The following is a 72,089-nucleotide window of genomic DNA, read 5'->3' on the forward strand; positions in this document are numbered from 1 at the left end:
TGTGGTATAGAATGGCTTCCTAAATATAACAAGCATTTGGAATGCAATGGGTCTCGAATTTGCGAGAGGGTTAGCTATTGGCATTGTAAATGACAATGGCTTTTATTTATGCTTTAAAAACCAAAACATAAGGCATTGTCATTTACAATGCCAAAAGCTCAAACTCGCGTAAGTGCGAGACCAATTGCATTGCAGATGCTTGTTTGTGTTTACATTGGCACTCAAACATGCCTCTGTGTCTGGGAAACGTTGCTGAGAGTCCCAAGAGATCATGTTACAGAGTGAGGAGTGCAGCCTCCCGGTCACAAACAATTCACAAGCTCATTACATGCTCCCGGATTCCACCTGAATGAAAATACATGCAAGTTTATCACGCAATCCTGTAGCACATAATGAACTTGTGAATTTGTGATCAGGATGCTGTATTCCGCACTCTGTAATGTGAGCTCTTGGGCCCCACTTGAGTTTATGTCCAGGGTGCGCATTCCCTTCAAAATATTTACTGCTAACACTACAAAGGAACAATTAAAAAAAAGTCCCTGAAAACGAAGGATCAAAAAAAAAACGGGAGGATATCCGAAGTTAGGCGCTGCTGCTGGGAGGAAACAAAGGAGGATAAAGAGGGACGAAGAAGGGATAGTGACCAATTGCAGCCAAGCCTTTTGGAAGGACAATCATACTAACGAATCAAAGTCAATGGGCGTTCTGACAGCCCAGTAGTATATATAACAGATCGAGAGACTGCGCATGCGCTCTCAAGGCTCAACCTAAAAAAGGACTGTGTATGAGAAGCGACAGTAAATCATGTCCAGCACCGCCCTAGCAAAGCAGTCTCCAGAAAACAATTAAAGATCTGGGGGCAGATGTATCAAGCCTTTTGCGACTCGCAGAATTTCGGCCTTTGCGAATCGCAAACGGCCTTTTTGCAGGTTTTGGAATGTATTAAAAAAATCGCAATTTAAGGAATCGCAAAAAATTGCGATTCCTTATTTTGCCATAGCATTTAAGGAATCGCAATTTTTGCGATTCCTTAAATATATGTATGTAGCAATTTCAATTTGCGAATTTTGGTTAGGAAATCGCAAATTACCACCAACTTGTTGTTGATGGTAATTTGCGAATTCTATTAAAAAAGCACAAATTGTCATATTTTAAGGTGCCATGTGACGCACACACATGCCAATAGGGCATGTATGTGCGCCATATGTACACACATGTACATTTCAGGGGTGCAGCAGGGTGTCTTTGAGACACCCCTGCACCCTTGAAATAATTCTCAAATTGCGATTAGCAAATTGCGAATTCACAATTTGAGAATTACTTCACAATCATACCTATGGGCCTCCTGGCCCATAGGAATGCATGGGAAATTATTCCTTATTTGCGAATTCGCAAAATGTGAATTCGCAAATAAAGAAAATTAAGGAATCGCTAAAAAAAAGCGAATTTTTACATACATTCCATTTTGCGAATTCTAAATAGCGATTCGCAAAAAATCGCTATTTAGGACTCGCAAAATGAAATCTTGATACATCTGCCCCTTTGTTGTTCTAATCCCTCCGATTTCTTTCACTTATAGTTTTTGACAGCGCCAGAAAGCTTGTTCTGGGCAGGGCCAGATTGAGAAGCAAAACCAGCCCTGGCAAAGTGCTCAGCCGGCCCATGGCGGTGCGACCGAGCTCATTGGCGGGGCCGGTTTTCGGCCGATTTTGTTACAGCGCCCCTTTTGCAGCAAACGCTGCAAAAACGGCCCTGTAACAGAAACGGCCCTCAGGGCCCAAAACCGTCCCACACCCTTGCGGCGCACCAGGAGATTGCCCGGTGCCTGCAACGGCCAGTCCGGGCCTGGTTCTGGGTAGGCATGCACTATGTAAATCTTAAACATAAAAAAAGTGCCACCATTCATTTTCGGAAACAAATATGTACAGACGTTATTTTTCCAAACTAGCCTGCCCGTATGCCCATTTCAGGCACTTATCCATGAATACATTCGAAGACATATGGAATATTATCAAATTCATTAGTAGAACCTTAACACGATTTGCCAGGTGACCCTATGTGCCATGTCAGATAAGCTTCTAAGTTGTTGGTTCTTACAGTGCCCATTGTTGTGAGTGTCCTTACAATGTGAAGTTCAACTGGGGTTGGAGTTATGAAGATATGAACAATTAAACACTTTGTTTTTCTGCAGGTGACACACTTATTCGACAACGGTGGAACTGTGTTTTTTGCAATCTTCATGGCAATATGGGGTACGTTTCTGTTCATTTATTGTAATCGTTTAGAAAATTGCAATGTTGGCAATATGAAATCTTGCTACTTAAAGAGATGTATAGTGATTTTATCTTTCATTTATGACCAATAATGTTATATCCTATGGCACAATGTGGTTACTTGTGTCCAGCTCTTGGAGAACAGCCTCTCCACCTCTTCAGGTATTCTATGATATACAATCCAGGGGCATTTTACCTAGAAGTGCGTTAGAAAACGCACAACGCACATTCCCATATCGCCAGTTATGGCCGTATTTTTTCGCTGTGATAGCGCACAATTATCAATGCGCATCACGTAGGCGAAATGAAATCCGGACGTAGAAGCTGAGATACAGAGCAGAAGTTTACGGGTCTTCAGGGCAGAAAACTGAACTCGACCTCAGCAGCTGGGCCACGGATGCAAGATGGCGGAAAGGCAGGCACCAAAGAGACCTGGTTCAGACCAAACTTATGAACCAGCAAAGGAGAGGAAGGAAGACAAAACGGCAGAGGAAAAAGAGAACACAAATCCGCTGCAGTCTGCGGGCTCGCTAACCTCGCCGAAACCTGGCCCCTCGTCCGTTCTACGGGAAGCCGAAAGTAGTGTGAGACCAGCTACTCCAGCAATCTTATCTGTGAAATCTCGAATACAGAAATTGAGGGGTGAAGTTTTTAAAACCCCAGTGACTAGTAACAACCAGAGTAACCGCAATCCTTCACATGCGGAGTTTAATTGTGTGTGGAATCCTGGTAACTATTTGGATTTCAGTGCAATTGTTGTGGAAAATCAAGACCACTGTCAAGAAACTGACCAGGTGGTAGTGAAATCACTTGTTGACCTGTTTGAGAAGCGGAAGACTCCAGATCCAATCCCAGCCTCTCTTCCAGAACCTCTAAAGATCGAAACGGAAGGCACCAGTGCCATTTGTATGAAACTCTTCAATCATCTGCAGGCCTCAGCTAGCCTATCCAGTGCCATCCGCCTGCGAACGGAGCGGGAGGCAGAGGTAGCATCGCTTTGTGGAACATTCGATCCCAAAAATCTGTGGGTAAAGGCGTTGACTAAGCAGCAAAACTCAATACAGAATAGTCTGCTGGAAATGGTGCCGTCTAGTGCGGAGAGCTTACAAGACCACGCCCAGACAGGCGAAGGGACATCAAAAAGTGCTTAATTTCTGAAAAGTACGGAGGACTCCACGGAATCTCACATGGATTCTTACACTCCGGACAACTCGGAGATGATCAGCTTCGTAACGTGTCTGAGGAGCGCAGCGTCTACTCCCTGGAAATTCGCTTGAAGGGTTATTCTTTGGAGAATGATTTAGATGCAAAGAACCGCACCAGCTCGCTTCGCTAAGTAACCTTTGCATCACAATCTGAAACCATCCCATCCACAAGTTATGAAGATGGTGATTCAATTTTAAGCATTTCTCAGAAGGCTTCAGAAAATGAATCTGACCAGCCAGATGACCACACCGAAATGGAGCAGAATGGAGCACGGAATAACTCTGCCATGATAGACCAGATCTTCAAGGGAGTGCTCGACAGTGAGAACTCTGAGAAATCCGAGCCAGAAGAAAATGCTCAGGATGAGCTTCAAGACTGGCCTCCTCCCTTCTTAGCCTTATCACCACTCGGAAAGTTTCTCAACCTAGAGTCTGTTGTCACACCATTGAATTCGGTGGTGTCCGGCTTGCCTGAACTCAGTGAAACTTCCAACGATAACACTGCTGCCACTAGCACCCCTGTCTCCTTTTACAGTGATGCTGGTCCCCCCTACAGCATTCATGCATATAGATCTCTGCGGCGCAGTCTCGCACCAGCCGGGGTCGATGGCATACCACCTCAAAAGAAACCCTCGCTTCTGGGACAACTGAAAGTGCGTTGGATAGCAGGAACCTAAATCTGCATGAAAAGATCAAGCTCCTCAATGAGGAAGTTGCTGCTCTTCACCACATTATTCAGCAGACAAGCCACACATTAAATTGCTGTGTTGATGAAGAGCACGGCAAGGGATCTCGGGAAAGGGCAGAGGCTGAATGTTTACCGCTTGTTTTCTCTGAGAAGCGTGTCTCACTGCTGAACATGCTGACACATCTAATATCTTCAGAATCTCCAGGCACTTCCTCGCCCCAGTCTGTACAAGGACTAGAACCATGCCGCTGCTCTGTCACCATTTCTGATCTCCGTCTGCCTCTGAAAATGGCCTACTTGTCCTCTGTGATGAACCGGACAGGAAACCTAGTCAGTACTTCCTGTTACTGATTCGCTTTGGGTCTCATTACATAGTGGCCACACCCCTTGCCAGCGTACAAGATGCACTTTGTGGAGATGACATCGTTTTCCCTACTTCAGTAACACTATCAGATTAATGTGCTGTACCCGCCCTCCCGGATTACTAAAACCGCTAATGAACGCGGCCGCACAGAATAATGTGCTGTACACCCCTGAGGCGGAAAGCCGGGGGCTGTTAGCTAGGAGGTATCTTCCTTTTTAATTGCGCTTCTTTCTAACCTTTTAGCATTTCCTCACGACTGCTTCTTTATTTTTAAAAAAGTGTGTGTACTTTGTACTTTCAGCTGCTTTTTTAAAATACTGCTATTTGCACTCGGATACGGTTCCTACCTCAATCTTGATCCCACTCCCCGCACAGCCGATTAATTGCTGGTGCGAGTGTGGGGTGGACGCCATCTTGGGGGAAGGCAGGGGTAGCGCTCTAGTTGCTGGCTGCCTCCCGCCCTCCTCTCTTCCTATAAATGAACATCATTCCCCGACGGCGCAGCGGGCGGGCGCAGAGGGCGCGCCGGCGGCACACCGAAGGCGCGCTAAAGGCAAGCCTGTCTGCGCCCGTCATCGCCTCTCGCCAGTACTCCTGGTCGTGGTCTCCGTGAATTCCGGCACTATGACAGAGAGACACTACTCACACTGAACCCAGGTGGTCAGATTTGTGACGAGCTGCCTGCTCAACTAGGGTATACGGGCTTACAATGCAATACCTGTATATTCACTGTGCCTAGGACCTGCTTGGCTGGACAGACTTCGGGGTCTGGAAAACAAGCTCAGCTCACTGTCCTTCAATTAAATATTAGATCACTTGCTAAGCATTTTTTAGAGATATGGACACTCATTATAGAGGAATCCCCTGATGTTTTCTTCCTGTGTGAAACTTGGATGCTCGATGACATGATTAATTTACCCAATCTTACTCTCCCAGAAGGTTATCTGATTAAGTTAGTAAACAGGGAAACTAGGGGTGGCGGTATAGCAGTCATTCATAAAGAACAATACGCCTGCTCCTTCATTAAGGAAGGTATTTGGGGTTGTGAAGGTGCCCGCTTTAAGATTGTTATCAGCCCGCATTTTACGCTGTCAGGACTATATATTTATATACCTCCGGGACCTGCCACTAAGTTTATTGAGCCTTTACAAGAGGTGGCCAGTTCTTTGGTGGTGGGATCGGCTAATTTTACGATCCTAGGTGATTTAAATCTCCATTTTGATCAGGTTCACAACTCATCCATCAAGAATCTCCTGGCGGACCTAGCGGTCTTGCAATCAGATTCCTTAATTCAGGCCGCTATGCATTTAGCAGGGCATATACTGGATCCACTTTTTTCCAACATCCCAGAGGTCAATACTGATGTGCCCAAACCTATGGGGTGGACGGATCACTATCTGGTTAAGGCCACTGTGAAGGTCATGAAGCCAATTAAATGGATGGGGTGAATTGGGTATTTAAGAGACCATGGCACAAACTCAAATTAAATCACCTCCATACCTCCTTAGGGATGTTTCCCTGTGAGGACATGGCGGACCCGGATATAGTATATACCACCTTCCACGACTGGATTGTGAGGCGACTCGATGCCCTCATTCCTGCTAAATGGACTAAGGGGCGCAGATCCTCCTCCAACCCTTGGTATAATGACACCCTGAGATCCATGAGGAAAGAATGCAAGAGGGCAGAGCGAACATGGAGAAGGGACTATAAAGATGGGGACAAAGAGATGTACTTGGCTAACTTAAAACTTTATAATAAAGCTATTTGCTCTATGCGTGCTACATTTTATGCGGAAGAAATCAAAGCCAGTTCTAACCCCACCAAATGTATTTTTAAACTGGTTCAGGAACTTCATAGTAACAGAACCTCTGCTTCTAGCATAACCTCCGCACAGCAGTGCGAAGACCTTGCCATTTTCTTTGTAGAAAAGGTGCAAAAAATGTATAGGTCCTTTCCGCAGCCTTCTTTAGATATGCACTCCTCCACCAATACCAAAGTTGATGGTGCCACCCTGACTTTCATACCAGAGATCACGAATGATGAGTTAGTTAAACTCTGTAGGAAAGTTAAATCCGGATCTCCGGCTGACCCTATGAGGCTGGCATACTTTATTGAGTCTCTAACGTTCTACCAACAGCCTCTGAGTTTTATACTGAACTTGTCCTTTTCCATGGCCAATGTTCCTACTGCCTGGAAACAGGCATGGGTATCCCCTATTATCAAGAAGCCCATCCTAGATCCATCAAAACCAGAAAACTGTAGGCCTATCTCCCTTCTCCCATGGGTGGCCAAGCTTGCTGAGGCCCATGTAAATAATGTGTTCTCCCAATTCATGCACCAGAATAGCATTCTGGACCCATCTCAAAATGGGTTCAGGCCGGGTCATAGCAGCAAGTCTGCCCTACTGGCTAAGACTGAACATCTCCGGATGATTCTCGACGCCGGTCAGAGTGCAGCGCTGATTTTGCTAGACCTCAGCGCTGCCTTTGACACGGTGTTGCATGACATCCTGTTATACCGTCTGGAGTCAGCTGGAATTACTGGTCTCGCTCTGGAATGGTTTTGTTTAGTTTTAAAGGACAGATCCTTCCGGGTGTCGGCACCTCCGTATCTTTCTCAGTCCCACTACATCGGTCAGGGTGTCCCTCAGGGCTCTGCACTCAGCCCGTCTCTTTTTAATCTCTATGTGCAGCCGCTTGCGGCAGTTGCTAAAGAGTGGGACCGTACGCTGGTATCATATGCAGATGATACTCAGCTGGTCATCACACTTACTGAAGGGCCATCGACATCGGCCACGAGATTTAGAGACGGGATGGCTGCAGTAGCCCAATGGATGACTGAGAATTGCCTGCAGCTTAATGCAGGCAAAACTGAGGTGCTGCTTGTAGGGAAGAACACCACCCTCTGGAGTGAGCACTGGTGGCCATCCTCGCTGGGCATCATGCCAGCGTCCAAGTCACTAGTTAAAAACCTGGGAGTTTGGATGGACTCCTTGCTCAGCTTTCAGACCCACACCAAGAGGGTAGCAGCTACTTGTGTGGGTCTTATGAGAGGCCTTAACCCGATATTGATGTTTTTTTACTCCAAAATGCGTCAGCTTATTGTCCAAGCCACCATCCTATCACGCCTGGACTATGCCAGTGTGCTGTTTTTGGGTGCAAACAAAGCCGAGGTAGCGCGTTTGCAGAGAGTTCAGAACTCGGCAGCGAGGACCTTGGTAGGTCTTCCCCGTAGATGCCCAGCCAGAGCCACGATCAGAAAGCTGCACTGACTTCCGATTAATTCCCGAATCCAGTTAAAAGCTCTCTGTCTGGCGTTTAAGATTCTTAAATCCGGGAGCCCTGATCTCCTGTGTCCGCTTCTGACCCCGTATGTGCCCCAGCGTAGTCTGTGCTCACTGGGACAAAACCAAGTGATCGTACCTCGGACTAAACTATGTCGCATTGGTGGTCGTTCTTTCCGGGTGCTGGGAGCCAAGCTCTGGAACTCCTTCCCGGTGGGCATCCGTGGAATGGAGAACCTGTTCGCCTTCCGGAAAGCTATTAAAACTTTCTTGTTCCCCCCTTCTTAGGGATGCACATCCTAGCTTGGCTTGCTTTTTACTGTACTGCACCTCTTGATCTACCAGCGCCGGGACGCCTCTTTGCTGGGGCAGCTGTCGTGCTCACACAAACTACTAACATAACAAAACATAACTAAACGATGCTGCTTCGACCTTTGACATTGATATTGACGTGTACAGCCTGCCACAGAATGAAGTTACACCAACAACCGAGAAACGCAAATCTGCCAAATCCAAGAAAACTAGCTTTGCCTCTCCAGCTTTCAGTTCTCCTACTGTCAGTTCTATTCGAACCAGCAACTTGCTGTTAGTAGGCTCCCTTACAGCCTCACAGGAATCCCTGAACAAGACCAAATTTCCACTTGATAAGGTTCCTTTCCTGTCACCTTTAGAGGGGAATATCCATCTAAAATTGCAGTGCCAGAGCCATTCCAATGTACACCACATTGGATTTCTGACTATGTTCAATGACGTGAGTGGGTTTGGAGCCTGGAACAGACACTGGTGAGTCTTATTTAGGAATTACTTGTCATAATGGGCATATCCTGACCAGGAGAAAACCATGGATCCTCTAGGACAAATCAATCTCTTTAACTGTACTAGTCCCCAGATTGAGGCAGCCAGCTGGGAGTTTTGTGCCCGTCCTAATACTCTGGAGTTGATTACAGCGCGCCCTCAGCATGAAGATGACACTGAGACTTTGGTGACTCAGTGCCGCAATAACCTCTGCTTCTCCAAGAACTGGCTGTCTGCTGACACAAAGGATGAGAGAAACCAGTGGATAGAACTCCTGAACCAGGCGTTGGTGGACCTCAGGACTTGGCGTACCACATCAGACAATGTAACATCGTCTCCCCAAAGCTCACAGACCGAAGCTCGCCCGTCTTTGATGCTTCAGGGTGGACCAAATGACTCTGGCATATCTGTGGCCACTAATTGGGAACAGGCTGATACTGCATCTATTCGCGAAACTGACTGTTAAACCCTTGCTGTCATTTTCCTTTTGCCATACTCTGAAAAAGTATGTAGCACATATATATGCCGGGCACTCGCCATCATGAAATGCTGCTAATTTTTTTACCAGAAGACCTTTTTGCTACGTTCGTCTATGCTGTGTTTTCGGGCTTGCCTTGGCCTGAATAAAAAACCGTGTCATACTAATCCATGACTTTATTTCGTATTACCTATACTCCCTAATGAGAAAGGACAACTTTATAAATTTTATCCAGATCTGGACATTAAAATATGCATCACATATGAACCTGAAAATAACACGTCCTATTCAGCCCTGAAGAAGTCCGGTCACGGACGAAACGCGTTGGCTATTTGGCTATCAGCGTTTTTTTAATGAAAATGAAAAACTGAATAAAGGACAGAAAACTGAAGACACAGAGTCTCTTGCCTATGTATTTGTTGGGAAAACAATTGTGATACTGTTACATGTGATTTGACAAATGTTGAGATATCACTTTACTACCTATCCTAAACGGTGTATTTAATCCTGCAGGGTGCTGTCCATTTTTCAAACACTAATTGGGAACTTGCTGATACTGCATCTATTCGCGAAACTGACTACTAAACCCTTGTTGCCATTTTCCTTTTGCCATACTCTGAAAAAGTATGTAGCACATATATATGCCGGGCACTCGCCATCATGAAATGCTGCTAATTTTGTTACTTTGTTGCAATAAACTGCACTTAAATTCTAGAAATCCGGCGATAGTCGGCGATATGGCACATTAGCACATGAAAACAAACGTTGTTTTCATGAGCTAATGTGTGCATTGATAAACGGGGGGGTGGAATCAGCGTTATGATCCACAACCCCATGTTATCAATGCCCTAACACCTGGTCAGAGCAGGCGTTGGGAGACCTGAGATAAACAAGTTTATCGCAGGTCTGCCTCTCCCAACGCCTGCCTTGGTAATAGGATGCTCCCACCTCCAACCACATTTTACATGTGGTTGGACGTGTGAACACCCACTTTGCATGTCATTAGCGACGTTTGTCGCCGACATGCAAAGTGGGCTTGAGCCAGGCGTTAAAATGCCCTTGTGGATAGGGCTCTAGAAGTATCGCTGCTTTCTCGGCACAATTCGCCGAAAAAGCGGCGATACTTCCCCTTGCTAATATGCCCCCCAATCTTTGCACAAAGTTGTGATCATCTGCGTCCCTTGTGAGTCTGGTCAATGAATAACTCGGGAGTTAGATTCAGTATTCCCTGCTTCAGACATCTTTTTTTAAGGAGTAGGGTTTGGGGAGGGGGGGGGGGTTAATATCAAGGACCCAATCATTGACATTGTTCTTGAAAAAGTATTATTTAAGGCGGGAGATACTAAGGAAATAAGATAGTGCATGCTATTTGGTACTTTTATTTAACATTTTTCTAAACCTAAAATTACTAATTGTGTACAAAATGGCCTTCAAACATTTGCGTCTTGCACAACACACCACCGTGGTCCATTCTTAATTAGGATTCGAAACAGCCTGATCTTTAAATAAGTGTCAACGTTAACTGTCATCTGTATATAAAAATGAAGGGTTGACACAAGTAGGTTCTCTCTCCATGAATCGCGGTCGGTATGTGCCAGTGCATAGAGCATGCTGTGATTTTTCATCTTGTAGAAGTAATCCATGCACGAGTGTGACCTTTGCTGTAGAGGATGCTAATTGCTTTGCTGTAGAGCAATATCAACTTTCTACTACAAATGCCTTAGAGCACAACTAATTCTTTATGGCTAAGAACTTATAATAAAATTCTTAATTACTACTGCCTTTTTATTGAGCAGGGGTGATGCGCTGATATCTGCATATTTATGAACAATTATTATGATTTATCATTTGACACCTTAAGGGAAAGATATGTGGATATATTGGCACTCTTTACCGATGGCTCAGGATATGGGCCAATATTTCCCCATCCGCAGTTATGCCGATACTGGGTGTAGCAGTATCTCTTGGGGCAGAAGAAATCCTGCCCAAAGCGAGTTAGACCCTGAAGGATCACTAAGAAACGAGTTCTTACTACGGGGATAATTAGTTCCACGCTGACTTCCCAATAATTCCTTATTTTCAAACAAAACCTCCACCTGGAGATGTTGCTGTTTTCAGCTGCCCAAATCTCCAGGCGAAAATTAACAGGACTGTTGTGTCTGTGTGGAATTTATCATTCCAATGAGGCCAGTAACTGCTCTAACCAGCTCCACTGGAATTGAGGGCACTCATAATAAAGGTCAAAGTGGTGGTTGTTTTTAATAAAGAAAAGTAGTTAGAAATGCAGATAGTATTCTATGAGTACAGATAACCTCACTGGGGTCTGAACTTCAGACTAAAGATGATGTCCAGTGTACAGCCATTTTATACATAGTTGCGTGATTGTCTTACTGTTGAAATTCATCTCTCCTGGATCTCCCCTGTATCCAGAATGCCACATTAGGTATGCTACTAAACATATGCCGTTTATTTAGCAGCATTGGAGTTTCCTAGATGAAACCAATACTTAATTGTAAAAATAATTTGCAAAAATATAAGTGTTGGTCTACAATCGTTTAGTAAGTTGGCAGTGTGAACCAGAATGGTGGCAGGCCTTACCTGCAGTGCCACCAACTTCAGGCTGTTTACCCAGCCGGAAGTCAGGAATACATAAATAGTACTACTTAATTTAATTTCATTTCATTTTATTGATATTCTATTCCATTTATTTTATTTCTATTTTCTGTTGCGGTTCATGGAAATAGAAGAAGGATGCCAATAAACTGGAATGGTGAAAGATCATTTGTTGACTCATACTTCCTCTGCTCAGAGTGGAAAACCGAGGCACAAATGAACCGTTGCCTGAAACAACATTGTAGACTAGGCAGGGAAAGTGTCTTAGAAAAGTAAATTTTCTAGGTTCAGCGTTCCAGCAAATGTTTTGTAGCATACCGAAATAAAAAAAACTGACCACTCATTCATCGAATGTGAACACACCACAGCTCATGAACACTTGGAACGCAATTGATAATCCGCGGGAGAAATGCTTACTGCCTTTAGAGCTTCTTTTAGTTTGACCTGCCCAATAGGCCATGTGCTTGCCTCAATTAGCTTTTTTTTGTCTGAAACACTTTAAAGACATTACGAGGTTGTAGCAGAAAATAGTTGTTCTTTGATACCATCAATACGATTTGTGAAGCACATTTCAGAAGTGTATTCCACCATGTCTATTCCCTTGGATTTTTGAATGTGATGGCACAAGAAAAAACGGAATGGCATCTTTTAAAATAACCAAAGTATTTGAACAATGTACATTTATAATTTTACAATACATTCGACTGAAACATTTCACATCTACTTTAAATTGGGTCAGAGTTTCACAAATTTTGGAAGCTGATAATATGTGTTTCAAACATTTAAAATATTATAGATTCACATAGACCCATTAATGTTTTCACATATTTTGTTTAGTTTTACTGTCATTATTTCTATCTCTTTCTGCTATTTTTCTTCTTTATTCCGCACTTACAATTGGCCTGTGATTTCTTTATTAATCACTTTCCGTAAACATCTTTGTGTTTTTTTATTTATTTCCCCTGTTAATATATGTTCTGCATTCTTAATATTTCCCTTTGGGACATCTATTTCTTTTCCCTTGCTTTTATTTTTGTCTCACTTACTGTAGTTTAATGTACACATTTGTTCTTCTTGCTCTCCAATTCACACTGTATCATGCCTTCCTTTCGTCCCTCTCCTTCTTCCCTCCTTGATCCCTGCCTACATCCCTGTCTTCCTTTCTTACTGTCTTCTTTCCAATCTTCCCCTCTTCTCCCTAGGCTCTGCTTTCCTACGTTCCCCTTTCCTTTATTTATTCCATCATTCCTTCCACTCTCTTTTAGGTTGTTCTTTTGCCCTTTCTTTCGTTGTTGCCGTCGTTTTATTCATCCCCTCTCTTTATATACAGATTTTCTCACTTTACAGCTCCTAAACGTTTGCCTACCTGTCTTTCCTCCGCCCAGAAACATCAGTATTTGATCTAATTGACTTCTTTTATAAGATACTGGATTCAGAGTCATAATGCAGTGCTCCACGCGAGCAGGATGCTGCATTGCAGATATTACTCAGCCCACTGCAAGATAAGCGCTTTCTTGAACCAGCTCTTATCCTATGACATAATATTATTTGGCTTTGAAAACTGAAAGTCATACACCACTAAGAAATAAAAAGAGCCCCCTGTCCATTTCCATGAAAGGAGTGAATGCCAGATTCAGGGAGGATCCCGGCGAGGCCCACCTGGGCATGTAAGTCCCATCCGTGTCAAGGAAGCATCTCCCCCCAAAGGAGTGCTATATTTAAATATTGATAATTTACATACTCTGCTTCAGCTCTGTTCACTCCCCCTTGGCAGTATGCATTGATGACCTGTAGGAAGCTTCTCTGATAACAAAACGTCTAGGATAGATTTCAAGTCTGATGAATGTAGTCCGTTCAGTTCTTGGCACAACATTGGTTTTAGAATTCAGTCACTTTACCAAGTCCTTTCAAGTCTTGCTACGCTGAGGGGTGATTGGATGGTAAGTTATCCATTGGAATAAAGTCAAGTTTGTTTCCTACATGGCGGTACTCCGGCTCTTCTACCACAGTTGGGTTATGGTAGGAGGAAGCTCCGTATCTTACATCATACGGTTCCACTGAATCATCCAGTCGTAGAACTGAAAAATAGGTTTTAGTTGTGATTAAAAAACATTTTAACATCAAAAAGTCAGTATCATGTAAATAACAGAACCTCCAATATACTGTACAACACTTAAAACCAGATAAAGATGGCTTTTCTAAAACTATATGCATACAGAATAGTGTGCCTATACAAAATGTTGTATGTGCAATAGTAGATTTGTGAACATGCGGGCAGGACGAGTCCAACTTAGAATATTGAGCCAATTCACAGTTGTGGCTAGCCCACAATTAGGTATTTTTCTGTATGGCAACTGTGAGAACTTTTGTGTCAGCTTTACCTGAGCCCTAGGTCTCAATGAATATCCCATAATGTTTATGCTTCTAGGATAGCTGTTTATTCCTATAACCTCTTTCTTCATAAGTGGTTCCTTTGAGTTCTATTTTAACACGAGTTTATTTTATTCAATTTTCCTATTCTTAGTTAATACATTTTTACATTATGTTTTAAAACTTGGATTAGACTTTCCTGATTTGTTCTAGTGTTTAAGGCATTGGTATCCCACACAGCCCTTTCGGTATCTTTAAGAACTGTAGTTCAGCTCAGCTAAGTTCCAAAAGCTGAGCCAGATAATACCTATACTGAGAAAATTAGTTTAAGTTTATGAGATACCATGAGGTGTCGCTACGTGCCGGCAAAGATGGCCACCAAATGGTAAGACTCCCGTACCTACGGAATATAATCCCCAAATTAACCGAACAATATTCGTCCTGATGAGCACAATCTACTTTATGGATGTTCATAACGACAGGAGCAGCAGCTAGGCTGAAGAAAATCACCCGAAGTAGCAATCCCAAAGAGCAAGACCAGTGGTGGAGCCACATTCTCCGTCCCACAGTACGAGAGGGCAGGGCACACCATACGCAGAGGTTGGAGGTCAGCCTATGAGGCAGAAGTGCAGCAATGAAGGGATGGGACCTAAACATAACATAGACTTAACAGTGCACCAGTTGATGGAACTCAGTCTGAGGTGGAGACAGTGAGTGAGACAACCCGAGCGAGTGGGAAATCATCGGTAGTTAATGCCAGGTAAAAGGTGCAAATAGGCCCTTGAAAATGGGGCCAAAATCAGGTCAAATCTTAGCAGCGACCTGGAAGTGGAACACCGATTCACTAAGGAGCAGGCCAGCAAGACTTCCTGGGGTGCAGTGACGCTGAGTGAGGGAGCCCAAGAGAGGGGGAGGTATCAATGGTGTGCGCTGGGTGTGGGGGCGCAAACTAGGCAAAGCATTCAGGGTGCTAACTGGGCCAGACCTAATTAAATCCCTCCACTGGGAAATGAGCATCCAGCCACCAGATGAAGGGAGAGGATCATCGAGGTGCCTCTTCTATTTTTCTAGGGCACCCCGGGCCCTGTTTGCCAGCTAGATCAGAGCACCCGATCAACATTACCGGGTGCTAATACCGGCTGGAGAGAGACCTTGAGATGATTTTCTTTGGGCATGAGCGATATATATTGGCAGGAAGGGACTGGGAGAATCTGGAGGCCACTAAGTGAAGGGAAAAGTAGGGACATGCTCCTCCCCGGCAGCGACCACAGATGATTTGGCCAAAGATATCAGCGGCGAAACAACGGTGTGAAGGTGCAATGGTGAGGGTGGGCGGGGCACGGGGATCAACATAACAACATAAACGACAATGCTATATCACGGGGATAAGAGGCGGAAACTATGAGGGAACAATAGGAATAAATCTATGGAGAGCAGACCTTAAAAAACTGGGTGAAAGACACTAAGTCTCTCTAAAACCAAGATCAATCAACTACAAAAACATGACAAATTTATCGAAGCTAAACTTGAAGACTACAAGGGCCACTCAAGGCACAACAATATCAGGGTAGTGGGCTTCCGAAATGGCGGAATGGCCTAGTGCTAAACTATTTTTGGAGGATTTGACACTGAACACATTCCAACCAAGGGACTTTCAAAATTCTTCTCTGTCGAGTGGTTGCAGAGGGCACTGATCCTGGCCACACACCCTGGGGGCCCACCTAGAAAACTTAAGGCAAGAATCTTCCAAGATAGGGATGTCATTCTGCAAGCAGCCAAACAACAGAACCACATACAGTATAAAAATGCAAGTAAAAGTTTCTTTCCAGACTTCACATTGAGTCCAAAGATTTAGACACAATTTTGATGAAGTAAAGAGAGTGCTCTGGACAAAGGAAATAAAATACATAAGGAATGTGCCCCGCAAAGCTGCAGATTGTTGCCAAGGGCAAAACATGGCACTTTAGCTCACCAGACAAGGCCAGTGAGTTGCTGGATGATTGAAAACCTGTGATCGCTCAGTGTGCACTGCAACGGAGGTATACATAGATGTCAGGACAAGCTGGACATAATAAAGATAGTCCATTGAGGAGATGATCAGTAGACATTCGGGGAAACTCCACATCAACAACACTGACAGCTGTGGAGAAAGCAAATGGCATGGACGAGATATGGTAAAAGCCCGCCCCACCATAGAAATGACTCAGAGCAATCCAATGGACTACAACTAGATAGCACGTAGACCAGCTGGTCTGGTGGGCAAACCTGGGACCATCAGCAGACGCCTAGCTGATGTACAGATAACAGCCCACGAAAGTGGATCCAAAAAACCAAGAGAGGCGCATCAGACAATGTTTAATGTTGGTGATGTATAGAACTAAGCCGGGTCGACAGGCACTCTGCACATTAAGGAGACAGCTAGTTTGAAACCTGCCTAGCAGTGCAGAAGGAATGGAGGAGTTGCGTTGAGGGGAGGAATTTGGGTTTATTGGGTAATCCAACTCACACACACGCACACACACACACACAGAAGTGTCACAAGAATGCAGAGTAGGGTAGACTATTCAGCGCCTGGAATGGATGAGAAGTGTCCTGAGGCAAAATAGAAAAGAGAAGGAATATTGTAGGGACTCTGATGATCACTGACACGGCGCTAAGAGCATTTACATTGAACGTCAATGGCCTGAGCAATAAAGTAAAAAGAGGAGTAATCATGCTGTATTTAAAAATACAGTCCAGCCGTGGTCATGTTACAGTAATCCCACTAAAGGGGCAACAATTGTCTTCTCCTACAGTGATACCTATATATGTTTCTGGCTCACTATGGCTTCACAACCGATTCTAGGGGGGGGGAGGGGGGGCCTCTAGATCAAAAGGCAGTCCTATACTTTCCACACAAAATGCATCAAGACTGGTAAAGCCGATATGTGGCATAGATAGGACACTGAACTTGTGCTCCATATATGTCCTGTGGAAAATAGAAGCAGTCACAGACCTAGGAGCCCTAATAATACAGTTGCTACCTGGTATACTGATTCTGGCAGTCGATAAAGATATAGGGCCAGATGTAGGAAACCAAATACCGGTCGGTAACGGCCGATACCGACCGGTATTTGGGTTTTGTCATGTAGGGGGCCTTTGATTTACAGAATGGGTAAATTTACTGATTCTGTAAATTTACAGAATCGGTAAAATACTGAATCGGTAAAATACTGAATCGGTAAATTTACTGATTCTGTAAATCAATATGTAGATGGCACAGTAAACAGTGCCACAGGCCCTTAAGAATTCGTTATTTACCACCAAATACCATTGGGTGGAAAATTACGAATTCCTGTGTACATGCACATCTGTGCTTGTACACCTGTGCCATGTGGCATACATACCTGCCCTAAGGGCATGTATGTGTGTCACATGGCACACAAGCCAGAAACAGGGGTGCAACAGGGTGTCAAAGTGACACCCTGTCCCCCTTGGCAATTCTGTATTTTTACAGAATCTGTAATTACCGAATCGGTATTTGCCATTGCTTCCTATGGGCTTCAAGGCCCATAGGAATCAATGGCAAATACCGATTCGGTAATTACCGATTCGGTAAATACAGAATCCTACCGAATCGGTATTTGTTACCGAATAATTACCTACATCAGATTTACCGATTCATGAATACCAAATCGGTAACATTCGGTATTTATGAATCGGTTAATCTGATTTACCTACATCTAGCCCATAGACAGATAACAGGTCAGACCAGTAGGAGTACACCAAGCCCATTGTCTAGTTTTCGGATGGCTATTGGCCTTGCAGATGTATGGAAGGCTCGGAACCCACTAGAGAACAAATATACATTCTATTCAGGAGCACACAAGAACTCTTCACATATAGGCAACTACGTAATGCAATGAATCCACCTAGGCCACTTTCGGTAGGACAAACAGTTGACCAAGGAAATCTCTGATCAATGTTTTCCTATGGGCCGAGATCACGTTCCGGGATGGAGAGAAATGAGAGGGTTGGCACAGAGATACATGGTACCTCAAACGATAGAGATATTGTGAATAAATTAAAGAAAACCTCAGAGCACCACTTCATCGAGAATACAGGGTCAGTAGGCTCACAGACTTCACTGTGGGAAGCCTACAAAAATGGTATTTAGTGGCCACGCCATCTCATTGATTGCAAGAGGAACTAAAAAACGATGGGAGCAAATGAGTACAGTAGAAAGTGAAACCCTAGCATTATTATCATTGGTCCGGGCACTGGGAGATGAAGATTGAAGACACCTGCTGCGCTTGAAGCAGCAGGAATACCATACAGTAGCTGAGAACAAGGCAAGAGCCATTTATATAGCCGTACTGTGCAAACTCTACCGAGCTGAAAACAAGTCGGGCAGTACGCTTGCCCGTCGGGGGTCGAGATACTGTACCCAGACCTGGGTGTGCAAGATCCAGATGGCAAATGTACACAGGTTAAGGAAAAGAGTGAAGTAGCAGAAGTTGTTGCACCGTATTACCAGGCAGTATATTCATCCACAAATCATAATACATGGCAGGAAACGTGTTATTTTCTTAAAGATATTATTTTTCCTAGACTTTTACCTGAGGACAAGTTAATGTTAGACGCCGACATCGAAACTGAAGAGATAGTGACAGCAATATGGGAAATTAAGTTGGCAAGTCAGCGGGCCCGAATGGCCTGTCAACAGAGTTGTATAAGACCATGGCCAGCAGGCTAGCTGAACATATGCTAAACATGTTTAAGGAGTTGCGAGTAAAAGATAATCTACTACATGACCTGAGGCTGGCCACGATCATGGTCAAACCAAAGGAGGCAAGCCGCCTGATGAGTGTCCCTACTAAACTCAGATGGATAGGTTCTGGCGATGAGGCCCCTTCATTAACCATCAAATCCTGCAATTATTGCCTTAATTCACCCCAACGAATTGGGATTTATGCCTAATAGAGGAGCACACGTCAGCCCACAGAAACTATTAGGGTGTATGGAATACACACAGACGGTGTAGGTACCGGCCATGATGATTTCTCTGGCCACAAAAATGGAATTCCACACACTGAAATGCCCTTATTTATTTGAGGTCCTGAAAAGAATAGTGTTTTGACCAGAGATCAACCATCGGCACAGCTAGGAGTGAACAGTACCCTGTATGTCCCATTAGGCAGGGTTGCCCACTGTCACCATTGCTGTTCAAACTGGCTTTGGAGACCCTGGTAAAGTGTTTGAGGGGAGACCCCATAATTCAACTTCTCCATTTGGCAAACTCACGGGCAGAAAGAATTTCACTACACACTGACAACATACTACTGTACGTAGTAAAGTTCAATTACACCATTCCCAGAATTCTACACATCTTTGATATTTTTGGGAAATGCTTCTGCTTCTGCTACACCAGCAACTGCGGCAAGTCACACCTATATCCCTTGGCAGTGTTTGCCAATCGGCTGCCTACTACAAGTTGCTACACATGACTTCCGCTACCTAGGTACTTTTATCACCAAGAGACACTGATGCTTTTCTTGCTAATAACCTTTAAACCCTCCTGGATCAATTTAGATTGGATGTAAATCACTGTAGAAACCTGTCAGTCTCACTCATGGGAATGGTGGCCATGTTCAAAATTATCCCCCTTCCTAAGATACTTATGCTAGGTAGGACACTACCTGTAGGATACTCTGGGGTTTATTTGAGAAGGTGGAGGCACAGGTCTGTGTGTTAATTTGGAACAGAAAAGCTCCCCGTATCATCCTTCACAAGTTGGCATGTAAGGTGTACAATAGGGGCATAGAGCTCCTAGACACAAGAAAATACTATTAGCCCACTCATTTAGTAACTGTCAATGACTGGATGTTTGTACCACAAGCGAGCTCTTTGTACAGATTGATAGGCACGCCATAGGCAGTACAAGTTACCCAGCCACGCTATACAGACATACACTACTAAAACCACTGCCAGTACACACCAACAAAGATGTGGCAATATGTAGGGAAGCCACAAAAGTTCCAGGCTGGAAGCGGTCAATCATGGAGAAGACACCACTGTGGGATATTGGCACCTTAGCCTAACTGGAAAAAGATAAAGGTTTCTGGAGATCGTACCATATAAGTATAGAACAAATTGGGAGTAATATAATCCGGGGAGGAAATGGTCACACTAGACACACTATGATGCGATTACCACATGGTAGCATGTGAGGCATAAAGATATATGCAAGCCTTGGCAACAAACATCATTCGGCACAGTGTGCTCCCAGAGTCCTCTCCATCAGTAGTCAGATTCCTATCTAAGACGGCTCCCAAAAAGTAGTATCACTAATATATAAAAAGTAATTAACAACTCCCCAGACACTATGGGACAATTGCAACAGACATACGAGGCAGACTTGGTGGCCTTGGAGGAAAAAGAATGGAAGGAGGAATTACAAACCCCCTGGGAGGTGGCGATAAGAATGGGCTTTAAGCTAATCCAAGTGTGTATTTTACAAAAGTCCTAGGTTGAGTGGTGCAAAAAAACATTGTAAATGAGGCTAACAATAAATGCCTGAGGTGATGCACGCAGATAGGGGCCTGTTTTATGTCTTGTGGTCATGCCCGCAAATACGGCAATATTGAGAATATTCAAAGGCTTGCCCAGTGAAAATCACTGGTCAGCGATTAGATTGCTCCACCAAGAGAGATCCCATTAAACAGAAAATGTATGAGTTGAGAGACATTGCACATCTCTCCCTTCCAGGTTTATGTATTACAATAATTCCCAGTGCAGGGATAGCATTGTTACATACATTTTCCTAAGAACTTGCTTTCCAAATAATACACTGTTATTTTTTATATTTAAGTTTTTGGTATCTGCGGTGTCTTCTGTCTCTTAGCTTTACTGCTATTCAAAATGCTATCTGGCACTCCAAAGTTGAATAGTTATTCAATCAGAAGGATAGCCAGAGAACATCCTTATGAGCAAAGTTTGACATGGTAGTTTGAGACTCTTCTTGACTAGATTGTGTCTTCTTTGTAGCACTACAGGATCAGAATATCGGAAACACAAATATTGTGTGGACACAATATTGTGTCAAAAATATTGAGAAGGTAAGCTCAAGCAGGTAAGTATAGACCCACTATTTTTAACTCCACATCGACATACCTTGAAGATTTATATCGTCAATGTACATCTATGTGGAGTTATATATAGTAAAATCGTACTTACCATTCGAAATATCCCTCCCCAATATTTTTTCCTGGATATTTTTGACACAATATTTTGTCCCGTTATATTTTTGCTTCCGATATTCTGTCTAATCACCACCCTACATGTTGGTCTGCAGCCACTCTCTTGCTTGAACATACACAACTTCCTCCTTAGATTTACTCAAGTTGAATGGGTAACATAGCCAGGTAGACTTATATACGTTACTACAAGAAGAAAGGGATCATCTATGTTGCATGTGTTTTACGAATCCACAGACTTGCTTTAGAAGTGCTTATTTGATGGTATACACCACCATGTGCATTGACTATTCTAGGTCACTCCCTTGGCACCGATTGGTGTAAATCTTATGTTTAGGATAATGTACCAAGAGTAAGCCCATAATCATGTTTCTGGTACCCCTAATTCTTCTTGTAAATCCCAGCGCTCCACAATTTTTGTGGATTAATTTGCTCTTGGGACTGAGATTTTAGCTTGTGAATTAAGTCTAATATATTTAACATGCATAAGTAAAAGCGAACATCACCCATATTCCTCTGACAAAGTCAAGTAAAAAAATGTAAATACCTGGTTCATTCTTTATGTCTTCGTATAGTCGACGATGGGTAAAAGCATCTGGTTTTCTCACTCCACAAATAAAGTAGCCTACTAAAAGAATCATTACAATTCCCAATATAGATCCAATAATGGCACCAAACACCACTCCTCCACTTGTCTGGGTGTCTGAAATTATAATGAAATTGTATACTTTCAGTGTCATTTTATTGCATTCATAGTCAGATATATACAGCTGTACGAGTTTTGGATTGTCTCTGAAAGCGTCATTTTGTGCGGTACAGCACCAACAAATGAAGCCCATTTTATGATAGTAACTGATATTTACCAATTGTACTCATTGTTCTAGAGGTACGAGGAGTAGTTAATGGTGCTCAGTGTTGTGCGCAGCCAACAAGTCAAGAACAATGAGGGTGATCAATAAGGAACACTGAAATAAAGTCTTGGTGAAGGTTGTATCTATTTCCCAGTTTGGTCTGAATCATGACATCATGGCGGTGTTGTGTGAACTTGGCCTACAGGTTCTTAGTTAGTAATGAAAAGTAAGATATGGGTTAGTAGGTCCGTCTAAGTTGAAAATGACATAAAGGCACATTGCAATGATTTCAATATGTCTTCAGCTCCCTTTAGTGACCGCGCTGAGCATCACCGTGTCCTTCTGCCAGGCTATTGTTTTACCTTTCTGCACCGTGAATAACAGTGGTCCCATTGGGGCTACCTGCATTACTGGTCACGTGGTACAATTTGATACTTGCCACCTTCTTGAAACCAGACATTGATGGTTTGACTCTCACTCTGTTTCACTGCTATTGTAAAACGGAATACTTCTTTTCTCAGGGTAAAGACCTGAAATCATTACCAACTCCATTACCTTTGTGACAATTTAATGGTGCCTTTTTTTAAAAACTGATGATAACAGTATTGATGCCATTGAGGTATTTCTGGAGACCACAACCTGTCATATCACGGTCAGTTCTTTTTTAAACATAGTACAACATAAACGTCCTGTAGTATCGTTTTGACAAAGACCTTATTTGAAAGCTAACACAAATACATTTAGAGGTCAATGTTCATAAACACAGCTGCTTGGAAATAAAATCCCTGCTTGCCACTCATTGCTCCATGTTTAATTAACAGAACACTTCCTTCGAGATACTGCTATTTAACAATGGGCAATTTGTTAAAACGAAGAATGATGCGCAGTCATGTCTTGTAGTTACACTTAGTATATTTATTCTTCTAGTTACATCACAGCTTCTTAGTTACAGGAAGATGTTCTGATCCATTAAAGTGCTCCACCAGGAGCAGCCTCCTCGTTGCTCAGCCCATCCACACCAACTGACTCTCTCCACATACAAACCCACTCAACATTCTATATGACCTCATCACAAGCTGAGCAGCAAGGCAGAGAACTACTGTAGGGAGAGTGCAATAAGTAAAAGGTACACTACAACACAATTCTACTTCGGGCCTTCATTGGCTTTTAGCTTGACTGTGACGGTGGCCACACTACATCCAAGCTATCAGTGTCCATTGTCTGATATCTGGAGGATACATTCAAAAACTAGCACTGCCCCTTCCAACCTCCAACATCTCACAGCAAATACAACACACAGCCCATGCTCATGAATCCAAGCAGCAGAACACTAAAGCTCGCCCTCTCACATTGGGAGCCCTGAGCAGTCGGTCCGAAACTCAAAATCGATAGCAGGTCACCCATGGGCCCATTTTTCAACATCCCCTCTCTGCGTTCGGAAAGAGGCAGCCATTTTATTGCTACTACCAGATGTGTGGGATAGGTGCTATTTTTATCTGCCAGGAGAGGAGGCGCTAGTTTGCCTTCTGGGTTGAGAAAATATGTTTTAGGAGAACCCTGTTACAACTGGTATAATTTCAGAAAGGTATGAACAGTTGGCTTTGAGTGTATGTTCTTTGTGTGGAATAAGGGTTGCTGTGAAGACGATTGTAGAGAGACAATGAACAGAATCCTCAGTATGCTGATGAGAGGTTAAAAGATTACTTTAAAGTCCTGATTAATTAGATGCAGAAGTTGATAATATTTCTACTACTAGATCGATGATCACTGCCACCAGCAGGAATGAGTATGAGCCTGGCAGCATCTACATGGAATATCCTGTGATGCCACTGCATGGCAGAAAGTGTATAAAATCATTTTATGAGAAGCAGCAAACTTTATACATGAAACTTTGTTCCTTTAAGGTGACAGCTGATCCCTAAAGGACATGGTCTGAGCTCTGCTATGCCTGTAAAAGTAAATAGCCTCGCACAATGTTTGTGTAGATGGTAGGAACGGGCAAATGACTTCTCGAAAGGATGGAAACGGGAGGAGCTGAAATATACTGCTGAAGAGCAGCAACATAGCCTCTGTCAAAAATTCATAGCCTTACTCACTCTGACACATTTATTTTGGAGTGATTGTAATGGTGATGCAATGTGTGTTCTTGTAAAATATATTTTTCTGACAGCAAAAGAAGAGCAGAAAAGAGTCAAATGTCTCCTCTACCACTGGCTATAAAGCAAGGACCTATGCTGAAAACAACTAGCAGGAAAACAGGAAAAGAACTTGATTATGGGCTCAAATTACCAAGCCCCTGTTACAGAGCATGATGTAATTAGAATCCAGTGATGAGGAACAGGGAGGCAAGTATATGATCATCACAGAATGGGGTGCCCATAAGAAATGGCTGGTAAGCTGCCATGCATCAACAAACCGTGCACTGACTGGGGTCGCAACTGGCTGGCCCGCCCACCTTCAATATTTGATTTAGCACTATGATGATGTTCTACAGTTAATCTATGGAGCTCACACATTGAATATGTTTTGCTGGATTCATAAAATCTGTGATAAAAAAATAATTTTATTGGCTATTTGGAAAATAGTTGTATATAAAAAAAAACACAAAGATAGTGATAGATTTCCAACTAGCGGGACTTCTTATTATTTTGAAATTGCACCACAGTACGCACCATTCCTTTGGGCAAGATTGTATTATTTGAGCACATGCTGGTTTGAGGTCCAACAAATGAAAAATGTCTGGTTAGCATACAGATATACACAATTGTTTTGTCTCTTGAGTTTAACCTTGTGATTGGCCACTCCCTGTAAAACCGTTCTGAAGTTATTTCGCTTCTGACAAATTCTGAGAAGATATTCTTGGAAGTTTCAAATAGGTGGATCGTGGTTTATTGCACTTATCAAAGAATGATGTTCCGTAGTGGTTTTTTATGAGTTATGCCGTGTTGCTTGATCAAATCTAAGGTACAACATCCCTTTTCATCATGAAATCTTAAATGCCACTTGAGCAGGTGCAAAGATCAGGCAGACACTGGTAAAGGTGCTAGAAACCAAACTGGCCATAGTGCGATGTTGGTCAAGGACTAGAGAAGAGAAGGATGAAAAATAACACATGTAACAGATTGATTGTTCTTTTCGCTATATTTCACACAAATACATTTATGATACAGATGAAGGAGGATTGTTTATTATATGGAGATTTGTAAGGAGCTAGGTGTTTTCTTTTGGTAATTTTGTAGTGCTAGTATGTAGGGAAATGTGGCTTGATTATTGGAGGAAGATGCTAGCGTCCTCTGGGACGGGGTGAATTATCTTGTCTGACACCCATGTTCAGTTTTCAGAGATTTCCTGATTTTCATGTTTTCCTCATATTTTAAGGAATTTGACATTTTAGAGGCTGAGATCTTGTAAACCTAGAGACATTCAACCATGTATGATCTTCCTGAAGAAACACTGGATGTTCTGATGGAAATCGTTTGATGGAGGTCTTAGATGAGCATGTGGTGAGGTGCCAGTTTCTACAAGTATGGAGGACCTCTAGCCTAGTGCTTTTGAGTGGAGGTCTTAGATGGGCATGTGGTGATGTGCCAGTTTCTACCAGTATGGAGGACTTCTAGCCCAGTGCTTTTGAGTGGAGGTCTTAGATGGGCGTGTGAGGTGCCAATTTCTACAAGTATTGAGTACATTTATTCCAGTATGCGTTGTGGACGGTTGTATGTCAGTACAACGCATGCTTTTTCCCTGTATGCCATTACATCGCGGGGATTACAACGCAAGTCGTTACAACAACTTGCGTTCGGGGGGCGCTGGATAGTGGAATAGTTTAATTTTCTATTACAACTCCAGTCCCCGTGGATAGTAGGGAAGGTGTTGGATAGAAAAATAAACTATTCCCTATCCAACAGTGCCCACCAGCGAAAGTCGTGGTACCGACTTTCGTTGTAATCCCCGCGTTGTTATGGTAGTGCGGGGTAATAGTTACGTCGTAAAGGATGTTCCCCGTTGTGGACAGGGTATAAGACTAGGAGCAAGTAGAGAGACTGCTGTGGTTCTGCCTACATAGTTGAACTCTACTATGCCACAATAGATTAGATAAGCCAGGCTGAGAGCTCTTGTTGTCTTTATTCTGTGGTCGAGAATGGGCGGGCCATGAGCACCTTTTGTGTGGCTCAATGGTTAGAGCGGCAGACAATGATGCAGAGGTCTAGCCCGGGACCAGGGTTCAATTCCCTGCCTCGGCGGGTCTTGGGCTCAAAATTCCACGGACCTTATAATTCTCGCCTTGGTGCCTATTCTAATCATGGAGTCCCACTCTGCAACTCTGGGCAATAGCTTGCTTAATCTCCACAACTGCCCCCACAACGCTAAGGATGCCTGGCCTCCACCTTGGGGGTGCCCAGGAGTGGACGCCTCACAGGGAAAGCCAGGACGGGTTCCACAGCGGTATTCGTACAAGCGCCTTGAGACCCTTGCGGGTGAGTAGTGCGCTAAACAACTATCAATTTACATATCAATTTACATTTTTACTATTAACATGCGAAGTAAAGTTGAGGTTGGAGTTGAAAGCATTGAGAGATTCCTAATTTTTGATGAGGTATAGGGAGGTATTCTGAAGTTTATAGACCAGGCAAATGGAAGGGCATTAGACTCGGGATCTCTGATCACTAGACTCTCTGTTATAATGCAATTGATGCACACAAACCTGTCATTCGTTGAGTAGAAGGCGCTTTCCATACACAAGGTGATGTTCGTTTGATTTTATCGACCATTTTAAAAGTTGAAATATATTTTGTATTGTGGGAATGCATCGGTAAGTTCATCTGTTATTGTATAGGAGGTATGCAAAGGGGCGTACACAGATTTTGAAAATAAGGCACAAGAAAGGATGGTCCACGAGAAGCGCCACACATCATTTGGCATCTGAACAGTTCACTTGCTCAAATTCTGCTTTTTTTAGCTTCCGACAGTGAGGGGGGGTCTATTGTAGCATTGTCTGGAAATATTTGGCCAGTAATCAAGCCTTTTCAAGAAGATTTGTGTGGTTGAATTAATTTAAATCATAGATTACTGACTAGCCGCATCTTCTTCAACAACTTCAAGCAATTTTCCATTAAATCCTAAAACGGTCTTGCTACGTGTGAGAGTGGTGTGTGGTGAATAGGGAGTACATTTTGTGAAAGATATGGGAAAGGGATAAAGTAAGGTCAAATTGCTAGAGTGATGAAAAATGACAAATAGACCATTACATAGTAAGTGGTGGTTCAGATACGTTCAACTGAGTCTGCAGATGAGGAACCTCCATTTGCATACGCTCTAAAACTTTTCATGACCATAAAGGAAAACATTGATCACAGAGCTGCCCATACCCGTCCTTTGTGGAGGCTTGTGGTCAGAAACAAAACACAATAGTTTGATGCCCTCTGATATAGTGGCAAAGTAAATAACCTAAATAACTTGGCGTCAATGTGCATATTAGGGTGAACATGGGCGGAATTCCTTAGCTGTCTGCCTGCCAGCCATTCGCTGAACAGGGGATGTGTTGAGAATGTTTTGCAAATGAAAAAAATACTATTTTGACACCAATAAATGAATATTTATTACGTTCATAAAGATAAATACTCACTTTATTTCATCATGAATAGTAATTGCCTACCAGTTTTATTGATTTCAGTCAAGCAGGTCTTCACTGTGTAAAGCCCAAGAGTTGAATGTCTTAGAAATATCTCCCGCAGCAGGCGCTGCTCGGACATTTTCGCTGATGTAATGAGTCGCCCTGAATCTGGTTGGCCTCTACCTGTAGCCATTGCCTGCTGAAGAAGTATAAACACCATACACTCCGCAATTTGATAAGCAATGTTGGGAAGCAACTCTTAGTGATATTGTCCATTGGTCGCCAAATGTGTATTACCGAAGTCTGATAATTTTCTTCTCCACAAAAATTATTCATGAAGACCTCCAATTCTGCTAATCCTTCATCAAGGAACATCACTGGATTCAGCTGCAAAAACACTACCTGAGAGTTTGAATTGTATTACCACTGCCAGTTGCCCTGTTCCTAGTGCTGTGAGTGAGAATCCAAAACAACTGCCAGTACTGCTCTTGTTATTTTATCAAAGATAAGAGGAGCTGAGTGATCCTTTCTCAGCTTCTTTGACCAATCATTCAGTCCACACCTAATGTATATGAAAAGAAATTTTATTTTCTACTTCCAAAAATTCGTGATTATTTTTAAAATTTTCGGAAAGCTTTTTCAAAATTTATATATACATCAAAGAAAGATCAAATAACATCAACGACAATTAGACAAAAGCATCGCCAATCAACTTGTACGTGCTATGGTACCAAAGACACCGACTCCCACACTGAGAGAATATGTAGGTTTGCCACCGATAAAAGGCCATCACAGATGTGGGACATGTGTCAATTGCCCATTAACATTGGAAGGATCATTGTTTGAACATGACAGTATTTTCTGGAAACATGAGAATTTTTCAAATTGCAAAACTCGTAATGTGGTCTATGGAATTGAGTGCCCTTGTGGAAAATTATATATTGGCAAGACAAACCAGGAGATAAGACAACGCATCTCACAACATAGATCGAGAATAAAGATGAAGATCCTGACAGCTCCATTAGTTCAACACTGGTTAGAAGAAGGACATCTTGAAACCGATCTCAAATGGACGGTCATTTCAAAAATTGACCCAGACAAGAGAGGAGGAGATCTAGAAGCTAAGCGTGGGCGGAAAATCCGTTCCGCTCGCGGATTTTGCGGATTTTCGGGAAATCCGCAATCCGCGAGATTTGCGGATTTCCCGCAAAATCCGCAAATTCGCACGCAGCGGATTTTTTTGGCGGCGCGCGGCGTTGGTGATACAATTTTTGCGGCGCGCGGCGTTTATCATCGTTTGCCGAGTTGTTTTTTTCGATAGTTTGCGAGTGCTGCGCCATTTTGGATCTTGCTGTGTGATCCCGCGGGAATTGGCGAGCGCGATTACGTCATCGCGGCTTGCCAGCGAGAGTTTGTCAACGCGAGTACGGCGAGATCACGTCTCGCGGTACTTCGCAAATTGCGAGATTTGAGATGCGGCGCGCGAAAATATAAATTTGCAATTCTGCACAAGAAATCCACCAGCAAGCAGCATAAACCTTCTAGAAATGATGATTTTTATGTGAATAACTCCTTAGTTTGACATTTGCCTGCACTTTTTTAGCGAGGAGTCCATTTTGGGGAGGGGGGCAGGGGGGTGGGAGGAAGGAAGTGCCCCATAGTCTTCAACTTCCTGTTCCTGTTCAGCAGGCTCCTCCCAGTGCTTTGTCCATCTCCTGGTCACTTTTCATTCGGATGTGGACCTGGAAGGATTACCTTTTGTGGATGCTGCTGGATCTTTGGATTTGAGGCCTTTTTGACTTTCTTTGGATCACTGTTGGATTAGAAATTTTACAAGTAAGTTTGTTTGGGGCATTACAGTTGCTGCAACTAAAATTTTGGGATTTTCGATTTTTGGGCTGTTTTGGGGCCTTTTCCCAGGGGTACTCAGTGGTGGGTGGACTGATTCTTTCTGTGGGTTGTCTTGAATTTAAACATCATGGAGGCCATAGATGAATTGGGATTGTGCTGATTTTTCTGTGTTTTTCGATTTTTTTTTTTTGTAAAATTTTGTGTTTTTCGATTTTTGACCTGTTGTTGGGGCCTTGACCAGGGGTAGTGAGTGGTGCATGGGGCCTAGTCTTTCTGTGGGCTGTCTTGAATTTAAACATCATGGATGGAATGGGATTGTGCTGATTTTGCAGTGTTTTTCGATTTTTGGGGGTGTTCATGGGGAGGGACATGCCATGTGGCTGGTGGCCATTTTGAGTGCAGCTACAGGCACTTGCCATGTGCTGGCAGGCAAGTGGCCATTTTGAATGCAGGCTTTGTTGTTAGGCCTCCAACCATTTTCCCTACTTTTCAACCTTTATTTATGCCAGGGGTAGTGAGTCTTGCATGGGCCTAGTATTTCTGTGGGTTGTCTTGAATTTAAACATCATGGAGGCCATAGATGAATTGGGATTGTGCTGATTTTTCTGTGTTTTTCGATTTTTTTTTTTTGTAAAATTTTGTGTTTTTCGATTTTTGACCTGTTGTTGGGGCCTTGACCAGGGGTAGTGAGTGGTGCATGGGGCCTAGTCTTTCTGTGGGCTGTCTTGAATTTAAACATCATGGATGGAATGGGATTGTGCTGATTTTGCAGTGTTTTTCGATTTTTGGGGGTGTTCATGGGGAGGGACATGCCATGTGGCTGGTGGCCATTTTGAGTGCAGCTACAGGCACTTGCCATGTGCTGGCAGGCAAGTGGCCATTTTGAATGCAGGCTTTGTTGTTAGGCCTCCAACCATTTTCCCTACTTTTCAACCTTTATTTATGCCAGGGGTAGTGAGTCTTGCATGGGCCTAGTATTTCTGTGGGTTGTCTTGAATTTAAACATCATGGAGGCCATAGATGAATTGGGATTGTGCTGATTTTTCTGTGTTTTTCAATTTTTTTTTTTTGTAAAATTTTGTGTTTTTCGATTTTTGACCTGTTGTTGGGGCCTTGACCAGGGGTAGTGAGTGGTGCATGGGGCCTAGTCTTTCTGTGGGCTGTCTTGAATTTAAACATCATGGATGGAATGGGATTGTGCTGATTTTGCAGTGTTTTTCGATTTTTGGGGGTGTTCATGGGGAGGGACATGCCATGTGGCTGGTGGCCATTTTGAGTGCAGCTACAGGCACTTGCCATGTGCTGGCAGGCAAGTGGCCATTTTGAATGCAGGCTTTGTTGTTAGGCCTCCAACCATTTTCCCTACTTTTCAACCTTTATTTATGCCAGGGGTAGTGAGTCTTGCATGGGCCTAGTATTTCTGTGGGTTGTCTTGAATTTAAACATCATGGAGGCCATAGATGAATTGGGATTGTGCTGATTTTTCTGTGTTTTTCAATTTTTTTTTTTTGTAAAATTTTGTGTTTTTCGATTTTTGACCTGTTGTTGGGGCCTTGACCAGGGGTAGTGAGTGGTGCATGGGGCCTAGTCTTTCTGTGGGCTGTCTTGAATTTAAACATCATGGATGGAATGGGATTGTGCTGATTTTGCAGTGTTTTTCGATTTTTGGGGGTGTTCATGGGGAGGGACATGCCATGTGGCTGGTGGCCATTTTGAGTGCAGCTACAGGCACTTGCCATGTGCTGGCAGGCAAGTGGCCATTTTGAATGCAGGCTTTGTTGTTAGGCCTCCAACCATTTTCCCTACTTTTCAACCTTTATTTATGCCAGGGGTAGTGAGTCTTGCATGGGCCTAGTATTTCTGTGGGTTGTCTTGAATTTAAACATCATGGAGGCCATAGATGAATTGGGATTGTGCTGATTTTTCTGTGTTTTTCAATTTTTTTTTTTTGTAAAATTTTGTGTTTTTCGATTTTTGACCTGTTGTTGGGGCCTTGACCAGGGGTAGTGAGTGGTGCATGGGGCCTAGTCTTTCTGTGGGCTGTCTTGAATTTAAACATCATGGATGGAATGGGATTGTGCTGATTTTGCAGTGTTTTTCGATTTTTGGGGGTGTTCATGGGGAGGGACATGCCATGTGGCTGGTGGCCATTTTGAGTGCAGCTACAGGCACTTGCCATGTGCTGGCAGGCAAGTGGCCATTTTGAATGCAGGCTTTGTTGTTAGGCCTCCAACCATTTTCCCTACTTTTCAACCTTTATTTATGCCAGGGGTAGTGAGTCTTGCATGGGCCTAGTATTTCTGTGGGTTGTCTTGAATTTAAACATCATGGAGGCCATAGATGAATTGGGATTGTGCTGATTTTTCTGTGTTTTTCAATTTTTTTTTTTTGTAAAATTTTGTGTTTTTCGATTTTTGACCTGTTGTTGGGGCCTTGACCAGGGGTAGTGAGTGGTGCATGGGGCCTAGTCTTTCTGTGGGCTGTCTTGAATTTAAACATCATGGATGGAATGGGATTGTGCTGATTTTGCAGTGTTTTTCGATTTTTGGGGGTGTTCATGGGGAGGGACATGCCATGTGGCTGGTGGCCATTTTGAGTGCAGCTACAGGCACTTGCCATGTGCTGGCAGGCAAGTGGCCATTTTGAATGCAGGCTTTGTTGTTAGGCCTCCAACCATTTTCCCTACTTTTCAACCTTTATTTATGCCAGGGGTAGTGAGTCTTGCATGGGCCTAGTATTTCTGTGGGTTGTCTTGAATTTAAACATCATGGAGGCCATAGATGAATTGGGATTGTGCTGATTTTTCTGTGTTTTTCAATTTTTTTTTTTTGTAAAATTTTGTGTTTTTCGATTTTTGACCTGTTGTTGGGGCCTTGACCAGGGGTAGTGAGTGGTGCATGGGGCCTAGTCTTTCTGTGGGCTGTCTTGAATTTAAACATCATGGATGGAATGGGATTGTGCTGATTTTGCAGTGTTTTTCGATTTTTGGGGGTGTTCATGGGGAGGGACATGCCATGTGGCTGGTGGCCATTTTGAGTGCAGCTACAGGCACTTGCCATGTGCTGGCAGGCAAGTGGCCATTTTGAATGCAGGCTTTGTTGTTAGGCCTCCAACCATTTTGCCTATTTTTCAACCTTTATTTATGCCCAGGGGTAGTGAGTCTTGCATGGGCCTAGTCTTTCTGTGGGTTGTCTTGAATTTAAACATCATGGAGGGCATGGATGGATTGGGATTGTGCTGATTTTGCAGTGTTTTTCGATTTTTTTGTGCTCTATAACTGAACTGATGTTCCTCTGTCTTCCATTTTTTTTAGGTGCACAAGACTCAAGAGAACCACCAGTGCCAGGAAGAAGTCCTGCAGCGGTGTGTGTGTGCAGCATAACGTCACGCGACGTCACGTCTGGCCTCAGACAACTCTACAATTCGTGCAACTGCGGCCTGCTGTCTGACCTGCTCTGAAGAAGATGGCCCCAAAGAAAGTTCTCCGTAGCTCCTCTAGCAAGAAAGTTGCTAGTAAGGAGCAGAAGAAGCAAGTTACCAAGGAGGCTGGTGTGCCACCCGCCACTTTTTTTGGGAGCAAAAAAAAAAGTACGCCTGCAGCAGCAGGATCTGCTGGGGACCAACCTGAGAGCAGCACCCCTGCTCCATTGGGTTCAGTGCCTCCACCACCACGCCAACTTAAGTCAAAGCCCTTGAGTGCTTCAGAGGCAGTCAGTGTACTTCTCCAATCACCATCGACCAGTGATGTTGGCTCATCGCAAGAAAGTAGCAGCAATGTCCCTGAATCAACACAGGTTGTTGTAACTCATCTGACAAGTGTTGAACAACCACAGCCGCAACAACAACACCATGTGCAAGTACACGCCCAAGTACATGTGGAAGGAGAGGCAGCAAAAGGAGATGCGCAAGCAAAGGTGCATGGACGTTCACAAGTGCCCACAATAGTTGTTCCTCCCGAAGTAGGGGCACATTTGGAAATCGACAATGAAGCTGAGGTATCATTGGAAGCCACTCCTCCTGATGATCATTCATTGTCTTCCACATCCCTAGCAAGGAAAAGATCAAGGGGGGTGTCTACATCTTCTTCAAGCCCACCTCGTTCTGGTGCAAGTGATCTGTCTTGGGAACCACGACAACTGCGGTCTGACAGTGAGGCAGAGGCACACCATGATCTGCCACCGGTACCTAAGCGTAAAAGGAAGGTCGTCCAAAAACTCAAACCTATGGAGTGTGATGAGGCTCAACAAGAAGTGACAGATACTGCTGGTGATGAAGCCTCTCACGATGACGACGAGGCAGTCATCACAAAGGTCACTGCAGCCCCACCGGGCATGCAGCAAAGAGACATTTTGACCCTATCCCGAGAAGCTGCTGAGCGTGATGATGATGTCGGCGAGGAGGCAATGGAAATGGAATCATTAGATTTGGAGTTAAGTAGTACACCAAAACCTACCGCTTCCATATTTCTTCCTCGCAAGAAGGTACCCACCTCGTCCTCGACCTCAATTCGTGGTGGTGAAAGTGCAAAACGTACTGAAGTTCGGCAATCCACATCCTCCACTTCATCTGTCATTAGCAGCAGGACCACCACCACCAGTATCGCCGCCTCCTCCGGCCCCCGAAGACATTTCAAGTCTCCAGTTTGGGACTTCTTTAGTGTTTGCCCAAAAAAGGAAAACGTAGCCATTTGTAGCCTTTGTAAGCTTCGATATAGTCGTGGTAAGCTTGGTTCTAACTATGGTACCGGAGGCCAGAGAGGTCATCTTGAGAGAAGGCACCCTGTCGAATGGTTTCCGCACCTAGAGGCGGTCAAGAAAGCCGGAATTGCACGTAATGAAAACGTTGATTTGTCATCTGCTGATGACGAGGAGGTAGAAGAAGACGATTCAAACACTTCACTTACACCCAGTTCCCATGTCAGCAGCACACCCCATGGGAGCCACACTAAGAGTGTGGGAGAGAGTGAGACATCAATGCGGAAAAGTTCATCAGCGAGCGTAACTGGGTCGAAGAGATCATCATCATCCCGTAAATCATTGGTCCAGGGCAACATTAAAAAGATGTTGTTTACAGAAGCGCAATATGAACGCAACCACCCAATGACCCGTCTGTATAACACTAAGCTGGCTAAAATGCTAGCTCTGGACCTTCTCCCTTTTTCTTTTGTAGAAGGGGTTGGTTTTCTAGAATTAGTGACAGTGCTCTGCCCTAAATGGAAGGTTCCTAGCCGGTTCTATTTTGCCCGAGTTGCGGTTCCAGCACTACATGAAGATGTTCTGAAGTTGATTGGGGCAGCTTTGGAGAAGAGTGCTGTTCACACTATACATCTGACAACAGACATGTGGACCAGTGGCGCAGGCGCTGATTACATGTGCATCACTGCACACTGGGTCTCTTTTTCAGGGGCTAAAGCAAAGCTAAACTCAGGTGTTGACACTAACATTGTTTTTAAAGGTGCTCGGAAACATGCAACACTAGCCATGTTTGGTTTGGAGAAACGTCACACAGCAGAAAACATTTTGGATGTCTTTAACACAAAGGTCCTTAACTGTCTGTCCCCACTAAAACGCAAGGTTGGTTATGTTTCCACAGACAATGGCTCCAATATAGTTAAGGCCATGAGGGACGGTTACTATTTCAGAGTGCCGTGTTTGGCGCACTGTATAAACCTGGTTGTCCAAAAATTCTTGGGTAATAAACGCAGTGCAGCGTACAGTGTATTGGACAACTGCCGAAAAATTTGCAAGCATTTCAGGCATTCTTTTAAGGCCCGCAAGCAGCTGAGGAGCATGCTATATCAAAGTCAAATGCCAGTGAAAGCACTCATCCAGGAGGTGGTAACACGTTGGAACTCAACCTTCTACATGCTTGAGCGTCTGTATGAGCAGTATACGCAACTCGATCAATTTTTCTTGAAAGAGGGTATAGAGGAGCTGAGGATGGGTGGGCCGCAATGGAACATAGTTGAAAGCCTAACACGCATGCTTCGTCCTTTTGAGGTCTTCACACGTGCAGTCAGCAAGGAGGACTCTAATTTGGGAAAAGCTATCCCATTGTTGTACATGCTGGAGGACCAACTGAAGGAGGTGTGTTCTGTGTTTCGAAAAGATGACAAAAAGAAAGACTCTTTGCTTCTGGCTGAGACATTATTAGAGCTCCTACAAGGTGATGAACGTCTTCAAAAGATCCACTCAGAACAGCATTACATTTGTGCTACTATTCTGGATCCACGCTACAAAAAGGCGCTGGCAGGCAGAGCATTCTTTCCTTTTGCTGATGAAGATGTTACAAAGTACAAACGTTGGCTAGCCTTGTCAGCCAAGAAGTTTGAAACAGAACGGCTGGAAATTGAAGGAAATGGCAGTACATCAGCAGGCCATCCCCAGTCAAAACAATCCACTTCTGCACCTGTGGCTGTGGCACAAGTGACCTCTCAGCCGTTAAAGACACCGGCAACCGCATCATCTGCACGAAAGGCAGCAGAAACATTGGAGGCTGAAGAGGATTGGCTAGCTCTGCGTGGGTTTGGTTCTCAAAAGGCCAGAGGCACAGCAAGAGCTACGCAAAGTGGAGGAACCTTGGAGGAGGACCTTGAGTCGATGGTGAAGGACTATCTGAATGACTCCACAGAGGTCTATGTTAATTCTGACCCATTGGCGTATTGGCATGGGAAAAAAGAATTGTGGCCACAGCTCACCAACCTGGCTTTAAACTACTTGTCTTGCCCACTCGCAAGTGTGTCTTCTGAACGGGTTTTCAGTGCGGCTGGTGGGATTGTAACTCCCAAACGGAGCCGCCTCTCGCCCAAAAATGTGGAGAGGTTAACAATGATCAAGATGAATCAGCACCTCATACCACCAGATATAAGAGTACGAGAGAGCGTGCCGGATGAAGAGGAGGTGGCCAGCACCATAGATGAGGGAATTTCTACTCTGTCAGGTGGCACTGACCTCACCCGGGCTGAATTCGCAGAGTATGATGACGAAGCCTTATTCTTATTCCTGGACCGTGATTCCGACTTCGAGCCCTGAAAATGAGACAACGAATCAATAACTTTCTTTTTCATCCTTATTCACTTTTATTCCTGTGTGTCTGTCTTTCTTTGTTGTGCACAGTTAATATAATTCAAACTTTAATCAGATAATCACAAAGACAAGCCCATCAGCAGAACTGTCTTCACTTGTTTGCTAATTTATTTGAAGGTGCCGCAGTCTGCATTCCTCAGGTTCACAAGTTCAGAAGAACATGCTCCTCTATCCTCCTCCTCCAGACTCCTATTTCCATCAAAGCAGAGGGCTGGTTTACGCCCAATGAAGAAAGACTCAGCACTTGTGGGGGTGTTGTTCTACCTCTTTGCAGGTGAGTTGACGGGTCTGGGGCCATTGCTGGGAAGCACTAAAAGTGGTTTGTGCCAAATCCGAGGCGGAAATTTTTTTGTGTTTTTGATGACTTGCTTGCCTTTGAGGTGCTCTTAGGGGGGGTTCCGTCTGTTTGTGGGTGAGTTTCATGGTCTGAGAGCATTGCTGGGACACTCTAATCTTGATTGCATTTGCTTTTCAGGAAATCCGTCGTGCCAACCCCGACTTATGGCCCAGCTACGCAGCGCGTTTGGACCGAAGGCCCAGAAATATTGCAAGTATGAGAGTTTGCTTTTGGCCTGTTTGGGGGTGTTATACTTCTTGGCGGGTGGGTTGCCGGGTCTTGGGGCATTCCTGGGAAGGTCTAATACCGGGTAGAAGTGGTTGGGACTAAATCCAGGCCGATTTTTTTTTTGGGCTATTTCTGACATTTTGCTCTATGTAGCGTTTTCGGGGGCCTGTTTGGGGGGCTTCCTGGTGTTTGCGGGTGAGTTTCGTGGTCTGGGAGCACTGCTGGGACACTCTAATCTTGATTGCATTTGCTTTTCAGGAAATCCGTCGTGCCAACCCCGACTTATGGCCCAGCTACGCAGCGCGTTTGGACCGAAGGCCCAGAAATATTGCAAGTATGAGAGTTTGCTTTTGGCCTGTTTGGGGGTGTTATACTTCTTGGCGGGTGGGTTGCCGGGTCTTGGGGCATTCCTGGGAAGGTCTAATACCGGGTAGAAGTGGTTGGGACTAAATCCAGGCCGATTTTTTTTTGGGCTATTTCTGACATTTTGCTCTATGTAGCGTTTTCGGGGGCCTGTTTGGGGGGCTTCCTGGTGTTTCTGGGTGAGTTTCGTGGTCTGGGAGCACTGCTGGGACACTCTAATCTTGATTGCATTTGCTTTTCAGGAAATCCGTCGTGCCAACCCCGACTTATGGCCCAGCTACGCAGCGCGTTTGGACCGAAGGCCCAGAAATATTGCAAGTATGAGATTTTGCTTTTGGCCTGTTTGGGGGTGTTATGCTTCTTGGCGGGTGGGTTGCCGGGTCTTGGGGCATTCCTGGGAAGGTCTAATACCGGGTAGAAGTGGTTGGGACAAAATCCAGGCCGATTTTTTTTGGGCTATTTCAGACATTTTGCTCTATGTAGCGTTTTCGGGGGCCTGTTTGGGGGGCTTCCTGGTGTTTGCGGGTGAGTTTCGTGGTCTGGGAGCACTGCTGGGACACTCTAATCTTGATTGCATTTGCTTTTCAGGAAATCCGTCGTGCCAACCCCGACTTATGGCCTAGCTACGCAGCGCGTTTGGACCGAAGGCCCAGAAATATTGCAAGTATGAGATTTTGCTTTTGGCCTGTTTGGGGGTGTTATGCTTCTTGGCGGGTGGGTTGCCGGGTCTTGGGGCATTCCTGGGAAGGTCTAATACCGGGTAGAAGTGGTTGGGACAAAATCCAGGCCGATTTTTTTTGGGCTATTTCAGACATTTTGCTCTATGTAGCGTTTTCGGGGGCCTGTTTGGGGGGCTTCCTGGTGTTTGCGGGTGAGTTTCGTGGTCTGGGAGCACTGCTGGGACACTCTAATCTTGATTGCATTTGCTTTTCAGGAAATCCGTCGTGCCAACCCCGACTTATGGCCTAGCTACGCAGCGCGTTTGGACCGAAGGCCCAGAAATATTGCAAGTATGAGATTTTGCTTTTGGCCTGTTTGGGGGTGTTATGCTTCTTGGCGGGTGGGTTGCCGGGTCTTGGGGCATTCCTGGGAAGGTCTAATACCGGGTAGAAGTGGTTGGGACAAAATCCAGGCCGATTTTTTTTTGGGCTATTTCTGACATTTTGCTCTATGTAGCGTTTTCGGGGGCCTGTTTGGGGGGCTTCCTGGTGTTTGCGGGTGAGTTTCGTGGTGTGGGAGCACTGCTGGCTATATATACTTTACTTTGCAAGAGGTTTGAAGCAAATCCATGGTGGCTGAGGGGACTTAGGGCCTAGCTGCAGAGCGCGCGCGGAGTGATTTGGGAAATTTGTGAAAAAGTGACTAAGTCCCCATTTTTGTACTTTTGCTCTTTGGCTGTTTGGGGGTCTTCTACTCGTTTTCTCCTGGGTTGACGGCTCTGGGGCCATTGCTGGGAAGCTCTAATACCGGATAAAAGTGTTTTGGACCAAATCCCAGGCGGAATTTTTTTTGTGTTTTTGATGACTTGCTTGCCTTTGAGGTGCTCTTAGGGGGGGTTCCGTCTGTTTGCGGGTGAGTTTCGTGGTCTGGGAGCACTGCTGGGACACTCTAATCTTGATTGCATTTGCTTTTCAGGAAATCCGTCGTGCCAACCCCGACTTATGGCCTAGCTACGCAGCGCGTTTGGACCGAAGGCCCAGAAATATTGCAAGTATGAGATTTTGCTTTTGGCCTGTTTGGGGGTGTTACGCTTCTTGGCGGGTGGGTTGCCGGGTCTTGGGGCATTCCTGGGAAGGTCTAATACCGGGTAGAAGTGGTTGGGACAAAATCCGCGCGGAAAAGCCTTTAGTTTTGGCACTTTTTGTAACTTAGGGTTCGTTAGGGTTAGCCCTAGCAGCAGGATTGCATGTGTATCGGGGTGTTCTAGATTTTTCAAACTGAGTTCTGGGGTCTTAGAGCACTCGTGAGAATGTGTAATTTTGGTTGCAAGTCATTTGAAGAAAATCCATGGTGGGAAAGGGGGGATTTGGCATAGTTAAAGAAAGCCTTTGCCACTATTCTTAACTTAGGGTTCGTTAGGGTTAGCAGTATTTCTATTGCATGTGTTTGAGTGGGGGGGATTTCGAGTCTTGGAGCGATGCTGGCTATGGCTACTTTTGCTTGGTTGCTTGCAAGTGGTTTGAATGCAATCCACGGGGGGTAATGGGTAATTAGGGTACTTCGGCCTACTTTTACTTTCAAAGTAAGTTTTGTCTCCAGTTTTCTGCTAGGCCTCGTTTTTTGGGTGGGAGCACTGCTAGGAAGATCTATTTTTGTTCTAAAACACAGTTTACAGTGCACCTAGCTTGAGGGGCAAGATCCGCTACATTAATTTGCCCATACTTATTTATCCTTCAAAAGGTGACTCAGAGTACGCACTTTCAAAAACATTGTACTGTCTGTCTACTAGGAAAAACAAATTGTGACTTTTTGCACTCCACAGCCTACATACCTTATATTTATTTATCAGTGGTGTTGTAATATTATATCACTTCCTGTTTTTCGTTGCAGAATTACAGGCCGGGTTTCAGTCTCTGCAATGGGGAAAAAAGGATGGAGTCAGGCTTCACAGTAGCGAGCCACAATTCAGCATCAGGCAGGCAGTGGACAGGGTGTCTTCTGGTGACCAACATCGGTGGACGAAGCGTCGGCTGCAATGGAGGAGTGCCGCTAATAGGAGGATTTTTTTTCTGCGGGCAACTTACTTACCACTTCCAACAGGACCACTACAACCACATAGATACAGTATCCCTTGCCTTTTTCTCTGACTGTGACTGCATTTCTTTGCTCTCTCTCGGCTTCTACATTGATCCCTTAACACATCACTTAGTCCACTCCACTATCTGCACCACACATAGTCATTTGTAAGTGCTCCTACGTAATTCGCAAGTCGCAGCACGCCCCAGGCCGTAGAGGACTGGGATGGCCCCAATGATGAAGCATGTCACCAAGGGGCAACCCTGGTGAGTGAGGGGACACCTAGAAAAAAAGCAATTTCTCCTTTTCTATCTACTATACCTTCTGTCAGGTTACGCAGCCCCTAAGCGCCTACCGTACTATGAAACTACATTTCCCATGAGTAGGCGGGAGACTTGCAGACTATTTAGTGAGACTATATGAGAGTACCCTTGTATGTTAGGACATCACTTCACTGATGCCTGTCTTGTCTTCTCTTACAGGTATCCTTTCCCTGCTGACCCTACCTTTACCCATCCCACATTTTTTATTTTAGTTTGTTATTTTTCTCCCTCGCCTAATGCCTCGAACACCCTGTGTTTACACTTCTGGGTGTTGGTGACATTTGGAGGTGGAACCATATTTGCATCGACTGGATCACGGGGAGTAAACGTGACACCTTCCAGACCAACCCCATTGAGTGTTGTTGTGAATGGATTTATAGTGACCAGCAAGGCTCTCGGGTATCTGGCTACAGAGACCTTATGTTGAATATAGTTATCAATAATTCCACACAGGCCCTGTACTGTCGCATTCTTTCTTTCCACAGTTGTCGATGATATATTCTTACTCTGCTTGACAAAGAACCATTGCTAATGTGAAAGAACTTCAACCGAATTAGTAGTTATACTTTACCATTTGTTAGGCTACAATGTGGCACTGCTCTACTGTACTTCTGTCACCTGCTATATTCTCAGTTGTACCGTTGAATTGCTCAGGAGGACAAACCAGATTTCATTTTCTTTTTTTTCATAGGCATGCAACTGCCACTGTGTCACACCACTAGTACCACCGCTATGAGGAAATTTTATCCGACCAAGATTGCCAACGTTATTCGGTGTTTCCCGTGGAGCCAGCCCTGGGCCTAGCCCTACTTTCAAACACAAATTACAGGTAAGATAAGCGTTTGGGGGTATAATGGAGTATTAGTACGAGAGACGAGAGACTGAAGGTAGTACTACTAAAGTCCTAGGACTCTTGGATTCACTTCACTTAGTCTGTGAGAGGCACTTAGTGTTGAAAACATTTGGGCATTTACACTTAAAGGAAGAAAATGGAACTAAACTTTCAGGAAAACAGTCAACGTTAAACCCCCACCCACCAGGCAAGCAGTAAAAAACAGGTATGCTCAGATAAAGTTTGAAAAAGTATATTTATATCCCTAACAAAATAATCTCCCGCAAGACCCTCCCTAACCCCAACGATTGTCCTTCAAAAGTCCCCAAAAACCCAACTCCCAATTCCCACCCCCCAAAAGTCTCTAAAAAAGGGGCAAGGGACACTATGGGTGGATGCTGTTAACTTTTTGGGCCAGGGCATCATGCTCCTCGCGGAGCAAGGCGAGCTCCTGCTGAAGGCGGGACACCATCAGGGTAGTGCGGCGCAGGCGTGCCTTCACTGCCTTGCAGGTGCAAGGCCTGTGAGAAGCAGCTGTTGGCCTTGCTGCTCGGCGGTGGCGTTTGCCTTTGGCAGCCCGGCTCAGTCTCGGTGGACCACTGTGCTGGGTGGCAGCCGGTGGGGCCACGGAGGCCGATGCGGACGACGTTGTCGTTGTTGTCGACCGCACACTTTCCTCGTCCTCCAGGGCCACCAGCCGCCGATATTCCGCAACAGTGGCCTCGATTCTCCGTTGCCGGGCCGCTCTAGCCAGCTCCTTCCTCCTTGTTCGTTTGGAAGGAGAACCTATATGAAGAAAGAAAGACATAGTCTGTAACCAATGCTCTTTAAGATTAACTCAATCATTCAGCAGAAATGTGTGCTGCAGTACAACTAGCAACTTGCAAGCGCATTACATAACTATTGAGGCCAGTATCTATCTAACCTCACACTTCTTCATCCTTGCTCTAACATTAGTGGGAGTTTAAGGAACAAATTCTATGAGCACTGTGGACTTCCATTGGAGTCGACTATGAAAGTACACCAGTCTTATTCTTCTTCTTATCTCTTGTTTTGGAAAATTGGTACGTTATTTTCTGCAAGCCGGCATAATGCCAGCGCGGTAAACTTGCACCCGAGAAAAAGAGACGCACGCCATGAGGAGTGACCTAGACTTGCGTTGCCGTTGCGTTACTGTACCCGTCCAGTACATGCAGGTGGTGAATCTCTTACTTTTCTATTACGGGTGGCACTGAGAATACTCTGTTACAACTCAAGGGCTACTGCTTAATTAATTTAACTTTCACCCTACAGTGGAAATGAGTACTAGAAATGGAAAATTGAAGAAGATAAATAATCTGATTATCTATCACTTCACATGGGATGTTTTTGCTTATATATGGGATGACTTTAGGTGCTTTGGTTTTTATTGAGTGACAGGCAGTGATACATCCACACATGAATGACTGAGTACTACTAAACTTATTAAGAGAGGTAGGGAGTGGCCACCATAATAACCGGATCTATGCAGTGCTTGCAATACAAACTACTGCTACTATTTATGGTAGTATTTGGACAAAATTAAAAGTTCTTTTCCTTGCCTTTCCTACACTGGAACGGACGTGCGGGTGCAGTGTTACATGCTCTTCAAAGTTACACTTAGTTCATCCACTGACCATCTACTCTCTCTAGATCATGGGTACTCACAAACTTTCTCTCAGGGGCTACATTTACAGTGTAGTTTGGGGCCGAGGGCCGCACTGGTGGGGGCGGAGTCAGAGGGGGCGGGGCTAAAGCAAAACGATAACTTGTGACCATGAGGTTGCACACAGGTCCCTGCAGCAGATGCCCTCATCCACTGAGCCACCAGACCCAGCATTTACATACATCTCTCTCCCTCCTGCTGTCCCTCCTGCCCTCCCTCCATCTCTCTCTCCCTCCTGCCCTCCCTCTCCCTCCCCCTCTGTCATCTCACTGTGTGTGTGTCTATCTGTGTCAGCCTTCAGCCCGGGTTGAGACCGCTTCCTCAACGCGCACACACAGACAACAACACCAAAGTACTTAACAGGTCTTTAAAAGACCATTAACATATTATTGAGGCTTTGTTTGTTTTAGCGCCCCTGCTTCTCCACCCTGACAATCACTGCTTGCCCGGCCCCACAGAGCAGAGGCTTTGTTCTATTTCACCTCTTTGTGGCCTTGCATCTCCACTCTGCTCTGTGGGGGCCGGGGGAGCAGTGATTGTCAGAGTGGAGATGCAGGGGCGCTAACAGGTGAAATACAAAAAAGCCTCTGCTCTGTGGGGGCCGGGGGAGCAGTGATTGTCTGCAAGGTCTGCGCACCGCCAAGGAAGGCTTGCCGGGCCACCACCGGCCCGCGGGCCGTACTATGAGTACCCCTGCTCTAGATACACATATGCTATCTAAGAGTCAGATAGTAGCATGATCCAGGTATATGGACACATACAGTTTCTGTGTCACCCACCCAGGCTGTTGTCCTTCCACCCATCATTGCTTCATCATTCACCCAGCCATGCATCTCATATTCTTGCCTTCCCAGCTAGTCTTCAATCTCAATAAGTAAGGAATATATAAGAGCTTACCTCTGGCCGCCACCACCGTCTCAACTCTCACAGCCGCCGCCGCCGCCTCCTCCCCTGATAAACTGCCCTCCGCCTCCGTGTCGAGCACCACCACCACACTGGCCCCGCCACCAGATGTTCCACCTACAAAGTACATTTAAGAATCTTAGAATAAAGCACTCACTAGTCACTAGTATTTGGTCTAGGAATGAAGACATGTGAAAACAATGTAATTTGTGACTGTCTACGTTAAAGTTAAAAAAAATGTCCCTTTTTCCAGGGAAGGTTGTCTTGCTGCACTTTTTGGCACAACTGATGAAGGCTGATTTTTTAACACGCACCATTTTTCTCCACACAGACAGAAGATGGACTTCTAACAACAAGATCAAGTTGAAACCAGGTGAGAGCTCGGCTCGACCACAAGAAATGTCTTCAATTAATCGTCAGCACTAACCACTTTTCCATTATCAGTTAAACGTTTAGTTTTATTATGACTTCATTTTAATAAATGTGTTTACTTTTAATAAAGCTTTTAAACTTAAATACAATCTGTGTTTTTGGGTCCTCCAGACTAGAGTGACTGAGCGAAAGGTTTTGCAATTTTTGCAAGCATGAGTCCAGATAGAACACTTCAAAAGACATTATGGACAATCCCAGAGAACTGCACTAAGTTGATAGAGCTATTGCTGACTAGAATCATGGGAGTTTCGCCAACCGTGCAATCTTAGTTAGCTACACAGACAGACTAATAAGAATAATCTAGTAATACCACAGGGAGTCATAGTAGAGGCAGGATAAGAATTTAGATACAGTCTACAAGAAGAGCAACGACAATTTTGAAAAAATTCAAATGAGGAACGCTAGGAAAAATAGGTACTAGTCTAAAATGAAAACTTACTGGGGCCAGCAGAGGAGCCCTCGCCTGCCCGATCCTGGCCCTGTTGAACAGCATCCACCGCCTGCTGCTCCTGTGTCCTCCTCTCGCCCCTGGGGGGAGCTGACGTACAACATGAAAGAAAGAACAGAAAACATGGATGATTGTTGCTTGTCAATGTCAACCAAATCAAACATTTCAAAAGAACAATAACAAAATATTTCCGCGAAATTATATTGATTATGGTTACTTTTTATTTATTTGCGGACCTGTGACTTCGAAAGTCACGTAACTCACTAAACAAAGTACTGAAACGTTCACCTAGGACTGGCAGGCAGCAGTCCGCAGGCAAGACGCAAAGTGACAGACAAACTCCATTGTGATTTTCAGTCAGATCAGTGACAACACTAACAGTTGCCTGCTACATTACCAGTCATTTAAATAGTCAAACTATCAATCCACCGCCACTATTTTTCTTATTGTCAGGGTTACAAAGGAAGGGGCAGATTTAAGCCCTTGCGGCTCTTTTGCGCCGTTCTTGCGTGACTTTTGTGACGCAGCAGCTAAACAAAAAAGGGCGCCATGGTGCGGCGTATAATATTATAACAACGTGACGCATTTGGGAGATGCATCCCGTTATAAAGCCCTGCGCCATCAGGGGGCGTTCCGGCGCAAGGGAGGGCATTCCTGCGCTGGAACACATCCTAATAGTGGCTGAGGGAAATCTACAAAATATCAATCAGTCACCTTTAGGACAATGATGCGTCACACAAACCCTGCACCTGCTTGAAGCAGACGTACGGCTTGACCCAGCATTGGGGAGATAGGGTACCCCAGAGCATTGATGGAGCTGCGCCATCGTTGCGACGCAACTCCAGCAGTAAAGCTTCGGTGACGTTTTGGGCCCATGGGGCGCCGCATTGCAAATACGGCGCACCATGTTTGGTGGTGGTAGCGGGCCGCACAATTAATGGCGCATCCCTGCTACTTTGCAGGGATGCGACGGTAATTGCAATTCTGCCCCTTAGGGGCATACTTACTTACGCGTTCTGGCGCATCTCCAGAGATGCGCCAGATCAAATGCGTCACGCAAAACTACCCTTGCGACACGGCAGATGTGCCTCATTTACAATGCGGCGCGCCCTGGCGCAAGGGTAGGCACTTGCGTGACGCATCTCGTCACGTAAGAGCGGCGCATCGCTGGAGTCACGTCGCCAACGCAATGCAACTCCAGTAATGCTCAGGGCCACCCAATACTTTACATGCTGTGTCAGTCCTTTCGCCTGCTTCGAGCAGACATAAGGAATTGAATTGACGTAGCAGCGTCGCAGAAGTGCCTGCGTTAAATCTTGTAGATTTCACGCAGGCAATTTTGCGAGGCGCACAGCCGCTGGACCGCCCACCCTGCGTACTAGGAACGCACCCATTGTGGTGCAGGCCCATGGCTTTATAACGTGACGCATCTCCCTAGATGCGTCATGCTGTAAATGACTTGCAGGGATGCGGCACGTTTACGCCGCTGTTGCGTCACGCAAGGCAGCGTAAACGTGGCGCAAGGGGCTTGTAAATGTAATCTGCCCCCTAGTGTCTAGCATTACGCAGTTCTGTTAAGTACACTCATACATAATAGTTACTCAGGCCAATGAGACCACGAAATAGAAAACAAATAAGCATAGTAGCAACCCCACTGAGAAGGAGAGCAGTGCACCTGAAATGCACAGAAGATTTTGAAATATAATTTAACTACAATGTAATCGTCATCAGCGGCATTATTGGCTTGCTCCATGTAAAAAACAAATATTTGCAATACAACAACACAGAGCAGGAGAAAACATCATAGTAGTGAGTGATTAAATGCCAATGGCTACTACTACTCACCAAGCCCGGGGATCTCCAAGCCGAGCTGGTCCAGCAGGTCGCGCTCGCGGTCCAGGAGGTCCGTCCAGCGATGGGTGACCTGGCTGTAGGTGCGCTGGACCCCGTAGAGGTGGGATATGGCCCAGCACACCTTCTCCCACCGCTTCCGGCGCTCCCGCATGTTGTACCCGCCGGCCGCGATCCTGCCGCCTCCCGCGATGGTCCTGGGCAGGCGGCGCTGGACGAAGTAGACCAGCGCGCCCACTTCCTCCGGGCTGAATATCTCCCGGCGCGTCACCTGCTCCCCCCTCGATCTCACGCCTGCTGTCCTGCCACTGGGTCCAGCACTACTCCCCGCCGCCGCTGCGGCCCTCAAGTGCCTGGGCAGCTTCACGGCGCCTGGCTTGACCATGGTCTGGGCAGGTAAGGTAGGAAGAAGTAGAAAATTAAGAAGGAATAGGATAGGGAAGAAGAAAAGAAAAGAGTTTACAAAAGTAGTTTAAAAGTAAAGAAAAATAGCAGAAAAGACAAAAATATACAGCTAGGAAAAGAGAGGGATAGATAAGAAGCAAAATCGTAAAAAAAAAACTGAAAACAAGCAAAGGATGGGAAAGATATCAAGAGGATTAAACACCATGCCCAGACACAGGAAATGAATGAAAAACAAGATGGCCGGCGCCCGTTTCCGAGCGCGAAAGTCAGTTCGCGCGAGATTTTCCTCGCGATCTCGTGCGAACCTCTAGATTTCCCGCGCGATCTCGTGCGAACCTCTACTCGCAATGCGCTTACTGCGCGAGATTATACATAGCGGGCGGAAACGGAAATACGTCACGCAAACAAAATGGCCGCGCCCGTACTCGACCTTGGGGTAAATTCGCGTGTTGCGCTGCAAGCGGCTCGCGAATACTGCAAAAAAACTCGCGAAACAACAAGCCGCAAAAAAATAAAATGCTCATTCGCACGAATTGGCGGCTTCCGCGGTCGGTTTCGCACGACGCCGCGCCCCGCGAATAGCGCGAAAAAAACCGCAAAACGATTTCAGCAAAAGCAAAAGCAATGAGCAGGTGCAAAAGGTCAACCTCATGATTTGTAACGATTCTTTGTACTGCTTCCTGAGGGGGCCCTCCAGAATTCGGTTGCCTGCTTGCAACTATTGTGTGACCCTGCTCTGACCTTAACTGTATGCCACAAAGGTCCTGATTTACAGCTAAAGGAGCAGACAAGCAGGTGCCAGGCTGGAACTTTAAATTCTTTCAGTGACACATTAATTAGCCCCTAATTCATTATTGTCATTTGGGGCAGGGCAGGTGTTGTTAATAAACTAACCCCAAATTAATTCATGTCAGTTCAAGCAGGGCAGGTGGGCTTGCTTTTCCCCCCCATCTTCTACAGTGATGATGAACCAGAGGGTGGCATTGATTTAACAGAGGGTGGCATGGGTGGGCCAGAGGGTGGCATGAGTAGTCAGAGAGTGGCAGTGATGAAAGAAGAGTGTCCCAAACAGGCTGGACAAGTAGAAACAACAAGTTCGCGAAACTTGCGACCCGACAGGTAAGTTCGCAATTTGCGACATTGTACAAAACCCTCGCGAACTCGCAGAAACCCGCGCAAACACAAAAAAAAAAAAAAATCCGCAAATTCGCGGGAATTCGCGGATTTTGCGGATTGCGAATCCGCAAATCCGCAAAATTCGCGAACGCGAGATCCGCAAAATTCGCTCATGCTTACTAGAAGCTAGACTGAGACAACGGGAGGCAATGCTCATCCTTAAATTCAACACCACAACAAAAGGATTAAATGAAATGTCGGAATTGTACCATTTGTAGAGCAATAAGACACTGACTACAAATCCCAGAATCCTTAGACACCTGGATGACGCGTGTTTAAAAGGTCCCAGTCATGACCACTCAGCACGGCGCCCAATTCAATTGCCAAACGAAGGACACGGACAAAGACGGCGGATGGTAAGAGCATACTGGAAACACGTACCCATGTCTAACAGAGCACGGCAACTAGGACGGCATTATGTAATCTTACTCACACTGTTTCAGTGATCTATTGATAGATGGACCCTTAACTGCTGGCTCCGCGTCCAACTTCTGATTGACATCAGACTCGAAAAACGTAAATCTCCGGCGGAGACTACAAAATACGTTTCAGTAAGTTGAACAACGCCCTTCTTCTCGCCCTTTTCAGCCATTCCGTTCTTTGATCTAGTCATTCATGGCGCACCTCTTCCTCTCCACAGTTTTCTTCAAAGACTTCATCAAGCAACTCTGACAGGTACTACTAGTGTGTGTGCCAGGCCGTATGTATTGTTGAGTTTCCCTCTGGTGTGCAGACAGTTGACTGAGTGTTTTTTCTATTTCTATTTTATGTTTTACAGATCCATGTCTGTTTCTGGTCCTGAGGAGAATCCCAAGAAATAATGGGATTCGAAACGCGTCGACCCCTCTAGATAGAATAACCTTTTAATTTCTCCCCATGGTGACCTTGTGTCATCTGGTTGATTGAGACTCATCTAGGTTGTGCATACATTGCACTCAAATTGATTCGACCGAGCATTCACTCTTTTGGATTGTATGTTTTCATGTGTAATATAACTTCTCTGATTTCTTCTGCTGGTTTAAATTGCATATAGTAGATAAGACCCTTTTCCCTTGTACATAACCCCACAAGATTCCCTCACTTGTCTTAGTGTTTCCTTGTAGAATGATTGTTAGTATGAATGGTGAGCTTGCGAATTTTGAGAGAACAGTAGTGGATATTCGTTGTGTTTTGTAAATATCCCCGCATCACCCACACTCCATTCCCATTTGAGAGTATATTTATTGTATTTTTTGGTCTAATTGTCGTTGATGTTATTTGATCTTTCTTTGATGTATATATAAATTTTGAAAAAGCTTTCTGAAAAATTTAAAAATAATCACGAATTTTTGGAAGTAGAAAATAAAATTTCTTTTCATATACATTAGGTGTGGACTGAATGATTGATCAAAGAAGCTGAGAAAGGATCACTCAGCTCCTCTTATCTTTGATAAAATAACAAGAGCAGTACTGGCAGTTGTTTTGTTTTCATACTAATTCAGGCGTAGCCTTACTGCGCTTAAGCCGAACCCTTATTTGTTTCAAGGTGAGTGAGAATCCAACATGAAACGTGTGTTCTAGACCCGAATTCAACTTTTGTGCTAAGCTATGTGGGATAACATTTGAAAAATGTTTGTGACTACTCTTTCTGCACAATACTCCACTTATTTCAGGCAAATGTTCTCCAAGGATTTTGGAGGGCCCAGTTAACTAGCCATTAGCCATTCTCCTGCCCATATCATGTGGCTTTGTTAGATCAGCGCCAAAGATTATTTATTAGCATTTCAAACGATTTATTATTTAGATCATCTAAAAATATGGCAAAGGTTTCTGATCTGGCGCTACCTATTGGTATATTTCCCATACTGTACACTTTACACATTAACACACAGGTCAAGACTTGAGAACCAGTCTTTACATAGTCAATCTAAGAATGTAATCCAAAATGAGCATACTGCAGTGATAGGAACTGGCCCCAACCCTCTTCCATGTGTCTTTGATACAGTAATACACAATCTTAACCACTATCTCTTGGAGGGTAAAAGGCCAGGACAGTATACTTCACTGTGTGACACAAGTGCATTGCGTTTACAAAGTGTGCTAAACATATTTGCAATCTATGGGTAGGAGAAAGCGCTAAATGTTAAGCAGTCTAAATGTCAAATAATGGTGTTTCCTAAGAGTTCTTAAAGATACGTTGGTAACATGTTAGTAGTCATAGCCAAGACTTACATATACTGGCTCCTATTTTCTGACAGTAGATTACGTTTGACAACAATTTAAGCATTAATTCAGACAATATTCTTTACAACCACTGTTTTATGGTTTACAATGCTAAAGGAACTTCTGTCGATATAGTTGGTTTCCCAAACAGCAATGAATGAATCAGGTGATTTGTTTGTAAGATCCTTTGTGAAGAAAACTCTTCAAGGTGTGGAAAATACCCATTCAGAGGCAATTGCTTGTAACTGTTTACTTATTTGTGGCTTGATGTAGTTCTTTCAGTTGAGCAGAACAACTGGCTTGATGTGGTTCTTTCAGTTGAGCAGAACAACATCTGGCTATCACTTTTGTAGATATAAAGAGTTCATGATGGCTAAGCATGTGCTAAGATGGCTTTGCTTGTTTGGGTGCTGCACATGAGCATGACAGACAACATTGTTTTGAACCCCTCAATTTTCTTCAGTATATTTAAGTCAATGATTAAGCAATCTGTATTTGTTGAATTTGAAATTATAATTGCAAGATACTATTTGTTAAAGCTGACGTTGTTTAATGTAAAATAAGTAAACTCCGGATGAAGATGCCTATTTTTGATTGATCACAGCCATTTTGTTGGACTGATACTGCTGTTTATTTTCTTATTACACTGCACACTGGCACTCTGTTAACTAGGCCCCAGTGCATATGCTGGGGCCCCAAACATATTGCTCCTATTTCCTGTGCTCCAAATTGGCGTATTTAACTTACCTATGGGTCCCTAATATATGTCACGAACCGATCCAGGGCATATAAATTAAATGACACTAGTGGACTACAGAACACATTATGCTACCACAGGAGTTCCCGTACCGAACATGATGCCGACCTACCCCTGTACCCTGGAAGTACTGTTTAACTGCAATTTTGCCCTATCGCAATAACTCCTTTTGATAGGCCTAAAACCTACCTTTTAAGTATTAATAAGTCACCCCTTAGTAGGCCTCAATGCCCAATAAGGCAGGGCGCATGGTTTTCACAAGTAGGATAGGTAAATGTTTAATGTAAAACATGCTTTTTCAGTTGCAGGGCCCCAAAAGCTGTTTTCACTGGTGCAGGATTAGCTGTTCCATAGGCAAGCATGGCGATGTAATATTAAACTTAAATAGAGGTATCTCTGCCTATAAACTGGATGCAAAAGTAATTCTTTGACTTTGAAAAATATTTATAACATGCACAATTCTTTAGAAAAGTTGGATTTGTACTAACTATTTTTCAAAAGGTTTTTTTAAAAGTCACTTGTTACCTGCCTACAAGTCCACACCTGACTACAGGCCAGTGGTAGGCATAAATGTGGCACCCCTGGGCACCCTCTTCAGTACACTTTCGGATGGGTGAAAGACAGAAGAAGGACTCCACCTGTTTTTGAGATCTCTGAGGAGACTTGAAAGGCTGGATTTGCTCCGACTTGTACCCAGGAAAATGAATGGACTCCAATGGCCAGTAGGCTGACCGCCTGGTAAGCTACAGGGACACAACAGAATTCTAGAAGCCGTTTTAATGAAAAGCCAGGCTGTCAGGTTCTAACTGGACCTGCCTTTGTCCGAGTTGGTGGCTTTTGCTTGAGTGAGTCTTGAATTTGGTCACTACATAAAAACGTCTTGCATATCCATGACATACTGAGGGAGGACAATAACAATATATTTTTCTTGACTGAAACCTGGAGTTCAGATAACTCTACGCCAGATGTAGCATTGACTGTCCTAGCCGTCTCCTCAATGCTGCACCTTGACAGAGTGGGGATAAAAGGTGGTGGGATTGCTATTAATCATAGAACCTTGATTATCTGTACGACCTTTGATACTAAAGAACTTCTTGGAGCAGAATCCATTGGCTTTTGTATATGACTCTCCACAGATTTTGGGAGCTGGATCTGAGTGAGCGCTCAGGTACATATGGAAGAAGAAGGTTAGAGAGCTGCTTGGATATCTGCCCATAGAGGGACTTGTGGGCCAGGCACATAACCTTGAATTGAATTCTGCGGCTAACTGGCAGCCAGTGGAGTTCACAAATTGCTTTGGAGGTAGGATGTTGTTTGGGGAGGTTAAGCAAAACTCTAGCCGCAGCATTCTGAATTGACTGGAGTCTGTTAAGTTGTTTTTTTCCCGCGCCTATGTACAGGGCATTGCAATAATCTACCCTGGACATAATCAGTGCTCCCACTACCATTTTCCTCAGGGCGAATGGGATTTAGGGCAAGATTTTACGGAGGACCTTCAGTGTGAAGAAGCAAGCTGAAGTGACCTGGCTGATTTGGGCGGTACAGGTAAGGTCCTTGTCCATTATGAATCCTTGGTTTCTAACCTTGTTGGCCGGAACAGGGCAGGTGTCTGCCTCTGGGGGCCACCAAAGATCATTCCAGATGGAGGGTTTTTGGCCGAATTCGATCACCTTCGTCTTTTCTGTGTTGAACTTGAGGAAGTGATCGTTCATCCACTTCTTTACGTCTAACAGACAGTTCTTAAAACTGGTGGCGGAAGCTTCCACCGTCTGCGCAAGTGAGACTGCCAGTTGGGTGTCGTTAGCGTAGGACACTAGGTGCAGGCCATGGGATTTTATCAGTGCAGCCAGAGGGGTAATGTAGAGATTAAAAAGGGTAGGTGATAGGGCCGATCCCTGAGGGACTCCACAGGGTAGAAGGAACTTGTCAGACTGGAGGCCATCCCAGTGAATTTGGTGGGTGCGTGCCTGTAGGAAGGACTTGAGTAGGTTTAGGCTGTGTGTGAGATACCTAACACCTTTAGTCTGTTTATAAGGACGGTATCAAACGCCGCTGTTAGATCCAAAAGGATCAAAGCGGCTCTGCCTCCCTTATCCATGGTCTGACGTATGTTCTCCGAGGATATTATCAGAGCTGTCTCGGTTGAATGACAGGCCCTAAAGCCGTGTTGTGTAGGATCTAGTAGATGGATGTCCTCAAGGTGTTTGGTTAGCTGCTGATACATTGCACTTTCCAGAATTTTGGCGGGAAGGGGTAAGCACGATATTGGGCGGTAGTGTTTTGCTTCATTGGGGTCTAGTGTCTCCTTTTTAAGGATGGGCCTGATACAGGCCTTTTTCCAACTGCTAGGGAACTGCCCGGAGGTGATTGCGGTGTTAAGGAGTGGGGTAAGTGCTTGACTAATAGTGTCAGGAACCAGGTGAAGTACTTAAGGGGGACATGGGTCTAGTGGGGAGCCAGATTTAGTGTGAAGGAGCAGTGTGGCGACCTGGACGTCGCTGAGCAGGGAAAAGTTGTGGAATTCTGGAGCTGGTGCCTGTCGATCTGTTTTATGGGGGGATTCCTTACAAGTGGGTAGCCGGCTGAGGTCCATGTACATGAGCATGTAGGGGAATTTCTGCCCTCGTTAGACGAATTCCTTTTGAAGTATATGCTATAATATTCTAATTTTTGGTCCTTGGGGACCTTAATATACACCTAGACCCATGCTCTGATGCATATGGTCAACTCCTCCTGAAACATATGTCTTCTTAGTATGTGCAGCAGTTTGTGACCCAACCCACTCATATAACATGTCACACCCTAGACACTATCTTTTCCAACTGCGAAGTTTCGGTACCTGACATAAAATCTTTGACTTTGCCCTCTTCCACTGATTTCTGGACCTTGGCCCCGGTGCTCGTAGGACACATTCCTCTTTATCATGTCAACATTTTGACAGCTTTCCTTCAGATGAGTACAGTCTTGCCTTGAGTCTGCATCCTTCTCATATGAGTTGAGAGTGAGACATGGAGGCCGATATCAGGTCAGTCAATACATTGGCTTGCAGAAGCAATTGATAGCATCACACCCATCAAAACCCAGAAATGCCAATTCCCCTACAAAATGATAGTCAGCCCCTTGGTTTATTGAGGAGCTTTATGGGCTTCAAGAAACTTGTAAGAAACTGGAAAGAAGCTGAAGGCGGCAGTACCTCCTCAATGACAAATTGCACATACAAGAAGACCTTAAATGTTTATCATAGAGACATGTAGAAAGCTCTAGCTGATTTTGTTTACAGCCCAGATAGACTCATCCCACAACTAACCAGGTGAGGTTTTTAAAATTGTTAAAAATGTTACCCATCCAGATGCCCTGCTTCAGTCCCTAACACCTTCTCTTAAACTTTGCACACAACTTTTCAATTTCTTTGACACCAAAATCGAAACTGTTGTGGACTCTTTCGTCCTTACGAATACCGTTCCCATGAGTACTGAAAGCTTCTTAGCTCAGCAGGAGGTTTCATTGCCTCTTGGTGGTCAATTATTGCAGGAATTTGTTTCTGCCTACACTTTAAGAACTTGAAAATCCGGGTTGCCTAATGACTAATACCCTCAACATATCCTGGTCTCCAACTGCACTGCTATTAATGCGCTTCTAAATCAGACAATTTGACTAGCCACAGTGCCTAGTGGCTGGAAACAAGACAAGTTGATTCCACTCTTAAAGAAGCCATCATCTCACAAATCCAATCTTGCCAACTACTACCCTATCTCTCTGCTTATAGTCTTCAGCAAGAGGCGAGGCTTATTTAGAAACAGGTATCTGCCTTTTCAGAGGGAGGAAAATAAGCTACTCCATCCCACCCTGTCTGGGCTTTAGCACTGACACTACTTTGTTGGAGGTGGCAGACATCAACAGGATAGCAGTGGAACTGGATCTATCTGCAGCTTTTGCTACGGTCTCTCACTCCACACTTGTGCAGCCTCTCTGTGCTCAGACTTGACGTAGTTGTGTTCTTTTCTGGCAGATAGATCCCAATCAGTTTGTATGCCCCCTTTTGCATCAGAACCCAAACCATTGGGTTTGGGAGTTCATCAGGGATCTGCTTGAGCCCCATATTATTCAATATGTATATGACCCCCGTGGCAACTCTGGTAGAATCTCTTGGCATACAAATTGTTTCTTACAACGACAATACACAATTGCACCTCACTCTAGACCAAATAACTCCCAATGCATTGAGTAATTTCAAGGCATGTATGGAGGCCTTATTCCAATGGATGCGTGACAGCAGCCTCCAATGTAATTTAAGCAAGACAGAAATCTGGCTCTTTTGGTCTGCCCCACCTGAGACACTGCCCTTTGGCCAATTGATGTCCCCCCACCACCCTAACATCTACGGTAGTGCATAATTTGGGGGTGACATTTGACAACACTGCTTCTTTTGCTCCCCAAGTGGCAGGGTAGTAGGTACTTGCTTTGGCCTGCTAAAAACGCAAAACAAATACCTACATCTTCGACCTCTCCTGCAGCACAAAAATAGTGAGCCATAGTGAGATAGTTTGTCTTTTATAAATGTATTCTTAATTGACTTTTTTTTACCAAAAGAAATACAGATGAAAAAATAGGGGTGATCTATCATGAGGATTGTGTCCTCTCCCCTATTAGTTTAAAAAGAAACTCACATTATTGTTGACAAAATCAGTGAAACATGAGCCTAAGATTAGGAATAAGTAGGGTACAAGCTAAAGAATGAGTTATCTGTACACATAAAATGTGCAAGGGTAGTGAGGTAAGTAGAAACTCTTTTTGGACCCTAGATGTAAGCTGGTTAACCAGGAAGGCAAAACGACTCACTACTGTATCTAATTTATTCATTTAAGTTGGAATTCTTCAACTGCAATGGTGAACGATTAGGATTATCTTTGGCTTACCATTCTTTGGACCCCATGCATCAAACCAAAAACCGGTTAATCTGCCCATATGCAACCAGTATTTTTGCATGTGGGATGCATCATCCCAAATGCAAAAATTGCACCTTAGGGAATCTTTAAAACTGTGATTACTTAAATTATATTTACATTTAAGGAAACACAAATTGCGATTCCTTAAATACAATTCATTAAGCAAAACATTATTGCGATTTCGCTATTAGGAATCGCAACATACCATCAAACTAAAGTGGATGGTAATTTGCGATTGCTTTGAAAAATGCACTAAAGTGCATTTTTTAAAGTCACATTTTACATACACACATGCCCTTGGGGTATGTGTGTGCGCAACATGTAGAAAAAGTGGAATTTCAGGGGTGTAACTGGGTATCCTTTTGGAACCCTTGCACCCTTGAAATTGCATGCGCCATTTGCGAGTACCTATGGAGTACTCAAAAATTGTGCATGTAATTCCAATTGATTCCTATGGGCCTCTTGGCCCATAGGAATGAATGGGATCAATACCTTAATTGCGACTCGCAACTTGCGAGTCGCAATTAAGGAATTTTAAGGAATCACATTTTGTTTTGCGAGTCCTACCTGCATTGCATTTAGCGATTTCTATATAGCGAATCTGTAAATTTCGCTATTTAGTAATCGCATATTGCGGGCTTGATGGCTGTGCCCCATTATCCCCTGCAAATTGGATGCTAAATTACTTTTGCGAGTATTTGAATAGGTAAAATCATGTGTTGTAGCTGGATTTATATGTCTTTATTAAATTATCTCCGCCAATTGAGGGTCTTTGGGACTGTGGGGCTTTTCATTTAATCAGTGCGGGAAAAGAATGTCAAGATCAAAATTGTTGAACTCTGTAATTCATTTTTGTAATGCGTAAATTTTACATTATGGTGTTATTTCTGACTGTGATCCTATTTTAAGCCATCTACACACATATATATATTACATGGCATGTATGTTAAAATACACCAATCTATGCTGAGATGCAATCATGGTTGTCAATAACACATAATTAAAATATTAACCATATTAAAATCTGAACCTCAAATCAATTTAAGGAATCCTACCATAAATCATAATCTGAGCATTATTAATTGCGTCTTCCTGATTGTGTGTTTTTGCAAAGCCATTCTCAGTTCTACTCCCTAGAAATATTTAAATCAGCTATGTTGTTTCAGTGGGTTCACACATGTTGTTGCTAAAGTTCCACGGATTTGGTTTACTGTCAGCAATTACTGTAGAATGATTTAAATGTAAGTAACACAAAGGGGCCATTAGGTAGCCACCGCTGCTCCGGTGAGATTGATCCGCCCTCCATCCATGCCTGATTGACCCTTCCGATAATAGTATGGCTGGGGCGGTCTGTGGCAGACATAAAGACAGTCATCTGCTTTTCCGCCAGTCGACTCGTCAACCTGGCGGAAAAGGGTCACATTATGGTAGTGGTGTCTGCAAGACACCGCCCTCCATATTATGATGCATGCTGAGATTCGCCTTTAGGCATGCAGTGTCTGGTGTTGGGGGCCAGTTGCGGGCCCCCAGGGTGTCGGGGTGCACATAATTGTCATGCACTACATGGTAGGCACCACGTGGTGCCTGCCATGTAGTGCATGGCAATGATGTGTGCACTCTTTATTGCATTGCAGGCCGGTCTGCAGTCAGCAGATCCACCCGCAATGTTATGGAACCAGCATGCACCCCCCAGTGTGTCGGGCGCATCATAATATACATTGTGGAACCGCCAGTCTTTCGCTCCGTTGCGATGGCGGGCGGAGTTTGTCTGGCCGCTATTGTTAAGGAACGCCATAGTTAACCAAAATAGTCCTTATTTTCTTCGTGGTAAAGTTCTTCTTACTCTCAAAATTGCCTGAAATCGATTCTTATGCTTAAGAGTGGTTACCACTAATTTTTATCAACTCATTCTTGTGTTGCTATGCCCTCCCATTACCCCCTAATGTAAATATATAGGCATGTCTATATAAGTAGTTGTTTGCCCCATCTGTTGCTTATTGGTTAGCCTGTGTTTTGTCTTTCAAACAATACCTGGCATGCATCTAACTTGCAAAACTCTACTGGTTACCACCCGAACTATTTGCACAATGTTTCGGTTGCTATATACAGTATTCTGGTCAAAATTCATATCTGGTGCTTAGTAAATAAATAGCAAATAATAAATATCAAAGCAATCCTAATAAACATTATTGAATTTACCTTTTGGTGATCCTCCTGTGTATAAGGGAAATGAAGAGTTTGTAGTTGGTTGTTCCGTTGGCTTTGGAGAAGTTTTGGGATTTACAACAACTGTAGTATTTTCTGTCGATAGACTGTCATCTGTGCTCTGTACTGTTGTTACATTTTCCTGCTTCTTTGTGGTTGGCAATGTACTGCTTTCTGAACTACTAAAATGTGTTGAAGCGAAAAATGTTGTATTAGTGAGAACTGACGGTGTAGTTGAGTTCTCGCTGGATGTTTGTGTAGTGTTAAACTGTATAGTAGTAACAACAGTGTTATTTGTTGTGTTTGTTGTTACAGATTCAGCAGTAGTAAAAACTGTGCCAACATATGAACCATTGTTTGTTATATTTGTAGTTGTGGCATTTGTGTTTGTCAGTGTATGCATAGAAGTTGGAGAAGACGAAAGAAATGACCCTGAAGTCGCTGTTGCCGAAACAGTGTAATTTTCTGTAGAGTTTCCATTTGATGGACCAGTGGTTCCAAGGGAGGCTGGAGCACTTGTGTTCTTTGTGCTGGTGTATGTGGTCGAAGATGGTACAACTGTTGTTGCTGTTCCGTTGTGTGAGGTTGCAGTATAATGCGATTCGTAAGTGGTTATGCTCGTCAATCCAGTTGTATTATTTCCTAAAGTACTACTGGTGGTTAGAATACTTCCTCCACTTGTCACTGGGATTGCTGTGGTAGGGTCACAATGAAGGCTCTTGATGTGTAGAATAAACACCAGCAGAAAGGAATTCACTCTAAATATCGCTCTCATGGTTGTGTTACTTTTTCTTCCTGATTGGAACCTAAAACAGAATAAGAAAATGATAAGCGTATGAAGATCCATATTTATCTACATAGTGCTGGCGTTGTGACAGTCAAAGAGGGACCATGAAGAATCAACAATATTTAAGGTTCATCAAACTTTCAATGAATGTCCCAAAAGTGTCCCATCTGAAAGAAAACAAGTCTCAGAGTGCAATATATAATGATCTAGTCCATGTGTGATAGTGTCGCACTTTAAAAACACCCATTCTTCCACTTCAGTTAAACCTCTCGAAATATGGAAAAACACGCAATGAATAATTAAGAAGAGCAGAATGTTCTTTGTTGGTTTCCCAGTCGCAGTCGCTCATCAAAGTCAGCAGTGCTTCTAAGCATCTTTGGTAGTTGTCTTTGGTTTGTAAAAACCTTTTGCGAGCCAGCTCTCAATTTATTTGACTCACTGTAGAATAGCGTCTAAATCATGTCAGCTGAGTTAAAGGAATTGATCCAAGATAAACATACCTAATTAATCCCAATGTTTATCTAATTTCTTGGCAGAGGGTACATTTCAGCAATACCATCTCATCAAATGGAAATATCTGTTGCATCAGCATTCTGCATGAGGAGCAGGCTGACATAGTTTGCAAGTCCTTACAGTTGGCTGAAGCTACAATCTTCCATTAATATCGGAGAGCAAAAAAGTTGGACCACTCTCTAAGTTTCTCGATGAATCCCTAAAAGGTTTATTAAGCAGGATGAGTGGGGATTGGGGCCCCTGTACTCTAGAAGCGTTGCATGGCCCACGTTTACGTCCTCTGTTCCCTGGATAGACGTTATACATACATTTATACACTGCACTTTGTGGTTCTGTACACAGCGTTACGTAATGCAAAAAGTGAGAAGTAAATGTTGGTGCACTCTGCAGTATAAGGTTTTCGACCTCAGAAGATAAGATGAACTTCACCTCAGAAAAGACTTTCATCTAAAAGTGCTAATTGTTTGGTGAACTTTATGGATTTATTATCAGAGGCGTTTCACATGCGTAATTAGAGGAGCTGAAAACTCTCCTTATAATCAACATTGGAAGTATAGCTTTTCAATTTTCTCCCAGGTTCCATCTGCTGAATGCAACCAGCATCTCCAGATAATACATTGGGAAAGACTGAGGTTACAGCTGTGATCTGATGAGATATTCCTAATTCCCATAGTAGATCCTCAGTCCTCCGTGAAACCTCAGGGTATCACTTGTAATCGCATTTAAGTCTGCACATCTGGATGTACTGATAAACTTGTATTGGTGCTAGTACTCTTGTCGCTGGTAGGTCTACAACACCCATTTTGGATCTCTGTGACATTGGTCAAGCCTTTTCAATAGTACTTTGCCAATATTCTTTTATGCTTATTTAAGTAACAACTTAATTTTATTGAGTTGAGAATTATCAGCACATCTCCTTTCCCAAGTATCTTTTGTCCAGACTCTAGAATGTTAAAAATGCTAATACCCACCACATTCTGGGAATCCCCTGAAGCATATATTTTCCAGTCATCTCGCCAACCTACAAAGGCTTACTGATGCACAATGGGTCACCTAAAGGGCCTCTGCCTGGTATATTAAACTTTTTATTAATCTGGAACACTCGACCTGCAATCTCTCTTCTACCTTGAAAAGCCTACCCAGCACCTCTTTTCTGTAAACCTTGATCTTCTTAAAGTCACTTCCATTTCAGAGCCTGCTTAGCCTGTCGCTTCTTTGCTTACCTTGGTGCCAAATATTGGAACGGCCTACCCCAGCTCTGTTGCTACAACCTAACCATTCACTCTTTAAAACAGCTTAAAACCAGTGCTTTACGTTCTGCGGACTGATGCCCCACAGATTCTTTCTCCGGCAGCTGTACTCCCTGCTATGCAGTGCCAAGCCATTTGTTTTTGCAAAGAAAGCAGTCAAATTCAAAATTCACGTTTTTCTTTCGTTTGGAGCGACATGATAGCATTATGACCTGTACAATCCTGCATGATGTGAAAGTAAATGTATGTCGAATTTAAAACAAAATTGAACTCGTAAGAGAATTTGGAGCAGCTCTGGATTAAACAAAGCTAGTGGGAAGTGCTGCAAAAGAAGTAGAATGCAGACGTCTTTCATCAACAACAACTGAGCAGATAATTCATGTTCTGCATTCTGGAAGAAGTTATAATTTTAATAATTATGTGATCCTACTGCATTTCTTCTAAATAACACAGCTCATAACTCTGTCTGACTCTGCATCAATAACAGTTTATGTCAGCTTGGCGTCCCTGAAGGTCACTGGTCTTCACCTTGACAAACTTCTCTCATGCTTTCAAAGTTCATTGCCACATGTTTTCTAATAGAGCATCCAGATGATATCTGGCAAAACCCTTCACCTTTCTCATCTTTGGCAATACTGGTGCTACAGAAAGTCCAGGAGCCTCTGCACTTGTTCTCACAAAGAACACATGGATTCCAATTGTCAGACTATGGATCATAACATTGCTGCAGAAAGTCTAATTGATGCAGTCGACATAACTGTGGAATGCACCAGCTCATCATAAGGGTAGGGGGTCACCTGCGAGGGGTTGGATGCAGGCCAGACCAACTTTAGGTATTGGAAAATCATTACATCATGTAGGAAAGTGGGTTCAAAGGTTCAAAATAAGCTTTATTCGATATTCAAAAAGAAATATCATGTAAGCATACATAGCAATAAATTACAAAGATGTCGGTAATTTTAAAAAACGTACCATTTCAATTTAAAACCGTCAATTTGTCAGTTAAAAAATACAATAAGCACATAGAATAAAAGCGTTAAAAAAGGCATCAATATCACATAGACCATTCTAGAGATTTTATAAATTTAAGCAATAATTTTAAAAACTGTTCAATTATAGATATCACGTCCCTATCTTCAAGCTCTTGTAGACGCTCAAAAGCGTTTTTGCAGGACCTCACACCCCATTTCTTAAGTAGGGGTCTCAGTAGAGATTTCCTGGGAGTCATGTAATATCTACAGAATAAAATGGTATGGATATTGGATTGTGATGAAGTATCGTCACATGGACAAGTGCACAGAATACGAGACCAATCATTACATATAGGGAATGTTACAAGACGAAAGAAGGTGCCCAATCTAAATCTAGTAAGCAACATTCTAGAGTAACACGAGTAATCAGTGGAAAGATATAATTGCAGCCCCTTATATGGTGTCACCCTTTGGTATGCCTGGATAGTTTTATATAGTTTTTGCTTGTTCCATCTTTTTGTTTCCAGGTAATCCATTAGGGTCTTTCTCAAGATTTTCCTTGAGATATTTTCCAGTGAAAAAGGATCTGTGAACAACTCTGGGCGCCCAATTTCAACAAAGAAGTTTTTGACATAAGCCAACCATTTAGATTGATTCAGATGTTTGGCCCCCTCCTGATTTAAAATGTCTAGTATCACTTCTCTGTTCAAAGCCGTCTCGGAGGTGGTCCAGATTTTGTGCCACAGAAGAAGGGGCTCGACTTTAATTATATCTGATATGTACGGTAGATCTAGCTCAATGTGCATCATGTACACAGAGGTTGCTTTTGATGTAGCCAGAAGATACCTTAAGAAATAGTTTTCCACTATTTGTATCGATGAAATATTTTTGTCAATTCCCCAAAGACCGGCCCCATAAGTTGCTGTTGAGGCACATTTTGCTTTGTATATAGTGATAAGCTGTTTTACCGGCCTCCCCCCTATTTTTCCAGCAAAGTCTCGAACCCCGCCGATTGCTCTAACAAACGCGAGTTTCCTCTTCTCAACTGCCGCCTGCCAGGATACTTTTCTGTGCAAACATATACCCAGATATGTAAAATCCTCCACTGTCTCCAATCTTTGGTCCTCAATGTATACAGGGCATGGGATTTTTTTGTACTTTTTACTACATAGCATTGTATACGTTTTCACTATGTTCACTTTCAGACCTCTATCATTCATAAAAGCAGTAAAAGCCGTAACCGCTTTTTGTAGCCCCACTCTTGTTTCGGAGAGAATTGCCGCGTCATCTGCGTATAGCAGGATTGGGATGGATTGACCTCCTACTTTTGGGAAGTCACATTCGATATTTTTCAAATGTTCGCCTATAGCCTATTGATTGCTAATACTGTGGTGGGAGCGTGTTGTATGCAGCCCTGTCCATAACATTTTTAATTGTGATTTGTAAAGCTGGTTTTTGAACCTGTCTGCTTTATACTCGTTTTAATAACAAAAACGCCGTATTTTAATTATTGACTGCATAGCATTTAAAGCACGTAGATTTGCACGTAGATTTGACAAAACGCTTAGCTTTTCACTTTTCTTAGAGGCGCGCTGACTCCCCGGTCCACCACAGCTTTCATTGCTGATTGATGTGGAGGGAGGAATAGCGCTGGCACTTCCTGGTCGTTCCACGACGGGCGGCCATCTTGGCAGGGTGTCGGTCTAGTCTACCAACCCTCCTAATCTACATAGCCCCTGATTTGTAGCGCAGCGGAGACGCGCAGCGGAGACGCGCAGCGGGAGCGCCTTTGACGCGCCGAAGAGGCGCCAAAGAGAAGCCAGTCTGTGCCAGTCCGGGACAGGACTGGGCTAGGGGCTTACTCCCAGGTTGGTTACCCCTGTACTAATAAGTGCTCATCGAATGCCTATTATAACATATTCAGCTGCCGCACTCCACCATGTACATACATCTTTGCTCGGGGATCCTGTGTGTTACAAGGGTCAGTTCCTGGAAGGGCCCTTTTCCTGTAAGAACTGTCATTTTCAGAGCATGGAGGCTCCGCCTCGGATGGAGGTACCTGCTGTGCCTGTCCTCCCGGTTCCTACTAATATAGGTTCCCGCAATAAATGTTTACTGTGTAATGTCAGATCACTGCCTAAACATCACATTCAGATCTGGGATCTCATCTCAGAGGCACAACCTGACTTATGTTTCTTCACCGAAACTTGGCTAAAGCCTCACACTGCACCTACCATTACATTGGGAATACCGGAGGGATATAAAATTATCTGCCAGGATAGACCCATAAAAAAGGGAGGTGGCTTAGCCATTGTGCACAAGGATAGCATTATGGTCTCCATTCTCGAGCAATATTGCTCTGCAAAGATTGAGATGTTGGTTTTTAAAATCTATACCTCGCCTAAATGCTTTGTGAATGGTGCTCTGATCTATCGCCCTCCCGGACCCATGAACAATTTTTCCAATATGTTATTGGAATTATTGGCCCCCCATGTTAATGGAGATAAAGACTTTTTACTATTGGGTGATTTTAATATACATGCAGAGTTAAAGGAGGAAAAAGAAACCCAGGATTTTTTAAATGCCCTTTTTTCATTGGGATTCCTGCTCCGTAATATTGGACCTACCCATAGGGCCGGACATACTCTGGACCTCATCTTGTCCAGGTTTCCCAGAATTGAGTGCTCTGCCCCTATCGTAAATGTATGGACTGACCATTTTACGTTAGAATTCTCTATTCCTGAGATAGGACCTATTCCTAAAAGATCCACTCAGATTCCTATTAAACGGAGACAATGGCACAAGATAACTAGCGAATCTCTGAGGGATGCCTTCTCTATTCAAGATCATGTCACAACGAACGATATCGATGTGGCGCTAGAAAATTATGAAAAGGCAGTAACCATTGCCATTGAGCATATAGCTCCATTGAAAACCTTTAAGACCCGCCCGACGAAAAATCAGGAGGTGTGGTTCTCAGAGGATTTAAGGTCCATGAAACGGAGTACTAGGAAACTATAGAAAATCTGGCGTACATCCCATCTGGAGTCAGATAAAGGGAAGTATCAGACGGCGCTAAATTTATATCATAAAGCTATTCGAACTGCCCGCAAACAACATATTTCCTCACAATTAGAGGCGGTAGGAAATGCGCCAAGGACACTCTACCAGATACTGAACTCCTTCTTGAAGCCGGCAGCATGTGAGAGTGTTGACACTTCATCTCAACAACTTTGTGACGATACTGCCAGCTTCCTCACGAATAAGATCGATACCATCTATGAAAAGATTCATGCCTCCATAGCATCCATTGGACATGTTATCTTTCCCACTGTGGTCCCAGCGAGTAAAAAGGTCCTCGCCCCCACCTTCACTAATTTTCCTAACATCACTGTGGATGAAGTGGAGGGACTCATTACAACTATAAAAAGTGGGAGTCCCATGGATCAGCTTCCACCGAGAGTGATGATCTCAGTGAGGAGCATATTGGCACCAGAAATCCAAAGTTTGGTCAACCTCTCTTTGGACACCGGCTGTGTCCCTTTAGAGTGGAAGAGAGCCCAAGTGCGACCCATCCGCAAGAATACCGCCACTGCGTGGGCTGACATGACCAATTTGAGACCTATTTCCCTCTTGCCATTCTTGGGAAAGCTCATAGAAAAGCATGTCAACAAGCACTTGTCCAATCACCTGGAACATACTGGTGCACTTGATCCATCTCAGTCGGGTTTTAGACCAAAATACAGCACAGAAACAGCATTGCTGTCAATTACCGATGATCTACGCATGCTCCAGGACAAAGGAACATCAGCTGTCCTGGTGCTGCTAGATCTATCGGCAGCTTTTGATACCATCTCTCATGAAATTTTGGTTGAGCGCCTGACTGAGACTGGACTAGGGGGCACGGCACTGGCTTGGCTAAAGAGCTTTCTTCTGGATCGAACCCAATGTGTCACTATGGGAGACTTTCGATCCAAGGAGACCAGGATTACTAAGGGGGTGCCACAGGGCTCTTGTTTGAGCCCCACATTATTCAATATCTATGTGGCCCCCCTGGCGAACATCCTGAGAGCCTTTGGCTTTTGCCCAGTGTCATATGCTGATGATACTCAGCTGCTCTTTCCCTTTGACCATCTAACTCCAGAGGTATTACACTCTTTCTCTGAGGGGATGAGAGCAGTTTCCCAATGGATGTCTTTGAACAAGTTGCAGTGCAACGTCTCAAAGACAGAGGTTATGCTCTTTGGTGAGGCTAAAATCTGCTGGGCTCCTGACTGGTGGCCTTTAGACCTAGGCCCAGTCCCTGAGCCTAAGCAGATAGTTAAGAACTTAGGGGTCCGTCTGGAACAAGAACTCAGCCTGAAGCAGCATGTTACCAACATTGTGGGGTCCTGCTTTCGAACTATAGGGCTACTACGCCGAGTTTTTCCACTGCTTCCAGACACTATTAGAAAGACCCTGGTCCAGGCGCTGGTTATCAGTCGTCTCGACTATTGTAATGGCCTCCTGTTGTCAGCTAATGAGGAGGATCTGGACAGGTTGCAGGTTGTGCAGAACACTGCAGCTAGGCTGGTGGTAAATGCTCCTCCCAGAACACCATCAAAACCTCTTCTTGCCAGGCTTCATTGGCTCTCCATCCGGCAGAGAGTCACCTTTAAGATCTGTTGCACGGTACATAAAGGTCTTCATGGTTTGGGTCCCTCTTATCTCGCAGACAAGTTTGTGCCGTATGTCCCTTCCCGTGCTCTACGGTCCAGTGATCAATTGCTTCTTGTGGTTCCTAGGATCAAGCGGGCAAGGCAAGGGGGTAAGGCTCTGTCGGTAAGGGGACCAAAGATTTGGAATGGCCTCCCCCTCCAGCTTAGGCAGCTTGAAAATCATCTGGCCTTCAGGAAAAAGTTGAAGACGTTTCTGTTTCAGGTCTAGCTTTACAGGTTTCAGAATCGGATTACAGTTATATAACTTGTTCCCTGGTAGGTTTGGCAGTCATAAAGCGCGGAGATACTCCCCTGGGAGTCTATTCAAGCGCTCTATAAACACGCAAAATAAAAATAAATAAATAGCGTTTATGTAGAGCGAGAAAAGCAGAGGAGCTAAGATGCACCCCTGCCTAACCCCTCTGCTGATGTTAAATCTTGGCGAACACTCTCCCTTTGGGCCGAATCTGACTCTAGCTCCAGCATCTCTGTACAGGGTCTTAATAAAAAGGAGGATTGATGGATCTATCCCCAATTGTTCTAGAATATCCCATAGTTGTTCATGAAGGACACAATCGAATGCTGAGGTTAAGTCTATGTACGTTACGTACAGGCTTCTCTTCTTGATGTCCACATATTTGGACATGATGAGATGCAAATTTAGGGTCTGTTCTACTGTTCCTCTTCCAGACCGAAAGCCATATTGTAGGATTGAAAGTATGTTCTCATCTTCCGTCCATTTGGTTAATCGTTTCAAGATAATGCGCCCAGCAATCTTCATTAGAGTGTCAAGCAGGGAGATGGGCCTATAGCACGATGGGAAGTGCCTATCTCCTTTTTTGTAAATGGGTATTACTATTGCCTCGGCCCATGATGGAAGATGATCGGAGGCATTTGCAGAGTTCAATGCAGAAGTCAATAAAGGGGCCCAAAGTTATATATCTGCCTTATAGACATCTGCTGGGATAGCATCAGGGCCTGGAGCCTTCCCAGTTGGGCTCTCCCTGATAGCCAGCTCAACCTCCTCATGTGAGCAAACAATATTGGAATGACTCTCCCCGAGAGGTGTTATGGTTAAAGAAGGAATTTGCTCTGATGTAAGGTTTTTTGAGGATAAGGGATTGCTATATAGCTTTTGAAAGTAAGCCGCCCACGTCTCACCATCGATTGCCAGGTCCAGGCTCCTCTCGGGCATTTTTACCCATGGGAGAGGGGTGTTGATGAATTTCCAAAAGGCCGAGATGTCCTGGTTTTCAGACGTTGTCACCAAGTTCTGCCATGCTTCCGCCTTCAGGGCCTTTTTTCTATTTTTAATGGCTAGGCGGTATCGAAGTATAGCCTGGCGTATTTCTATGAGTGGTTTTGGTATCACATGCAACAGGTTCTTTAATGACTTTAAAGCCCTGGAACAGTTTTTGTCAAACCACCCTTTTGGAGCGATGGGTCCTGTCTTGAATTTGTCGCGTCAATAGGTCTTTTAATGTGGCCTGTATTTTGAGGAAGGCTTCACGGATGACATGGGGCTTTTCAGAGATGGACAGACAGATATATACCTCCTCCCTCCTCATGTTCACTAAGTTTTTCAGAAGGCTGGTTGGGTTGATTTTGTCCCATTTGATAGTGTATCCATTAGTAGCACCCATTTTGATAGGTTGTTCATACTTAGCTGTAGGGTTATTTTGTATAGTGGTTGGTGAGGGTAACTCGACAATTAGAGACAGCGGATAATGGTCGCTATGTAGGTGATCAAGAGAGTCCCAAGAAAGTATTAACGGGGCATGATTTTTTGAAAAGAGTATAAAGTCAATAACAGAGTTTGTTCCCCTACCATGAAAGGTTGGTTTAAAAAGTCTTGGGGTGAAAAGTAATTCATTGACAAAATGTAAATTAAAAGAGACCAGGAAATTATTTAGTGGCTCCCCTAATTTTGAATGTTGGAAATGGCTAGGGATAGCATCATCAGGGTCAAACTCCCGCGTCTGAAAAATATCACACATATCTTTTGGGACGTTTGGGCAGATGTGACAATTAAAATCGCCCATAACTGCTGTTGCACACTCATTCCCAAAATTTTCTTTAATTGTTTGCAGGGCATGATGTAGATCGTCCAAAACTTTCTCCAACTGCTCTAAGGCCATATTATTATAGAAGTTAACAATTAGCAGTAGCAGGGAAGGGCCAATATCCATAACGATTATTTGGAATGAAACTCTCAGTAACGTTTTTATAATCCTGTGGCCAACAGCAACGCTAATATATGTGCAGAGTCCCCCTTTGTGTCTACCCTGATTGCTCACAATCGCCGGTGAATGGAACGTCTGGAAACCCAATAGATGGATGGGAGAAATCACCCAAGTTTCCTGGAGGCACAAGATAGAATAAAGGTTTACCACATCTAACCAGTGTGGTTGTGTGACTTTCGAAGAGAGACCTGCCAGATTCCAGGAAAGGATCTGCAGTTTGGAAGCTATTTTCATATTTTCCTCGTGGATAGAGGGTATATTAACAATGGATTTTGGCCCCAAACGGGGCATTGTTTTATTTATGCCCCATTTATTACTTTTTCCTCTTTTTTCCACCCCGTGTTCTAGAGGTTTTTTAATAATCCTATCATCCGAAAAACCCTGAGTGGGGGATTCATTGGTGGTTATACTAGCAGATTTCTCAGTACCCCAATAGTCTTCTTTCCTTTGAAAGAGTCATTCTACGTCATCAAGACCGTAGAGTGGCTCATAATAATTGTGACAGGCGAAGTTCCAGGATGGGGTTATGAGTCGAGGACCTTGAGCGTAACCGACAGGGTAATGTCTTGAGGTCGGGAATTGATTATTTTCCCACATATATTCACTGTTTTGATAGTCATTATAAGGAGGGAATATATAATCCCTTGCTACATACCTTAAGGGATATTTATTTTGGGTTGGTCTTCTAAACTGTTCAAAAGAGAACTTGTCAAAATGGGGTTTCGATTGGTATGACTTTGGGTGCATTAGGGTTTCAGGGTAGAAGTAAGAGAGTGGTTTGGGTATTATTGGTCCACTATTAAAGTTTGAAAACCAATCAGTAATATGTGTGGTGACTCTAGGATCTTTGAAGGTGATGATTATTACGTCGCCCTCTATATCTTTAGGGCGAATACCGACCCAGTTTGTTCTTCTCACCATGATTATGTGGCCATTTATGTGGGGAGGTAAAGGTCTGTTTTCTTTGAGCCAAAAAATCACCTTATTTTTAAGACTACTGTGGTTTTCATGACCTCCTGTAACTAATAATGGGAGAACCCCCGTTAAAACAATAACGTTTTGTGATGCAGCTGGGGGTAGATCGACATTCCTTTCACGTGGCCGTTTTTCAGATGTAGGAACGGTCTTAGTCATGTCTGATTTAGTATTTGTGTTGCCCATTCTTGCAGAGGCCATAAGGGAGTTAATTTGTGCAGACTGCGCCTGTGTGTTGAGAGGCGCTTTAGGTTGGACAACTGGATTTTTATTTACTGGCCTCGTCATGGTTGAACCTGTTTGTTGAGTTGAGGGTCTCGGGTCCTTCATAGTTTTTTGGACCGTGATCGTTTTTTCTATGTTGGGCGTTTTCTCTCCATCTGTGGAACTTGGGGCATCTGCTAAGACCTTGATCATTTTTCCTGTATTATGGATTTTTTCTCCGTTTTTAGAACTAAGAGCATCTGCTGTAACCTTTTTACCCACTTGGATTTGAGTCAAACCTTCTAAAAGGGTGTCCACCTGGTTTCCTATTCTCCTCACTCTCTCAACTAATGGAATTAGTAACGCCTTCATAAGGTGTTCCATTGCGTCCACAAAGTCTTTAATAGTAGGAGGGACGCAAGAGGTCAGTGTAACTCGAGGTAAGGTGGATGTCCCCTCTACTATTTGTAACAATTCCTTAGTAAGTAGGTCCTTAGAAGGCTTTTGTGCTAGGGAGTTTGGTTTAAATGTAAATGTAAATGTAAATGTAAATGTAAGGTGTTTTGTAGCGCGCTCAATTACTACCGGAGTATCCTGGCGCGAATGACCGCTAGGGAACCCGTCCTGGCTTTCCCTGTGAGATGGTCCCATGCTGGGTATCTCCAAGGTGAAGCCAGGCATCCCCGGCATCTGTGGGGGGCCGTTGTAGAGATGAGGCAAGCTTAATGCCCAGACTTACCGAGTGTGATCACTGCCCAAAGTGGGCACCGAGGCGAGAATTATCAGTCCGCTGACCCTGGTCCTCGACCCTGCCGCGTCGGGAATCGAACCCTGGTCCCGGGCCGTTCTCAGCCTCCGGGTCTGCCGCCTCTAACCAGTGAGCCACACCTCTCTACTTTAAGAGAACCTCTTTTTCGGCACTTTTTTGGGGGTGAACGAATGATGGCTTGTTTCCTTTTAGATTGATTTATAGGAATCAGAGTTTTTTCTAGCGTTGGTATAGGGGGCGATGGATGAAACATTGTTAGCTTTTCCGTCCCCATCGATGATGGTACTTCTATTAGGTCAGGAACATCATGCTCTGCAGCCTTTGGCAGGTTTGGGGTAACAAGATCGATAAGATCAACACATGCAGTATTAGTATTGGTGGATAACTTGGGTGGAGATGAACCAGGTAAAACATTTTTCGGGGAGAAATAAGATTGAAAAAGTAAAGGAACATTGTCCGTGTTTAATAGGTCGTCATCTGTATTTTCCACAGTAGGTTTTGATGGAAAAACCTCAGGCGTGGGTGTAAGGCATGGGTCAAGAGTGGTATTTTTGAGGTGCTCAATGGATAATCGCCCAGCGATACGACGCTCGGCCAAAGCCAGGTCTCTATCGATTTCAGCAGTGGCTTTGAAAAAGAATTTATCCAGAGGACCCAGAATAGAGCCACCTTCTGCAATAGTTAGAGGATCTGTAATGGATTTGGCCATAGTCGGTGTTACAATTTGTGCAGGGATGGATTACGTGGTCAAATAAAGTTATAGGCACCTACTCACGTAAAGGGGGTGGCCCAACCCCAGCCTTGTCTGGCCTTGGAGGGCCGTAGAGGGCCCGCCCTTTGCCCGGGCTTCGCCCGGCGCTCCCGCGACGCGGGTGGGGCTCGTCGATTTTATGCGCCTGCAGCGCGCTCTCGGGTCCCGCCTCCTCTTCCTGGTCACAGGGCAGCTGGGAAGGGTAGTTCAACAACCCTCTCGGTCCGATGAAAGACCGGCGCGGTACACCCACAGGGGCTCCGCCTCCAGCGGCGACACAGCAACGCTCTCGTGGACCTTGGCTGTCAGGAAACAATTATTCACCTCTGGTAAGTCCCCCGCTCTGCGGGTGGGGCTCGTCAATTTTATGCGCCTGCAGCGCGCTCTCGGGTCCCG

At 44.2% G+C, this 72,089-nt stretch overlaps 1 protein-coding gene and 1 pseudogene across 1 annotated transcript; one reads left to right on the plus strand and one right to left on the minus strand.

The window, feature by feature from the left end:
• The first annotated feature begins 2,677 nt into the window (after positions 1 to 2,677).
• On the plus strand, positions 2,678 to 9,077 carry LOC147672911 (anillin-like; annotated as a pseudogene).
• Positions 9,078 to 12,513: 3,436 nt separating this feature from the next.
• On the minus strand, positions 12,514 to 59,335 carry LOC147672912 (uncharacterized). Its single transcript, XM_086947926.1, has 3 exons — positions 58,528 to 59,335; positions 21,855 to 22,010; positions 12,514 to 13,780 (listed from the first exon to the last, which is right to left on the minus strand). Exons 1-3 carry the CDS (start codon positions 59,306 to 59,308, stop codon positions 13,620 to 13,622), a joined length of 1,098 nt encoding a protein of 365 aa, XP_086804052.1. The 5' UTR covers positions 59,309 to 59,335; the 3' UTR covers positions 12,514 to 13,619.
• Positions 59,336 to 72,089: the final 12,754 nt, after the last annotated feature.

The sequence above is a fragment of the Lissotriton vulgaris genome, unplaced genomic scaffold, assembly GCF_964263255.1.
Source record: "Lissotriton vulgaris unplaced genomic scaffold, aLisVul1.2 SCAFFOLD_405, whole genome shotgun sequence".
Classification (NCBI taxonomy): domain Eukaryota; kingdom Metazoa; phylum Chordata; class Amphibia; order Caudata; family Salamandridae; genus Lissotriton; species Lissotriton vulgaris.

Bases quoted from the DNA above. Each gene is read 5' to 3' on its own strand.
- LOC147672912 (XM_086947926.1), bottom strand. From the start codon at position 59,308: ATGAGAGCGATATTTAGAGTGAATTCCTTTCTGCTGGTGTTTATTCTA. The intron at 22,011-58,527 runs GTAAATTCAATA...TTATAATTTCAG, and splicing joins CACAGGAGGATCACCAAAAG to ACACCCAGACAAGTGGAGGA. The intron at 13,781-21,854 runs GTATTTACATTT...CCTATTTTTCAG, and splicing joins AGACATAAAGAATGAACCAG to TTCTACGACTGGATGATTCA.